Source organism: Pleuronectes platessa, chromosome 5 (assembly GCF_947347685.1).
Source record: "Pleuronectes platessa chromosome 5, fPlePla1.1, whole genome shotgun sequence".
Taxonomy (NCBI): Eukaryota; Metazoa; Chordata; class Actinopteri; order Pleuronectiformes; family Pleuronectidae; genus Pleuronectes; species Pleuronectes platessa.
Window position 1 is genome coordinate 8,883,821 of NC_070630.1, and position 72,089 is coordinate 8,955,909.

Below are 72,089 nucleotides of genomic sequence, written 5' to 3' on the forward strand. Positions count from 1 at the left end.
TCTAAACTAGAGAGATCACATGTGAAGCTCACATTGTTTGAGTGCAGGATGGAGCAGACGAACACTGACGGTGTCGGTCAATGTCTGTTAATGTCGGACTGAAACTGAGATCTAATGTTCAAAACCACATGGAAACCAAACAGTAACTCTGGCTCCACCTGTAGAAAAAATAAATAGTTTTCTTTAGATTTTTCATCGTAAATATCTAATTCCTGTCAATCTGCTCGTGTTGATACGTTTAGTCTCGTTAAAAAGCTGCTAAAACTGTTAAATGATTTAACACCAACCACTAACACAAAGTGCTAATACATATACATATATTTACAATAAATATACTGTACCTCTGCCACTGTACTCTAACTCTGCCAAGGCCGAACTATCCTCTGTCCAGTTCTTTTAGTAGAAACACAAAAGGTCTGATAATCTAGAAGTTTGATTTTCTAGAAGTTCCTTGTCCATGAACAGCCACAGTGCCCCCCCCCCCCCCCCACTGCACCCAGCCAACTGTGTTATAACAAATACATAATTAAGATTGTAAATGCTTTATAGTCCAGTGTGAACTCCACCAGCTGGGATAGGCTCCAGCTCCCCTCTATGATCTTTACAGAAGAAGCGGTATGGATGAAAAACATAGTGAATCTGACTCTTAAAACCAAATCCTGTTTATCTCCTTGGCCGAGGTCATTATGTGGTTGTTTCATTTTACATATCTACAGTTTGTCCTCAGTGTCTGTCCCTTAAGTGACTTTTCAAAACCTCCGTTACTGTATCGTTACTGTGTTTTACTCCACTGTGTTTTCTGTAAAGTTAGTGTTATATGGGTCGTATTTTAAAATGTCATTTTGCAATTTGCAAACTACACTCCAAATAAAATGATTAGAATTTTCCTTTTAGTTCATCGCCTGAATTAAACATGAGTGGGATTTCTTATTTAGAATTTCTGCCAATTTGTAAGTGAGAAAAATTCAGTGAGGCTCAAAATCAACCACTCCAGAGCACTTTATTGAAAAACAATCAAACTGCATTAAAAGTGCTACATGTAGCCTGTCAACACCGATCACTCACTGCCACATCAAATCCAGAGTTCAGAATAATTACAAGAAAACAAACCAGTTTCAGTCCGAAAGACAAATAATCTAAATTCTCACCTAATTGTCTCATGTGTTTTACGGTAATAATATCAAATTATATCAAGCACCTTTTGAACACAAAAAAAAGAATCTCTACTTCAACAATGTCACGATTTTGGTTACATCCCATCTACCACGACCGGCGAAGAAACTCAAACAGAAGGTTCTCTCCCAAGTGAAGAGAGAAACTAACACACACACGGTTATTAAAACCTGAACTGTGGTTTTAGTTTTGGCTGAAGTTTTGCCCTGAACTTGTGAAGCGAGCCTGAGAAGAGTGAACTGAGCGTGACAGAGAAATGAAATAATACAATAAAAAAAATCATATGTAGTTATTTTTTTTACATTATTCAAATGTTACCCAAAACGTTATATTTTACAAGAACATCCAAACTCTAAGAGCACTCCACCGTTCATTATGGTTCACCAGGCATCCAGGCAGATCTTATAGGAATTGGTGTCTTAATGCTACGTCACCACATTATTGAAAATGTCTTTCTGAGCATGTAACTAAGATAAACTTCAATGAGACAGAACGCAGCAAATGAAAACTGAAATGAGCGACGCTGCGTTTACGTTGATCGGCAGAGCGACGGGAGCGTCGGTGCAAACGAAGCAGGAACCATCTTCTCTTGGAAACTTTCAGGTTTTCAACTTTCCCCAACAAACAACCGCTGTCCTGTTTACTCCCCACCAGCGCGGTCACACCAGCGAGCCGGCTTGGCTTTGAGCCGGCACCATGACGGCGACGGCGCCCGAGCGCGTCAGGGTGGAGGAGCTCATTTGTGGGGACACGGCGAGCGGGGGCGCCTGAGGCTGTGCCCCCTCAGTCCTGTGGGGGGGGACGCCGAGCAAAGAGCTCCTCACAATCTGCGGCGGGCCCCCGTTCGCACAGGGGGGCCGCTTGTGTTTACGTGACGGAGTGCCGCCCATGTTGTAACCAGGAAGTCCCTGTAAGGTGTTGGCCTCTCCGGGTCGCAGCTGGTAGGCGTTGATGACTGAGCCCGTGTCCGACACCGAGATGGGCGAGTACGGGTAGTGGTAGCTGGGCGGGTTCGGGTCTCGGGTCCGGGGACTGGTTGCTATGGAGGACAGCGTGCCGTTCTTGGACACGATGTCGGAGCCGGTGTTGCTCTTTGCCCACGACACTCGCTTGGGGGCCTGAGCATCCTCCCTGAGGGAGAGAGAGAGTCGGGATGAGAGGGAGGAAGAGAACACCAATATTACTATTTATCAAAATAAATCATATGAAATAAACAATCTTTTCTTGCTACCATGAAGTGAAAGTACACATGACGCACAGTCAGCTTATACATTACTACAGTATTAACAATGGGTTTATGTTACTGGTAATGTTAAGTATTTTGAGTGTTTGCTGGAACTAGAAAAGCGTTTTTAAATAGTTATTTCCCCCCAAAATATATATTTTATGAATTCTGTTTTCGTGACATTATCATAAGTCTTAATGCAGATAAACGATATTGTAGCTGTGTTATACTGAACTACACAATGTTCAGATGTGTTTCTAATATTCTGCGTGTTTAACTTCAATAATAATTACATTTCTTATGGTGTTAGAAAACTGAACATTATGTACAGTGCCTTGCATAAGTATTCACCCCCCTTGGACTTTTTCCCATTATGTACTGTTACTAACTGGAATTCAAATAGACTTAAATAAACTTTTTCCCGTTTGATCAACAAAACATGCATAGTACTTTGGAGGTGCAAAATACATTTTATTGTGACACAAACAATAATGAGAACAAAAAAGTTGACATCTGTTGGGTGCATAAGTATTCACCCCCCTGTGTCAATACTTGGTAGAACCCCCTTTCGCTGCATTTACAGCTGCAAGTCTTTTGGGGTTTGTCTCTACCAGCTTTGCACATCTAGAGATGGAAAGGTTTGTCCATTCTTCTTGGCAAAAAAGATGAAGCTCAGTCAGATTGGATGGAGACCGTCTGTGAACCGCAATCTTCAAGTCTTGCCATAGATTCTCTATTGGATTGAGGTCTGGGCTTTGACTGGGCCATTTTAAGACATTAACATTCTTTAATCCAAACCATTCCTTTGTAGCTCTGGCTGTATGTTTAGGGTCATTGTCCTGCTGGAAGATGAACCTCCGCCCCAGTCTCAAGTCTTTTGCAGACTGCATCAGATTTTCTTCAAGGATTTCCCTGTATTTGGCTCCATCCATCTTTCCCTCTATTCTGACCAGTTTCCCTGTACCTGCTGAAGAGAAGCATCCCCACAGCATGATGCTACCACCACCATGTTTCACTGTTGGGATGGTGTGCTCAGGGTGATGGGCAGTGTTGGGTTTTCGCCACACATAGCGTTTTGCATTGAGGCCAAAAAGTTCAATTTTGGTCTCATCTGACCAGAGCACCTTCTTCCACATGTTTGCTGTGTCTCCCACATGGCTTCTGGCAAACTCCAAACGGGATTTTTTATGGATCCCTTTCAACAATGGCTTTCTTCTTGCCACTCTTCCATAAAGGCCAGATTTGTGGAGTAGACGACTAATAGTTGTCCTGTGGACAGATTCTCCCACCTCAGCTGTGGATCTCTGCAACTCCTCCAGAGTAACCATGGGCCTCCTGGTTGCTTCTCTGATTAATTTTCTCCTTGTCCGACTCTTCAGTTTGGGTGGACGGCCTCCTCTTGGTAGGTTTGCGGTTGTGCCATATTCTTTCCATTTTCTTATGATGGATTTTATGGTGCTCAGAGAGATGTTCAAAGCTCTGGATATTTTTTTATAACCTAACCCTGCTTCATATTTCTCCACAACTTTATCCCTGACCTGTTTGGTGAGCTCCTTGGTCTTCATGATGCTGTTTGTTCAGTAATGATCTCCAACAAACTCTGAGTCCGTCACAGGACAGGTGTATTTATACTGAGATTAAATTGCAGACAGGTGGACCCTATTTACAAATTATGTGACTTGCAAATGTGACTTGTGAATGCAATTGGTCGCACCAGATCTTTGTTAGGGGTTTCACAGTAAAGGGGGTGAATACATATGCTCTCAACACTTTTCAGATTTTTATTTGTAAATAATTGTGAAATCCATGTAATATTTCCCCCCACTTCCAAATGATGCACTATTTTGTGTTGGTCCATTACATAAACTCACGATGAAATCAATTTTAATCTGTGGTTATACCATGACAAAATGTAGAAAAGTCCAAAGGGGGTGAATACTTATGCAAGGCACTGTATAAACTTGATAAACAGAGCTGCTCTACTGAATTAAACTGGACGTGTGCACGATGGCCTTACAGCAGGAAGGTTACAGAGTCCAACCCAGTCTTTTAGAGTTTGCATTTTGTGAGTGTCAATGGTGTGTGTATCTGTGAGTGGGCCGCCTCTTTCCCCATGTCGGCTGGGATTGGCTGCAGCTAACCCCCCCACCAACCCTCTGAGGACAAGGGGTATAGCTAATGGACGACTGGACGTGTGCCTCTAATAGTGACCAGCGAGGGTGAAGTGAAACTCACTTGATCTCGTTGGCCATCTCCTCCTCCGTGTCCCGCCTCCTCCTCAGGATGAATATGAGGAACAGCACCATGGCCATGAGACCCACCACCGACCCCAGGGTGGCCGCTGCGATCATGCCTGCGTTGGAAGCTTCAACAACAACAACACCACCAACACCAGTCAGTATTCAGCCTCACAACTGGGATTTAAATACACACTGTGGAGGAGGGAAGAAGGTTTTACTGTGGACGTACAGGTGATGACTTCCAGGTTAATGGAGCAGCTGTCGGAGCCGGCCGTGTTGCTGGCTCGGCACACGTACTTCCCCGACATGTTTTTAGTGAGGTTACTCAGCCGGAGGGTGCCGTGTCTCTCGTCTGCAACACAACCGCACAGTTACACACGCACACACACTGGAATCATTAAAGATACATGTGATCTCTGCAAGTGGGTGTAATAGAGCTAAACAAGGGAACTACATCGGTTAATATTAAACAACAATACTGAAGGTTTGGGAACTATTAACAAACACACAGTCACTGAAAGTAAGATTATACAATGGACTTAAAAAAAACTCAAATCTGATATTTAAACCAGAGAAAAGAGTTCCAATTTGAGTTATTGGACATTTCTGCTGCAGTTCATTCAATTTTCTACTGATGACTTTATTCTTGTAAAATCATCAATTCTTCTCGTAACATTATGACTTTAGTCTTATAAAATCCTAACTTTATTTTTGTGAAATTACGAAAAAAGATCCTTGTAAATTACAACTTAATCCTTGTAAATTACAGATTTTTTCAAGTTATATCACGACTTTTCTTCAGAATATTATGACCTCAATCTTGTAAATCACAACTTTTATTCTCCTCTGTTATTTTGACATTATTCTTGTAAAATCCCTACTTTATATTTGTAAAATAACATTTTTGTCTCATAATATTAAGAGCTTATTTTTGTAAATTACGAGTTTATTCTTGAAATCTCTACATTTCCCCCTTTGAGTGGCCCAATACTCGTCGTTCTTCCTTAATCCAGAATGTTTGGCATCGCAGACAACAGAGGACGACCTGCCACAATCTCACAACATGTTGCTCAGCACTTTTTCCTGTGTTCAGTGCTTTGGCAACCAGATATTTCCATTCAACGCAATCTGTTCTTGGCGAATCTGGCTTCAAACTGCTGTGTGGTCGCGAACATAGGCAGTAGAAAAATAAACAAGCTTTATTCGTGGCTTATCACAACAAATCCTCTCAAATCCAATCTTACACGTCACATTGCCGCATGTCTTCATGTGATGTGGTCTTTTGATTTGGTGGGGACGCAAGGAAATATGACTGTGTTTGTGTGTGTGTGTGGGGGGGGGGGGTTTGGTGGAATAACCCTTATAGAGTCTAGCTCACATAAAAAGGGTGATTCCTGCTTGTGCACCCCACAGAAAAAAGAAACAAATCAGGGACTCATCCAAATCATCCCCGACAAAAAGTCCAGGTTACGTCAGCAGGCAACATATTAATGCAAGAGACCAGACAATCAATCATCAGCGTATCCACACAGCCGCCGCCCTGGTGAGTGACGGCTGGACTGAGCTTCTGGTTTTGGCTGCAGCACAGTGAAAGTAGGCGGCTGCACACAGAGCCAGTCAACAACATAAATCTAATTGGTACAGTCACTGAGTGGCGTCACAAACTGTCTGATGCTGTTGATGGATTTCAGTCAACGCGAGGAGAAGCAAACACACAATAATTAGCTGGTGGTAATGAACAGATTTTAACCTGGGTGTTGTATTGTTTATCCTTTGGTCCAGCTGTTAAAATTCATGTCTGATATGAAAACCAACGCAGATGAGTCCGACGTGCACCTGAGCCGATCGGATTATTAATCCTACCAGTTGGAAATCCAGCTGTGAGGAATCAAACCCAATTGTGACAGATTAGCAGAACGTCAGCTGACTCGGAGCCCGGAGCGAGTTCCAGCCCGTGCACACTGATCAGATCCCAGTGGCGGAGGGAACATGACGCTACAGCTCTGTCTGAAGGAGCATTACTCATGTTACCCTGTCGTCACTGCAAGGTCAATGAGCAGCTTCTGTCAGAGCCCTGACACTTGATTAATGGGAATAGGACGCTCGGGGGACAGTTTGAAACATCACATGACAGCTTTCCAAATTCATGTGTCAAGATAATAACCTTTATAACCAATAACTGTCATTTACTAATCACTTATTTCATCAATTTGACTCTAGAATTACCAGCCTGTGGTTGTTTGCCTCCACCAACGCAGTGTTTCAGCCTGAATACAATCATTTTTCTGGATTCATACAAGGTCGCTGCGACCTTTGACTACATAAATCTAATCAGTTCATCTTTGTTTCCCAAGTAACAACTGATGAAAATGTTCCAGAGAGGCAGACTTGAGATATGTTCAAGAGGCTAAAAACATGAATTTAAGTGAACCCTTTCATAATGCCAAATAAGCATTTGGGGGGGGGGGGGGGGGTCACAGTAACTTTGACCTTTGACCACCAAAAGTATCAGCTCCACCTTCAGCCAAACAGGAACATTTTGCCAAATTTGTAGAAATTCCCTGAAGGGGTTATTGATGTTCACAAGAATGGGACAAACAACCCGGAAATATAAAAACAAACACACTCCTCTTCTAAAAGACATTGTGATGAAACATCTGAAACAGGACACAGCTGTCAATTCATTCACTTTTTTGATTAAGCCAAAATTTCAACCTTATAGGAAATAAATAAATATTCCTCATAACTTTTGCTTTGCAACAAGCCTCATTCAGCATCCAGGCTTGCTGTCATCCATGTGTAGCACACGATGGAAAGATGAATGAATGGAGTGACAGCCCAGACTAACACCACACAATTACAATAAAGATTGACATGGCAATTTCAACCCTCTATCACAAAATATGAATACACGCAACTATAAAAAATTTTTTAAAAAATTAAAAAATTACTCAAAAGTTTATTAATCTATGAATGTGCAAGGAGACTGGGAACATTAAAGGTTGAATGGGATTATCACCTGGTTTCACACCAGTGCTAAGCAGTTTATTTATTTACAGTAGATGGTTATCGTTCCTGAATCATAACTCTATTAGCATCCTGATAAGCTGGGTTGTTTTTTGCATTTAAAGCTTTTCTACAGTTTAAGCCTAACCGGGAGTTGACTCCAGACACCCTGACCCCTCAGGAGGTCAAAGGTTTACAGTGACCGAGACGTCACAAGCACATTAATGGAAAAACACAATTGCAAAAGCCACACAATGTAAACTTAACCACAACAGAAGTGAGAGAAAAAGAATGTCGACAATGAAACATTCAAATTTGTGGATTTTGCAGTTGTAATAGCTTTTACATACTGTATATGTTGTGGGTCTTGCAGTTGTTCTGTAGCGTTTGCAGTTGTGCTGTGGCTCTTGCAGTTGTGTAGTCACTTTTGCATTTGTGTTGTGGATTTTGCATTTGTGTTTTCCATTATTGTTCTTGTGTGAGATGTCCTGGCAACTGCACTGTTTGCAGGTGAGGGAGGGATGAATGGAGTTATGAGGAAAGAAGTAGAAACAGTTATGAGATGAAATCCTTACCCATGAACCCAAGCACCAGCATAGGCTGGGGGCAGGTTCTCCATTCTTTGCGGGAGGAAAAGATGGGTGAGACAGAGTGAGCATGAATGAAGGAGAGGGAGGGAGTGATATGCACCGACAGGACAGGGTGAAAGACGCTGCCGTCCCCAAATCCAAATGATGCCTCTCGGAGGGGTTGATTAAGTAATGACATGGGACGAGTTAGATTAGGAACAGAGGTCAACAGGAAATGAGGAGCAGAGAGAGAGGATCAGCAGAGAGATGGAAAAAAAACTAAAAAAATATGAGAGATCGCTGAAAGATAAGCAGCTGTGGCAGAGTGAAGTTCGAGTGTCAGAGAGAGAGAGAGAGAGAGAGAGAGAGAGCGCACACCAGTGCAGATAAAACGATGGAGCACAGGGTCGATGGCATTTAAGAGGTGCAGACACACATGTGAACCAGGCGTGAGTGCGCACACTACATCTCAAACCCCCCCGAGGCCAATGCACAATCGCAGGGAGTAGTTTTCATTCTGTCAGTCTGGGGACTTTTCTGCTATAAAGAGATGACGGGCCAGAGATCAAAACAGTTAAGTCAATACTCAATCAATCAGCCCGTGTCCCGCTGTGCAGAAACAGATGGTGTTGTCCCTGCAGCATTATCTCCAAACAAACATCAACAAAGTAATGCGACAAATGAGGCCCGTGCTCGACCTGCAGGAACGCACTTCCTTCTCCATTATGCTGGAGTGGACTGTGTGTCTCAATCTGTAAAGAGGCTTTCACGCTGGATGTTTTAAGAGGCATGATGGAGGCTCTTCCTCTCAGGAGCGTACGGAAACAACGATCAGCAAAGTAAAGCTCAGAGGCGACTTATCATCATGAACATGGGTTATGAGTGTGACCTCTGCCCCAGGTGCATGTCGGTGTCAGGGTCAACACGGAGGAGCGGGTCCTTTAGACCAGAACGTTAACAGGGTTGAAGATCATTTTCTCTACTGGACAGCTGAGCTAAGTGACAATAAGCTGCTTTATTTTAACAATGGTAAAAGAGGGTTTACAAATTGATTATTTTAATATATCATATTTCTGTAATAATCCAACAGTTTGCACACAACCGCTATAAAATGCAGCCAGGTAGATGAGGGAACCTGCATGTAGCCTTAGTGGTAAAACCCTGTTCAAACTGTATGGACAGTACTTGTTTACCACTGTTCTCTCTTCTTTGGATTAATTGTTGTGGTACTAAAGTGTCTGAGATCAACTCTCATCTGACACACATGAAGAATGTAGCAGGAGATTCAGACACTCCGAACATTCACACAAGAGGTGTCGAGGAGTAGAGCAGCAGAAAGCAAATTTCTCGAATCTCATTTTCCAATCCTTGTTGCCATCATCTATGTGCACGACACCTCTCTCTATCCTGAGATATTTGTATTCATTTTAGTTTTTAAAGTTGGCAACTGTCACGTGTTAGAAACGTCATCAACACAGACTCGCTCGTGCTGTATTCTCACATTCTCACAAAATTTCCAGACATTTAGTAATGTGTCGCTAACAGGAAATGTTTCCGTAAAATGTAAAAAGTTGAGTGCCTGTCTAAGATCTTCCACGTGAGAGCTACTTCCTCGTAATGACAGTACTCACTCTGCATCGGTGAGAAGAAAACCTCCGACAGGGGCGCGGCCTTGGTCCACTTGTACTGAGGGATGGGTTTTCCGTGACTGGACTTACAGCTCAGCGTCACGTTGCCCTTCACCACTGGGTTTCCTGTCATGGTGCACACCGGCGGCGAGGGGGGGACTGGGCAGAGAGACAGACAGTGTTATTAAGTTAACAGAAGAATAAAGGATCAGTGACCCCTTACTGAACTTGATCATTTGTATATTATTTGTAATCCACTGCCAGTGACGTGGAGATGGCAGCAGCCATATTGCAAAAAAAAAAATGGAAAAAAAAACGTGTTTTGACGCCCACCCCTCCCCCTTTGTCCCATCTGCTGCTGGAGGATGACATAATGGCCTGTGAATCCCCCAACAACAGATGAGTTTTATTTGTACAGTGCTTACCCACACAAATACAAGATGTTTAACAGACGGGTCCAATCCAAAATCCTCCAAAATATGTTCGGCATTTGCTCTGGCTGGATTTCCAGAGGAAGAGTGTGAGCCGTGCTGCAGACTGCTGTGATTAAAGCTGACCTCTGAAATTGCTTTGACGCTGAGCTGCCGTACCTTTGACATTAAGGTGTATCTCTCCTGAAATGCCATTACTTCTAGGGATGAGGACGCTGCAGACGTAACGCCCCGAGTCCGACTCCTGTGTGTTGTTGATGTAGATGGAGAGGTTGGCCGAGGGCATGGCCGCGCTGAAGCCCACCCTGGTGGTGTAATCGCTCTGACCGAGCCCGACCTCACCGGAGCTGAAGTTTATCACCTGCACAGAGAAAACACAATCACGGAAACCCTTTAAATCTGTCTAATGCAGATAGTATTAAGTATTATTGCACAAATTAATTCATTAGTGATAATTAGGATTATGCAATGGCAGTTTCCGTTTAACTCTATAACCTCAAACAATATTTATATATCACATTTTAATTAATTTGCTGCAGGCATTTTAGAAAGTGCAGATTAACCCTATAACAGAAATCTATGTGCTTCATAAAGATAATCTGGACATGTACAGATGGTGGATGTTGAATTTTAGGCTGATTTTCTGTTTGAGCTAAACTCAGACATCGTACACTGAAACTGTTCAGATTATAATAATCATGCAAAGACCCTTCACAAACACACACACACACAGACGTACACACACATGCACTGACAAACACACACACACACACACACACACACACACACAGACACACACAATATGGGCAGATATATGTCACTGGAGGTCCGTGCTTCATATAGGAGGTTCAGTGGAAATCAGAGATGAAATGTCATTAGTGTCATCCGTTCATTAATGTCACTCGTCCATCCATCCTTCCTTCCTACTCAGCAGTGGTGTTGGACATAATCCTAATCTCCACAGATCATCTTTTTTTTCACCTTGCACATCATCAGATATGTTTCTCAGAATGTTACAGAACCATGAAAACAAATAATGACTCCTCTCCTCTTGCATAACATTAAGCATTGAAAGGACAGACAGGCCCTGGAAGAGCATAAAAAAAAAAGACACAACATTATAGCAGCTGTCTGGTTTTTAACGTCGTGGCTCATCTGTATTTGTGACTCAGGCAGGAAAATAAAAGATTTCAATCACATTCCTTATGTTTCAAAGTGTAAATAAATCTACAGTGATCTGCCACAACATTACCTGGTTTCATGATGTGGTTAATGGGTGTAGCTCAATGGTCACTAATAGGTGGACCATGGTCCGGATCCAGACTTAGATGCCATTGTACCTGGACATTTAACCCTTAAATCACTAAGAATTACTTTGAGAGAGCATCTTGGAACAGTTCTTTTTTTTTCTCCTTAGCAGCCCACGGAACTCGCAGACCAATTGCATTGGTCGTAAATAATCTCACAATCTCACAACTCAGCCAATCAAATCTGTGAATTCTGATTGACTGGAGTCGGAGAGTGAAATACACAGAGCAGGGAGCGAACGAGAGGAGGAGGAAGACAGCAGGAAGTGAGTCAGAGAAGAGTAACTTCAAATAGTTCAAAAAGAGAAAAGTCAACAGCGAGTAACCAAGTTTTAAACAAAAAAGGAAAGGTGAAACTTAACTTACTCTTTAATTTAGGCTATTTTTATATGAAGCACAACAACTACCTGCTTTGAATTATTTTGTAGTTGACGTGAAGATTATTCATCTAATATTTCAATAACTATTGCAATGAATCACAAAACTAGTTAAGACATTTTGATGTTTCAGACCTTTGCTTGAGGAAATGTTCTCTATCTGGACCGCTCTGAAGTTGAATTTAATAACGCAGGTGTAGCTGGTTATTCTATAGGATTTACTGAAATTAATTTATTTTGAGCTTTCTACACTATATCCAACAGCCATATTGATTAATCTGTTGATTTGATCTAGAAAAGGGCTCATGTTTTTGTCTTCACATCCACTGAAGCTATTGAATTCAAAGAAAGCAGCAAATTATGTTATTAGAAGAGCTGGAGAGTGTTTTTGTAGTTTGCTTAAAACAACTTCAATATTAATATGATCGTCAAAACACTAATCATGGTCCCAGTTCTGATATTTGGGTTTATCGATGTCTACATCAGCATGAGTGTCAGTGAACTGTACTTGACTTGAATCCCTGTAAAGAGTCTCTCCTGTCCCTGCTCCACCAGAGGTCAGAGCGGGGTTAACTACACAGCAGATCAGTGCAGATCCATGTTCCGACCTCCTCACCTGCCGCGACTTATTCCCCATGAATTGCCAAATGACAGAGTTCCTGGAAATGTCGGAGTTGGGGCTGTACCAGGCTTGTAGCACCACCATCTCGCCTTTCACCACCTCCAGCTCCCCTCTGGGGATCTCCACCTTGTGGGTGTCACCTGAAACACAGACCAGTATGGAAATGGTTAATCTCCTCCGTTATGTGACAGAGTTTTTTAACTTATTTACATTTTTATTAATTTCTTGATTTATAAAAGAGCCATTTATCTTTTCCGTGGTTAACATTTTAGAACTGATCAAAGATGATCAGTGACAATGATGAAGATCATAGAAACACACTCAAATAATTGACTGATTCAACTCAATTTATTTAAAGTTTGTTTTTAACTTTTTGTCTAAATCTGTTTTGTGAATGAGGGTTTTATTTTCATTGATGGACGAAATATTGCTAAATCTAATCATATTTATATTTTTGAAGTGATCCAACCGATGTACTGATGATCAATATGAGAGGACCTGCTGAGAATGAAGTGGTATAAAAAGTAAAAAACAGGAACATGTTATGAAACGTTGAGGTTTACAAATGTGATATCAGCTCATCTGATCTGTTAACGTTTTCAGAATCAACAGTGACCATTCGATCTCAAACATGCTGAGACACAACAATCACATTTTGTGCTGTCTTCTACTCTTTTAAAATAAAAATATATATCAAGCTACAGTTAAGGCGAATACAAATGCACGAGAATCATGTGGGAGCTGAAGAAAACCAAGTGATAAGCAGAGACTGTGCTTTAAATAAGTGTAAACATATTATCATTAAAAAGAAAAATCTCGTGTGCGTCTGAGTTAAATGAAAATGTCCAAATGTGACATTTGAACGAGAAAAGGTTTATGTTCAGGTTGAAATTGTTCAATTAAAAAGTTAACAAGTTTTCTTAACTCATAAAAGAAAATATATATGCAACATTAAAAATCAAAAGCATGTGTTTCAGGGGAAGTTCAGATCTCCTTAAGTTCAACACGCAGGGTTGCCTCTTATAATAATTTAATGATGACTGTATACTGGATATAACATATTCCAATGTTCCTTTTTTATTACACTTTTCCTCATGAAGAATAAAGGGAGATCCACTTCCAGGCAAATGAGCACTAAGTCCGATAAAGCACATCTACTTGTCTTAGTGCATCTGTGAAAAAATCTAATCTTAAGAATTTAAGAAAAGAGGATGGTAGGAAAAAATTGTGATCGTCTATTTATGACTCAAGAACTTAATTGTCTAATTGTCATCCTCAAATTAAATTAAAGATTTACCAGGGAAGATATTCAAGTATAAAAACCAGCAACTATATCATGAAAATATAGTCAGCATATAACATGAATATACAGTCAAGAAAATACAAAGCATGTGGTGTCCCCCTCATCACTCCCCCCCCCCCCATTTACTGTCATTGCTCAAAGCTTAAACACATTTTAATCCTGAAAACGAGCAGAAGAAGATTGTTAAGGAGAAGAAACAATGATCATGATGATGTGAAGGAAGAATCGAGGAGAGGAAAGGAAGCGAAAGACAGGGAAGAAGATGATGGGAATCTTTAAAAGAGGAGGAGGAGGTCTGACTCACAGGGTGCTCCGTCACCCGAACCCGACAGCTGCAGCTGGATCAAGTGATCCCAGCAGTCGGTGTCTATCTGTGTCTCCAGCTTGAAGATTGGTTCAATAAAACTCAGACCAAGTAAAAAAAAAAAAAAAAAAAAAGTATTTGTTGCCACTAAATCCCGTGACTGTAGAAAAACTGTGGAGAGTTTCCCTCACGTACTAAAATATACAGAGGGAGTGCATCCTTAGAGAGAGAGTGGGGGGAGAGAGAGTCGGAGAGAGATGGAGAGTCAGAGAGAGAGAGAGAGAGAGAGAGAGTGAGTGTTATGATCTCCAGCTGAGATCTCCACATCTGTTCAGCCCGGCACGCCTTCCTCCTTTTCCAGACTGAAAGCATGTAGAGGCAGAGAAGTAGCAGATTGGTGGTGGTGGTGGGACGCGGGGGTGCACCGACCGAGAGGAGGGAAATATATGTGCAGGTGTGAGAGAGAAAGACAGAAAGCACGGGTAAAAACCGAGGAATGAATTTGTTTGGACACGTGCTTCTGCCGCAGTGACTTGGTGCTTTCTTATTCCTCCTGGGACGATTTGACCTCGGCTGCTGCAGTGCTCTCCTGTCCCCTTAATTTCTGAATCTCTGAATCTGGTAAGTCCTGCTGACTAATCCCCAAACAATCCTGGGCTCAATCCTCTCACCTCACGTGAGCAAAAGAGCTCAGCGGGACATGGATATGATGTAACCCACTTCTCCCGGCAACGCCCCCTTTGTCATATCATCATAATCATCATCACGGCAAAAGCATTTACATTCTCTAAATTCCGATTAGCGGATGGTTTTGCTTTACATTAAATCGTATCCATGTCATGCGATCTGTGCTGAGCCGGATGGTGGATTTCACGTGTCGTGGGTCTGAAGTAAAGCGCTCAACACGTCAGGAAAATCTGGTAACACGCACTTTAATAAATATAAATATCCAACATCTAAAACGGGCAGAAAACATCCTGGCATGATTATATAAGAAAATAGACTAGGCAATATGGATTATATTTTTACAAAATGATAGAAACTGATTGATAAACTTGAGTTTTCTTTAAAACGCAGCCGGATCCATCTTTCATCAAACAAAACTGTTCTAAACACAGACCCAAAAAAGGATGTCACAATTCCACCGTGGGTAAAAAATAAACTTTGACCAGAGAAACTGTTTTTGTTTTTAAAGTGAATGATACATCGCTTGAAAGATGATTTCTCCCTCGTCACTGTTTACATAATTGAAGCACAGATATAAAGATGGAAAACGTGACAGCTATCCAAACGTGTCACGATCACAAACTGGTGGTCGGCTGCAGTAGAGGTCACATGTCCCACCTCCTCCACGTTAACAGACGGGAGGTTTACCACAAAAACAGTCAAATTACAATACACCCACAACTCTGATGTGTATTGTGAGAAATTAATACAAAATGCAGGCAGCATCTAATCGTAAAACATGTCTTCCTATCCATCATTTGCTCAAGTCAGTGGTGTAGAGCAAAGCCACCTCCTGAACATGCATGAGATTAACATCTTTACTATCATCCTCACAGCTGCAGCAGCCGTCGTTGTATCGGCCTGTTTCTGATTCATAATGTACGGCAGCCCAAAGTCTCTTTTTTTAAAGATTCTGTTAAAGCTTCAATCTCATTTCCACTAATGTTTTCTCAGCCGCAGCGGCAAATAAACTGATGAGCTGCGACAACAATGCAACAATGTGGAGAAAGACTCTTGTTCGGGATGTGATTGTCTGCATTGACAACGAATGCCTGGAATCTCTTTGCCCCGTATAATGCTATAAAGTGCTGTGTTGCATCTTGATTAATATACATTGTGTCGTGCAGAGCACACAATCAGAAAGGATCAGGTTTTCTGTAGGTTGATGAGGGCATGTTGCACTCATGGGAGTGATTGGCAGCTTTAGGGGCCATGCAGTGGTGGAGGCCGACGGTAATTCTGAATGCTACACAGCTATTCCATGATGAAGCAGGATAATGCCCTGTAGTCTCCCCACTCCAGACTATTCTTGTGCTTCTTTGAGCAGGTTTATCCTCAGAACTGTGTCATTCAATTGTTTATTAAATGAAGGAAAATCTTCACTAATCCGCGGCCGTCTCCATCTGGGATGTGTGTGTGTGTGGCTGCAGACACACACACACACAGACGGAGTGTTCAAGATGTGGATATGGGTATGAATTCAACTTAAATCCCTCACAAGAGGGGGAAAAAATGGGAAAAGCTGCCAATTAAGAGGGTGCAGATATGATACCATGTGGCCTCATTAAACTCGTCTTAATTATATTTTTCCAGAGGCTAATGCTCAGCCACGCTTTATATCTTCTAATTGGATTCTTCTCTTTAGAATAAACAATGTTTTTTGTTTTCCTGCAGGGCATCCTGGCTTTGAGATGTTGGCACAAACTCAGCTGCAAGAGCAATTAAGACGTCAGGGATGTTGGACCCGCAAAACAATCAGGGAGCAGTCGACCATGTCGCCCATGCACGTGTGTGCCGGGGGCACAATTACGAGATCAATTGTGCATGAGCTGTAGTATCTCAAGCCGCCAATAGAGGGCAACACATTCATGTGAAAAAAGCAGATCATGTGATTATGACTTAAAAACCCCAGTGGAAATCATCTTATCAGCAGAAGTCTCAAATCTCTGAACATTGAACTCCACATGTGAATACATGAGAGGAAAGTAAAGCAGCAGAGTGAGACTCTGAAAACCAGGCTGAGCAGGTTTAGGTTTAAAAATAACCACATAGGTGTCTCACTTTTTACTGGAGTACATGTAATTTGCATGTCTAACTAGGCATCTCGACCCAATTCTGCCGTGTGTTGTTGTGATCAAGTGAAGGATAAGAAGTCAGTCCCCCTCTCTCGACGCCCTCAGGGAACCATGTAGGCCTTTGTGAAGATAAACTGATCCTCCTTAACCAGCCTCACTCTATCTCCCTGAGTAATCTCCCTGCTTCCTCCCATGTCTTTCTGTCATGTGAGTCTCTCTCTCTCTCTCTCTCTCACTCACTCTCTGGAGCTAAAGCTTCAGTGGAGGTTCTCCATTTATACCAAGTGAAAACCACAAATGTTTAGGGTCTTAAAAAGGGGACGATGAGTGATTTTAAATATTGGTTAAAGGATATGTTGTAAAAGTCAAACAATTTATGTCCACAACCTTTAAGATAACGAAAACCCCTTCATATTTATAATACATCTATATATCTTCACTTTTATTTAAAACCACAGATTCCATATTTCATATTTTTTACCATTGAGCCTTGTAATAATGTTTATTGTGATTTGGTGCTACATTACATTTTTAGTCACATGTCATCACTTGGTCTAAAAGTATCTTCAAATTCACGTTCACATTTCAACAATTTCGAACTGCACTAAAAAAAAGAAGGGAATAGGGGGCGTGGCCGGCTAGCCGCTGGGCGTGTATTATGCTAATGATCCGCACCATTCTTCACACAGCTTCTCAGATACTTTGGTGTCATGACTGTCAGCACAGGACACTTTTGTCTGCTAGTGTCCTCCATCTTTGTAGCAAAACAAACTAACTGGTTTGCTTTACTGATCACTGGTCAAAAGGGCATGTGGATAGTGAGCGCCCTCTGCTGGATCACGCAAACTTTGTTACACAACAACTGGTATAGACAGTTTCCCATCTACAAGCAATTGACAGTGCTTCACATTTTTCGGTAGAAATCAGATTCACACTTGTAATTTGGAGGTAAACATGTAAAACACGTCCTTGTAACCACACGAGAAGTTTGATTAACGTTTGAATTCTAGCAGGTACGTGTTTCTGTGACAAACAGCAGCTAACTATGCTTTTCTGAACTCTACAACGTGTTCTGTCTTTGCCGAGCAGGGATCTGTGTCAGAGCAGCAATAACAAAGTCATCGGATGACCCCATAAACAAGGAGCCATGCAAGAACAAACAATTTAATCATGAATAATTTAATCAGATTTGTTCCCCTCATTATATCATTTCATTGATGTGGCTTGTTCATGGATCTAGAGGACCTCTGGTTTTTCACTTCAATTAAGCCATTTAACAAGTGAGACACTTCAAATGCAAACAGATTTTCCAGATGTGTAATAACACAGAAGATAAGTGAGCCTAGAAAAAAGTGTTGTTGTTCTCTGATATTTAGACAGATCGGATAGGGAGGAATTTAGGACAGCAAAATAGCCTTGTCGTAGTAAAACTGCACATTGGAATGACCCTACAGGCTTCAAACAGATGGTGCTTCAATAATAAATATTTGGGGAAGGCTCCTTTAAATTGGATTACATTAGTGTATTCTCTGCAGCTATTTTAAACCATTTTGAGTTTGCTATCTCATCACAGTAGCTTTAATCCCTCTTAACTTTTGATTGTGTTTAAATTGATTCTCTTCGCACACATGGCTCCAAACTCCGGCATCCTCCCTCTGGTTCTTACTGCAGAACTCGCTTGATTCTACTCTCACGTGCACAAACATGCACACGTGAAGTCATGCAGGCAAAATAAATATATACCTAAGTACAACGTTGCACAGAAATAAATATACATTATTTTGGCATTATAATCTTTCGGTCCCAGCAGATGACCCATTCCACTCAGAAGTCAGTCACTGTGCAACCGAGGTGAAGGATTTCAAACCTACTGACTTATGAACTTAAAAGTTTATTTTCAGTCTGTAGCTAGATTTATATCATGCATTTTTCTTCAGACCCATATGAGGTCACCGTGACAAACTTGACCTTCACAAAGAGCAGTCTTGGAATATCATGTTCAAGTTTCCGTTTGCCAAATGTGAAATCCTTATTCTCTCAAAGATAATGTGTTCACCAGGCACAAAAGGGTTTGTGAGGTCACAGTGACCTTGAAGTTTGACCTTCAACCACAATGTTCACCAGCTACATCATTTATTTTTCCTTTGTATCATTTGGTATAGAGTAAAGAGAAACTAACCGCTACCACCACAGACATCACAGATCATCATTGGTGAACGTAAACACTGCAGCTGCGCTTTGCAAAACTAAACAGGGAGATGAAACTCCCAATAAATCTCTATAAAGCTGAGAGGAACTTCTGTTTGTCTGTTGGTTCTTCACTGAGAGCGACCCCTCTCTCATAGAGGCCTCGATATGGTCATGTGGTCCCAGTGCACCCAGTAAAACACACGCCTCCAAAAAGAGCCCAACAGTTACATTCAATTCAATAAAGCTGCACCAAATTACGCACATTCATAGATTTCAGCTTCCTGATTTCCACACCAAGATCAATGAATTATTCACTGGAAAACAGTGAACATTTTGAAAAAGCGCCCAATCATGCTAAATTAAATGGAGTGGGGAAAAAAACTGGATCTGCCCCCTGATCCATATCCGCAGCAGAATTTAACGACTAATTTCGTGTTAATTCATTCGGTAGATTTTGTGTATCTCACTCACAATCAACGAGTCAACAAACACCGGACATGGGTGAAAACATAACCTCCTGCGTGGAGGTAAAACCATCAGACCTCGGTGTGACACAACATTTTTGGGGCCCAATCAAAAAGCGTCACTTTCTCATTGCAAAAACTATAACCTGCTATTCAGCAACATTAAATCATCAGAAGCACAATGAATGCCGAGATGCATTGACGTCATTGAAAAAAAAACAAAGTTGACATGTTTATTCATTGTGTATGTTGTGTGGGCGTGTCTTTCACCCCCAGCCTACAAACCCTCACCGCAGTTCAATGACCTTTTGAACCTTTTCACGCGCCGACTGTTTGTTTGTCCTCTGACTCTCCTTACAAGATTTATTTACATGCGTGATTATGCATTTATAGCCACAGCGGCGGCGGGCATGCTGGTGTGTTTTTTTCTGAATGCCTTTCATGTCTTCTTACAGCGCTGACATCCTACACACTTAACCACAATGCCCCTCGGAGCTGAACACAACACCTGACAGGCAACAGAGGAGCAGGTTTCTATAGTCAGCCAGGGAAGGAGGGAGCAGTGGGTTTGATCACATGCAAATACCACACACACAGGGGATATAGGTGTTTACGTACGAAAACAAAGAGTCTCATTGTGGACCAACTTTACTGAATTATGCAGAAGGCTTGCATCTGTTTGTGTGTGCATACTAATGAGCTGAGAGAATATTTAGACCCAGAGAAAGAGTCTGTAAAGTGGCTGGTGTCTTTTTGTGTTTTTGCCGAGTTGGTCCGTCCGACCGGGAGCAGTGGATGCCAGTGGTCTTTTTTATCCCAGCTGTCCATCACACGTCCCCCTGTGCCCTTCCTTACCCCTCCTCCAGCCAGCTCTGGGCTCCTCGTGGCAGGGAATGAAAGGCAAACTGAGAGCTTAAATGGGTCTGCAATGTTACACCACAACAGGGCCCATGACCACCCCGCCGCCCCCGACACCGACTCTGGTCTTTGAAGAAGATATTTATAAACCATTAGTGTGGCAGCGTGGCGAGGGTTGGCTGTTTTATCTCCCAGATCTGTCATGTGCTACCATGCACGAGGCGAGCTGCGCTGACAGACTGACAGAGTGGCGGCTGATAGGACCTCTGCAGCACAAGCCCAGAGTGGTAGGCGGCGGCCGAGGGCCCCCCCGAATGCCTCGCCACTTCACTGCCGGTGGGACGTGGGGAGGGTTTAATGCAGTGAGACCGTAATTAAGAAGTTGAGTGATCTGATTACCGACTTAAATTGAGCTCTCATCAGAGATGAATTACAGGATGAGACTTATGAGCTACAACACGACACACTGAAACGCCTCCCAAGCATCTGAACATCTGGAGAGAGAAACTGTTCTTCTTGAGTGTTTATAGGAATCACTTATAGAAACACTTGTATTCTTCTGGAAGTTTTAAAGTCTGCTAGTATTATATAAACTGTTGTTTTTTACGTGTGATTATTGATACAAATTGTTACTTACATACGTAAATAAAACGTTGTACAGCTAAGTAACTCAACTGTATAAGATCTCTGTTTAAAGTAATTCCTTGACACTTAGACCATGTCCACACAAGCTCAACAAACTTTTTCTTCTGTGTTTCTAAGTATGTAGCTCTAAGTCACTAGACTTGTAAAGGCCTTCCAAAGGGCAGATGTTCAAAAACACCTTTTTCTATGAATCCGTACTCATGTAAAATCGAGCATTTTGGAAACAGCGTATTTCACAAAGGCCCTCTGTTGCTTTGTGTAATGAGCATGCACAGAACAACAACAACAATGGCGGCTATAAACTGGTTTCTCTACGTTCGGTTTGCACTGGTTGGACTATCTACAAGTAAGTAGCAAAATTGTACGTATCTGCACCAGATAACATGTATTCACAGGACTCGCCCCATTTTGTTTGGACCAAAGTGTTCTCTGCTACTTGAAGGATCATTGATGTACACTAGACTTTATCGACACCCAATGACCTGGCTTCCTAATTTGAGCGTTAGTGCTCATTTGTGTGTTCTTCTCTAGATGGAGATGTTTTGTAAAGTGAAGGTTGTGTTATAGCTTTATAATTAGCAGTGGTGTAGACATAGCTTAAGGTAGATGATTTAAGATAAACACCAATACTGATAAATCAACCTTACTGGTCTGACTTTAGTCCCAATGAAAGCAAAAGTGTTAAAATGACAAATCACAGTTTTATTTTGACCTATTTCTTGGTTGAACGTCCCGAAGACTCTGCTGGTCGCCTGCCAACTGCTTGGAGCCAAGCAACACAACAATTATACAACTGTTCCTGGTTCCTCTCTCTTCTCTTTCCCCCCTGCCGCTTCTCTCCTCCTTTTACACCCAGCTCTCCTCTCTCAGGTTCTGTTGGAGGTTTCTTCCTCTTAAAAGGGAGTTTTCTCTCTCCACTGTGGCCAAGTGCTTGATCATTGACCAGATAATTGACCAGACCGCTGAAAAGCCGCAGAAATATTTAGCTTGCTGGTTTGCTAAACCGTAAAAGATTATTAAAAATATTACTGTAATAAACGCCTTCTTTGATTTTAACACAATCAATCAGGTTTAAATTATACAGCAGTGAAACACATGCTCACCTCATCTTATATCTTATTCTATCTTTACCTTAAGCAGAGAAATGAGATGATTAATAATTAACATTACCTGGTGCACAATCCATTACATAGGCTAAATCAATATTTCAAATAAAGTCTAAAAATAGCATGCTATTTTAACATGTATTTAGGACATGGAAGACATGATTGACTGTATATATTCTGATAGAACATGAACAGGTGTGGGTAATAAGTGAAAAATGTGCATTATTTAGAGAAGAAGGAAGCCTGTTTTATGTACGAACTCTTTATAGACACACCAGCCTGTGGATATTCTACCTTTGTAACTTTGTAATTAGAAATTATGAAATTATGCTTTGATGAATTGCACTCAGTAAGAGCAAGTTGTTAAATCTTCAAAGGTACAGACTCAGAAGAGTCTCGCTCTCGGTCAGTGGTGATGGTCGCAGCCCCGCTGGCCCCCATCTCCACTCTACAATACATCTAACAGCCTGTTACAGGCAGATAGTGCCAGCTGACCCTCTCATCCACACGCTCACATGATGTCCACCTACACTAAAGCTGAGGGGCCTGACCCAAGGTGAGAGCTACAGCTTCAGGTCTATAGAGACCACAGGAAATCACTTGGCCTGTCATGTGTCCCACCTGAGCCCTGGCTGCTGCTCTTTTATCACATTTAAGGTCACAGGTTATGTTTGCCTTTTTCACAAAAAGATAATTTTGCACTTTCCAACTTTTATCAGATAAATCAGAGTTGTCCATCTTTTTATTTATATCATTAGGTCCCAATGCTTCACTATATATAATCAAGAGAAATATGACAAAGGAGTTTCACAGATTAACGAGGTTAGACCGATTTTGGAGAACCAGGGCATGTTGATGACAAGTGGACAGCTGGAGCATAACAGATGCATAATAACTGAGAATTGAGAGTTGATGGAATGTAACTAGAGAGGTTACATGAAACATGTGGGAACCATCAATAGAAATACGATAATATTATAGCTGGAGATTCAATCAAGGGAATAATGGGGGAGAGCGGGTAATGTGGGACATCGGGTAAAGTGAGACACACCCTGTATATAGGCAACAGAACACATTTGTGGTCATTTGACCATAATGTTTTCAAGCCCCTCCCATTCCCCCATGCCATGAAGGAGAAGTTGGTGCTGGTGCTGTGGAAAGTATGTTTTTTCACAAAAAAAATGTTTTGCATGTTAAAGTAAATTGTCTTGCTTTGAACTTAATCAACTGTTGTGTCAAAACAAATTGAATCAGGTAGAAAAACTTATATCATACATGTTGGTGAACTTCCAACATATTACATTACATTACATTACATTTCATTTAGCTGACGCTTTTATCCAAAGCGACTTACAATAAGTGCATCAACCCCGAGGGTACAGACCCAGAACAACAATAATCAAGAAAGTACAATTTCTACAAAATAAAACAAAACTACAAAGTGCTATAAGTAAGTGCCACTTAAGTGCTACTAAAAGTGTTAGTTTCAAAGAGTTGTTAGTGCTTTTTTTTTGCACATATAAAACCATGTGATTGATGCTAGCTGAAGATTAGCCTGAATTGCTAAGAGATGTTGTTTTTTCTAAAGTGGGAATAATGCTGTGGGGTAAAGTGGGACACTGTCTCGATTTACCCCACCATGAAGCACAAGTTAAGTTCTGTCTTAAACATAGTTTAGTGTTATATTACATTATATATGCTTTATTTTTAATGTCATAAACATTGTAGAAAAGCCATCATGACAAGAAACTACACCAGGAAGACAACCTGGGGCCAAACACCCCTGCAGAGATGGAGAGTGCAGCCGCTGAGGTCATGCAAGGAAAGAAGTCCTTAAGAAAAGCTGGAAGGGATAGAAATATTGACAAGACAACCCTCAAAAGATTAATAAGGAAAAAATAGAAAGGGGAAGTAAAATCAGTAGCCTGGGGTGCAGTAGATGAGGCAAAGAGAATATTCACAGAGGAGTAAGGAGGAGCTTGCCAAACACTTGAAACAGCTAGCTGACCAGTTCCATGGCCTTGCTCCAGTTAAGTGCCGTGAACTGGCATTTGAATATGCAGAGAAAAACAATATCCCTGTCCCTGCCAATTGGACAGAGAAACAATGTGCAGGTAAGCTAGGGTGTGCAAGAGATCACATGAATCATAATAATCATAAATGTGCTTAATTGACCAATCCCCATGATTCTGTTACTAGTCTGATATTAGTGGTTGTCAATCGGGATTTTAAATATTACAATATTTGTTGTTATGGTAGTTTTAAAGTGGAAAAAGTAAGTGGACCACTTTACACCGTAGCTGGGGTAAGGTGGGACACAAGACCACTTTTTTTAAAACAATCATATTTTCACTGCCCTTTGTCCTGAAGACATTCTGATCATTTCCATTGCTAGAAAATATCCTAAATTAATGGGAAATGTGTACATTTTACTGATATATCATTTTAGCTCACCTAGAGGGGAGCAAATGTAAAAAATGTCCCACATTACCCCGCTCTCCCCTACAAAAAAACGATCCACTCAGTTCTGAGAGTACTAAACAATACGGATATAAGGGAGAAAGAGGTTTCACATATTGTAAGAACCAATGGCAAACGCTGGTGGACCTAAAAGAAGAAGACAAACCTCCCAGAACAAAGATCAAAGCACCAGCTACTGGAGACAGAACAACCTGATCACTGCCTGGATGGACCTCAACAAAGCGTACATCACACTAGAGTGCTTGGCACTATGCAGAGCTCTGATAACCCTCAATGAGGCTATGGAAAACAACACTAGAAGCCAACTCCAAAGCAAGATATCATGTGACTGTCCCTGTTGCTGTTCTGCATAAACTAGATCATCACAAAGAGTGGATATGGATCCAGATTCAGAAGTGGATTGAGCATCAGCCTCCCATGATAAATAAATGACATGTGCGCCAGGAGTGATTGAGACATAGACTCACCAGGATCTACAGGAAGGAGTCTTTCAGATTGGATCAATTCCCAAGTGCAGAAAGGCGATCAGGACTGAAAGGGTGGGGTTACCAGAAAGTAAGTAAACAGACATACAGGACAGCTACAAGTACCAAGGCGTCCCAAAGACTAATGGGAGCCTAGATCATCAACTGAAAGAGGAAGTCGCTGGCATTTGAGAAATCAGTGGTTCCAAAAAGCCGACCCGAGGGAAAGCTCAGAGGGTCTTAGCACAATACAAGGTCCTAAGCTCCAAACAGATGCTGGGCTCTACCACAGCAGACAGGACCCAAGGTTGTACAAAGACTTCCATTAAACATTCAAGCACATGGTAGCAGGTTGTCAGTTGCATGCTGGGATAGTGTACACAGAGGAGCACAGCCATGTGGCTGGTGAACGGGAACATCTGTGCCGAGTTTGGATTAGAAGGACCCAAGTCACGATAGGACAATTACAAATGTTTGTAATTTTGGTGGATCCGATCCTTTAACAGCTGCTTCACCTTTGTCCCGGATTCACTCACCTGTGGCACATGTTGCAGGTCACCTCCAACAAACTGGAGCTAAATTTAGACTGAAAACTGGAGCTGTATGTTACATAATGAAAAGAGGGGACACAGAGATTTTCTCTAACCAGATTAGATTTGTATCTGTTGTTTGTTTCTGGAAAATTTGCTTGGTCTGTGTTCCCCTTGTGGAAAAGCAGTCATTTGAGCAAATAAAGTACAACCCAATAATCGAGCAAATGTGGACATTACAATTTAACTTATCCTTACAGGGTTAATTACATTTAAATCAAATGATCTGCTGTTTCTATAAGATTAAACACACACACATTGTGTAAAATAAACACAGGAGATGCTATTATGTTGCCCTGATTATTACTGTCCGGTGCAGCTCTGGGCCTCAGCAGTCACAGTTGTGTCCAAGTGTGACATTTTACTGCCGAGCAAAGTGTCTTGTATCTATTCGCCATGCTCGCAAATCACAGCTGTGATTTATGTGGCGCAGTGAATTGCACAGGTAATTTCGCTCCCGCTTTAGTTCCCTTCTGTGCATTACTGTGCTAATGTGACACTTTATTGATCCCTGTAGGGAAATGTTCTTTTCCCAGCAAGGTCTAAGTGCAGGGTCAGTAACAGGCGAGCAGCTCAGCAGCTGGTAAAGATTCAGTGTCGTGTTGAAGGATGTTTGCCGTCACGGGGGCTTAAACCTGTGGCCTGCTGTGGTTGAAGGACGGTCACCGAACTCAACACGCTGCCAAAAGCTGCCGGTTGTTACAAGATTTCCCGGTTAGTTAATGCAGATGTACAGTGTAGTAATTATCTGTTTTGTAGCTGCACTTCAATCCTCACACTACCTGCTTGGATATATGAAAAAGTAAGCAGATATTCTATGAAATAAACAACATGATACTACGGTGGAATCTGAGCATTAATTCAATTTAATGTGGGGATCTGGAGACACAGCAGCAGCAGTAAAACACCAGTTGAAGTAGCACAGTAGCAAATTACTTTTTGAATCGTACACACACAAACCTATTACCTGAATTTACCCACCGGCCTCACTATCTCACACATTAACGTCTTTGGATAATTTTCGCAAGTCAGCGGTTGCACAAATGTTCATAAAAAAAAAGCAAATTGATTAATGTTAGGTTGTTTTGCATCAAAAAAGAGGCTAGCAGGCAGAGCTATCCTGTGTGGACAATCACGACATCATTTGAATAAGTATGAATTTGCGTATCGTATCAAATTTGTTCAAACAACAATTCGGTAGTCAGAACCCATCTATTAATCAATATTTAATTTGACGCTCTAGTTATACAGCATCTCATACCACAAAGAAAAACTATCTGATATAAAAGATCAGAGTGAACGCTCTGCAGATACTGCACCAACAAACGTCTTTTCATGTAAAATGTCCAGTTGATCAGCAATGATTTTAATTTTTAATTCACAACCACTGAAACAACAAACAGATAAATCATAAAACACATCTAACAGGGCAACGATTATACCGTAATGGCCGTAATGGACCATATGATTCAGATGTTGTACCGACAGTCATGCACTTTCTCTTTCAAAGAAAAGGAAATAAAGTGGTCCCCAGTGAGCAAACCATCAGCGAGAAAGAGTCTTTACACAACAGGGACATGAAGTCGACGTGTGCTTCCATTTTACACAGTTGCGAGCGGCGGTAATTTACGAGAGGTGAGAATCAACATGGATTATCACGGTGTAAAAGGATTCAATGGCTCCCCCAGCACTGACATGATAGATTTAGTCAAAGAGGCTTTTAAGGCCCCTCGAGGGTCCACTTGTGAATGCATTATACACTGCGCTTTACACAAAATGCACCCCTCACTTTTGCGATTAGATGGAGAACAGTTGCTCCTCTGAGACTGGCCGAGTGGTGTCTCTGTGTAATGGTCAAAGGCGAGATGGGGATTCTGGTGTTTTGTGTAATCCTCCTGAGCTACTTTACTCTTCCACAAATATACACATATAAACCTGCTTTCTTCATGATAGCAGATTTGCCAAATGGTAATTTCCCTGAGATGTGGACCAAAGAGAAATGGGTGAAATTAATATGAGGATGTTTCAAACTATTACTGCAACTAACCACTGTTTTCATCATCAATAGATCTGATTATTTTCTCCATTAGTCAATTAACTGTTTTGTCTTTGGCAACGTCTGTTCTAATTTCAAATTGCTGTTTTTATTCAACAGTCAAAAAGCCACAAATATTTTTCATCTATTGATGTCACAGTAGAGAGTAAAAAACTACAAATCCTTATATTTGACAAACTACACACAAACTATATATTAAATAAATCTGAAAACTGCTATCACTTAAACCCAACATGCACAAGCAATGTTTTAATTCTTCAAGGGCCTCAAACCCTAGAAAACTGTTCTAAAGAGAAGCTTTTTAAAATCAAAGCAAAAAGCTTTAGGTTCAACATTAAAACCTTGAGAGCTGCAGTTATCACAGTTCTCTGTTGTTGTGTGGGGCTTTTTACTCCACTATAAAGTGCCTGGTTCTGTTAAGGTCTTTGAAGACAGCTGGGAGCAAAAGGGGTTAAGCTTTTAATTCTGCTACAGTTCAACAGAGCATTGATTAGTTTGGATGGGGCCATTGATGGAGGCGGAGGTTGTGTTTGTTGTGGAGGTGGCGATTACAGATGGTAAACAGAACATTTGCATGCTCATAAAATGAAGCATGCGGTTTTATTTTTGTGCAACTTTCCATGTTACAGCGTTGTGTTGTGTTTCTGAATATAACCGTCGGTGCCCTGAGCGTCTCCTGATCTGGCAATTAAAGCTGAGCGCACACAATGGGCTTATAGACACATTGGTGCAGTGACTTAAGGGAGCCTGTTGCCCTTTGACCCCTGCAGCCTCACACCCACTCTCTGCTCTGAGACCCCTTTCTCCCGTCAGGTTGATCTGCAGCAGACGTGCAGATAAACAATCGCTGTTTCCTAGGTCACTCAGCTGCCTTTCCACACACTAATCTCATTATCAGCCCAAGCTGGCTTTAGCAGGGAGGGAGACGGAATCAACAAAAGTCGTGCTCAAGACAAGACATCGTAACATGACCACTGTCCTTTAACCTGGGAGACAATCGCATTACAGTAGAAACCTGGTGGTGAGCATGGAAAGGCTGAGCCTGGGAGCGAGGCTGTATAATATAGTTTCCACTAACTACACAGACATTGTACAGTACTTCCCATTGTAAAAAATAATATAAATACAACATAATACAATAACACAATAATATAATAAATACAGTATAATATATAATACTATCCTTTTAGCACGTTTGTGGGATTTAAGCTTTTTAGAAATATCGATTGATAAAAAGTGAACAATAATTTACAGCAACATCAGTTAACTGGTCAATAATAAAAAATGGATTGAAACTAGCGAACCATTTCAGATTTTTTTCAACTTCCTTTTCAGGTCAATTCAGTTTACGTCTCTCATTTTTCACACAAAAGCGCGAAAAGCACACATAGTTAAATATTTCTAGATGGTGCAACATCAACATTTACACTAGAATTAAAAAACGTAAAGCTAATTTATGCTCAACGTTAGATGAGAATATGAAAAGGGACTAAGCTCTCTGTCCGTACTCTGCGTTCATTTCATCCATCGCTTTAAGGACACAGATGAAACAGAAAATACGGAGCAGGATGGAAATTGAGTGTATTTATAAATTGACTTGTCCTCAGGACCTTTCAATGCCCTTTACAATACCAGCCACACACATTCATATAATGACTTCATGCACAGCACTTTTCTGTCACACATCAGTCACACCATCAGGGGCAATTAGGGGTTCACTGTGTCGCCCAAGGACACTTTGGCGTGCAGAACTCCAGGAGCCGGGTATTGAACCACTGTCAGATTAGATGTGAGACACGAAGCAGCTGTCATTCTTGAGCTTTGTGTCATGAAACACCTGGTTCCAGAACAAAAGCACCTACCTAACCTTTGTTTTACAGCCCTTTCAAAGAAAACCGGCTTCTAGGAAAGAAAGAAAAGCTCTTGAGGGCACAAGCTATCGTCCGAGTCTTCACCTAAACCAATTAGGCTGCTGATCAAATGCAGTGGTCCTCTCACCCCCAAATGATCCTCTCAAAAGGAGTATACATACACATGTAGCTGAGGTGCTACTCTGTGATATCATGAGGGACACTGAAAACTGTAAATAATTGGTCCACATGAGAAACACAACAGCAGCAAACACAGGATCTGAGAAGGATTATTTACCAGTGTGAGGCAGAGGGGGAGTCTGCTGTTCATGGTCTATTGTCTGTAATCCACCTTTCATAGAGCTGAAGCTGTTCATCAGAGACTGAGACTTAGACCACACTCGAACTAACTCTATAAACTTTATTTCAGTAAATGATTTCAACTGCGCAAATATATAAAACTCCTGCCACAATGTGAAATTGAAAAATGACTCTAAAGGCTAATTTACGCAGTAAGAAAAGAGATACGCGTATTTCAACAATGTAACCATCCGTGCCCAAATAGTTCCATGCGTCCTTTAAGTTGGCTTGCTTGTTAAGCAATTCATCCACTAGAGGGCAGCACAATGTCGGAAGTCCCTGAGAACAAACATGGCGACAGTGAAAGAGGTAGTGATTAAGTACGACGTTTTAGAAAGTTTGTCCCTGTGGTAAAGTTACATCCTATTAAGATTATAGTTTCATACCAACTGCAAAGTTTCTCCTCAAAGGGTTCCCACATTTCTGAAATTTCTTTCTCATGTCCTATGATCATCTTGCTTAAACTATTGGCTACACTGTTCCCCACTGGTTTCCGGTGGTACTGCTCTGTTTTGACTGTTTCTTCCATATTCGTAAACATTAACAAACACGGACAAAATTAACGCAGATACAAACGGTTCTGTCTGTTTCCATAAACGTATCCAATGTTGTTCATAAATGAGCATTAAATAGTGATTGTGTGATGTCAAATTAATTCCAGTTTAAATGTTGCTGTTGTTTTTTTACAATTTAGGCTTGTCATTGTTTTGTGTAAAATTTAGAAAAATTACAATTAAAGATATAAACTGGACTGACCTGAAACCCGAAATAAAAAAATCATGCCTGTTTTTTCTTACCAACTCGCAAAGTCTCATCAAAAGGTTACCCCATTGTTTAAATGTCTTCCTCATGTCTTATTGTCATGTCACTTGAGCCTATTAATTCAAGTGGTACTGCTCCATATCGTTTAGGATACGTGCATAACTACCGACAAAATGAACACATGAGTAATGTTTCCATACATGTGTCTAAGGTTGAGCCTTAATGAGCCGTTATATGCTGAAACTCTTTCTGTGACTGCAGCAGTGACACTAATTTTCTCATTTGGAATCAGTAAGGACACGAGCACTGATCAGACGATCTAAATGCACGCCGGTCGTCTCCACTGCAGGATTTTTCTGAAAACTCTCTGCCAATACTTTGTTCTTCTTTGGACTAATTTGTGTCAGTGGAGGAGAACAGATGAATAATGAAATAAAGGCGTAAATGCCACAAAAGCAGAAAATGTCTTAGTCTGAGTCGCTGATTAATCACAAACTGGATTTGACTCGCTTCAGTATGAAAAGGGAGCGCTGGTATTTTAAATGCGCCGTGTTTCACCTTTACCCTGAAAATAAAAGCTTCTCTTCAGTAAAGTTCATATGTTGAAACTGAAAATTTACTTTTATTCCTGCTCTCTAAAGCAACTTTCCATCTCTGATATATTTTTAATCAAGTGTTTTGTCTCAGGATATATGTATGCAGCTATATGAACTATAAATAAAATAGAAAAAGCAAATACAACCAAATATATAGAGCCAGATATAAGAAAACAACCATATTTTTTCCATGAACATGAATATACATCTTTTCAGCATTGTTGTTTCTCTGAAATATAAGGGTTCATGTCTGCAAACATTAACATTCATACCAATTTGTCTATGAAAGGCTGACATCGGCCAATTTTTACCAATAAATCAATCAGGCTCTTATTAACTTCATCAGTAAACCTCCTGGATCATTTCAATGTGCGTTCAGTTTGTACGCTTCCCACTGTATGCTCCAGTTTTCAGTGCTGAACTATTTCTCTGAGGTGTCACCACTTTCGGGATGAAATCCTAAATTTCACTGGCTCGACTTGACACCGGAGAAACTTTATGACTTCATCTTCCCATTTGAAATGAAGCATATTTGATGTCTGAGCCGTGGCGCTAAAGGTGCCGCGGCTGCCGAGCTTATCAGGTTTCTGCAGGTTTCTTAGAAGCAGCTGTGTTCGCCAGATCAATTTAGAAGACCAGCCAACCTCTGGGTCGGGAAATAGAAATGAGAAAATTTCCCCTCCTGAAAATAAGACCATATAGGTGAGACTCACTCTATAGATACTAATATATGTGACTTAATGCATGACTGGGCCCGCTGCCACTTTGCTGACAGAGATAAGGGAGATGGCTAAAAAAAAGCAATTCATGTTTTTGTACACGTGAGCTAATTTAATTTCAGTTCAGCTAACCACTCTATTATTACAAAGCTATTTTCAAAACTGATACTGCAAATGAGTTAAGGTGTTGAGCAAAGTATCTGTTGATACAATATCAAGTGATTTAGTCAGAATTTCATGTCAAAGAGAGTGGAGTTATAATAGAGACGTGTTTATATTCAGTATAATCCACGTCTACTGTCCACTAGTGAACACTTATTTATAATGATTCAGCTCAACACTTTTCCTTCTCCTCATACAGACAACTTCTGCTAAATCTGCTCCTAAATTACATGGGCTCTTCCATGGTTCATGCCCCAATAGTGTTTGAGTAATCATGCCAAAATACCTAGGTAGAAAACAATCTAGATAGAATGGCACTCAGCAGAGAACATACCTTCACTAAAGCTCAACCTTCCTCTGATGAAACCACATTTAAATTAACAGGACATGACAGAATTTGACATAAAAATCCAAGAAATATTCGGAGAAATAAAAAATAAAAATGTTTAAGATCCGTCCCCTGATCCAGATCTGCACCAAAACATACAGCAATAGTTTCTTCCTTGGGTCAAGCACCACCCCTTAAAGATTTCATGGAGATAATTTGAGTATGTTTTGTGTAGTTACAGTCCTGTTTTAGTGCATTAAAAACTAAATATCAAATGGTTATCTTCTGCTGCTAAATAAGTGACATAGAAGTTCGACCAGTTACATGACATTCTTTCTATTAACTGTAGTTTCCTTTTTAAGTTGATCTTAATGCTTCTTGTGATTCAGATTAATTTGATTTATGAGCTTCAATCATATTTTGGGTCTATAAACACTGGAGTAAATGTAAAGGTGTCCCTCACTAAATGTGGAATAAGGAGATGGGAATTTTCTGCTTAACTTGCTACAGTGAACAGGAAATTAAATGAAATTCATCTGAACCGTTCGTGCAGAGACGCTGATACTAGGTATGATGCAGAGGAGAAATTTCTCCTACCAAAGCTCCCTGGTCATACTAATGACATCGAGAGAGGCTTACAGACAGGAGTGTCACTTCAAGTGATGTTAAGGTCATTACTCTGCCCAGCTCCAATTCTCAACCATCCCAAAGAGCCAATTATTCCAGGGTTTGACAGATCCCTGAGATTGTAAAATGCTGTTTGGCGACGCTTTCTGCTTGGTAGGTTGTTTCTATTTTGAGTGGCAATACCTAGAGGTATTGATTGTAATGGCAATTGCCTCACCGCCACCAGCGGGACTGAGCCGAAAGAAAATTTGATCCACAAACTAAATTGATGCTACGGCTCCTATATAAACACTTGAGGGCTGGAGAACAAAAAGAGTAAGTAAAGGGATTCATGAAAACAACAAAAGCCATTTCAGGAGGATTTGTTGTCACATGGTGAGTAAGTGGTGCGGTGAGACACAGTACATCCTGGCCGTAAAATGATATGCTGTCAAAAGACTAGTTAGACATGTCCTTGACAAGTTCTTTAGATTAATGGGCCTAAAATTTGAAACAAGAAAATTATGCTTTATAATTAATCAATAGTTTACAAAACAGTCTATCGAATATACACAAGCTTCAGGACAGAGCCAGCAGTGGTTCTGCTTTGATTCATCTCATTACGCACTACATCATTCAGCTTCATTAGAACAGAGCTTTTTGGATGATTTGACAAACAGTAGTTCCCTAGGTAACTACTACATCAGCTTATGGTGTTTGGGCCGCTGAGCTGATGAACCTAATAACAGATTTTTTTTTGTTTAAATGACTTTTAGATCGAGCCAATGGATTTATACTAGTGATGCTGGTGAAATAAAACTCTTGATATCCAATCACAACATAAAAAAAATCGCAAAACCCATCTTATCAATACCCAAATAATTTCACTTAAATAACCCCTAGAAAAATATTTATGCAGAACATAACAACATGATATTAATTTTGACCTTTGACAACCAAAATCAAATCAGTTGCTTTTTCTGTCCAAGTGAACATTTTTACAAAATTTAACGAAGTTCTTTCAAGACATTACTGAGGCATCATGCTACCAAGAATTGAACACACACACACACACACAACCTGTAAACATAACGTCACTGGTGAGGAGCAACATTACAGAGCCACGGTGTAAAGCAGTTTTAATCTGCGAGGGGGAATAACTGCAGCCCGGACGCTTGAGTTGCCTTGCCAATGCAGGATTGACCCGAGGGACCTTCTTTAGCCTCAGATAACCACGCCTGAAGCCTGTGAGGACAGGTTAGACCTCAAATCAGATGAGAGCATTAATCTGGCCTCAACAACCCTCCCCGCCATCTGGCCAGACAGTCGAGCAACAGGAGAAAGGAGCAAGGATGCCTCTCACTCCTCAATGAATACTAATCTCCCATCTCTGCTCAGACCGTAGCCATCGTGCTTCAGAACACACCCGCTCTGTTCTTCCACGCATTAAAATCCTCCAGTTTCTTACGGCTATCATCCACCATTTAAAAACTAACCTGTCACCAGTACAGCCTCGAACATAACTCATCCAACCCTGTGACTCCACAGTGAAAAAAAATCCCATCTCCCTTTGCTTTACTATAACTGCCAAACAGGGCAATAACCTTAGCTTGCCTCAGTGCAGAACTCATCCGCTGCCACCAGACAGCCCATTTCCTACCTGCACTACAAAGTCAAAAGAATAAAGATGTTTCTTTTTCTCTCTTTACAGACGAGCAGTTTTCAGGCGCTTTACCCCCACAAATCAATCTCACTCTGTGGATAAAAGGAAACATTTAAAAACGCTGATGAAACTGATTTTAGTGAGTTAAAAAAGAGCCTCCGTCACATATTAAAACAGCTTGCAACAACTGAGTATTTGCGATGAGCTGCAGAAACTACCTGAAAATTAATTTCTGCAGGTTAACGCGTTCTTGAGCCATGAACGCCATCATTAATAGGATTTCTTTTTCTCAAACCTTGACGTGGACGTCTCTCTGCAGACGTCAGTCGGGGGCTTTTTGCTTAATGTATGTGGGTTTGTGCACCTGGTCTCTAAAGTCCACACGCTGGTTTCTAACCAGAGCAAAGGTCTCTTTTAAAGACTGAATGTACCTCATTAGTTTGTGCCTCTTCCTCTCAGAGTGCACCTGGTCTGAAGCAGCACGACCCTCGCCTACGCATGGGGTGTAAATGACACACTCCTACGAGATGCATCATTTATGGCCACAATCAGGGGAAACCGGCGGCTTCCACAAACTCAGCACAGCTCATTTGGATGCTTTTTTCCCTTTGTAGACTATCTATGATTCAGAAGCTGAGCGGTTACAGCAGCAGCGGTAAAGACGAAGGAGCCAAGCAAACATCTGATTGGCGGAGAAGGGGAGATGGACCAAAGTGTCCCGATCGTCTCATCCTGCAGGTGGTAAAACTCCACTGGTCACCAACGGCCACATCATTAGTCTCATGAAGATGGAGTGTGGATGAGGAGGCGGCGGGGAGGTGAAGACACACCTGTCAGGCTGCACCACCGCTGGCTCAATCAGCCTGAGCTTCATTACGATTCACTGCACTGAAAATCTAAATCTACAGCGACGTGCATTCGACTCAGCCTCAGCCCATCGGTAGGTTTAAGAAGGATTTAATTAACTGACCAAACAGAATTCACTGAACAGCAGCTGAATTTTAATGAAGCCTTTGTCCGATAAAAATATTCGTGAGCTGTGGGAGGTCATGACGCAAAATGCTGATGGTTGTTAGGGCAGTTGTGGTTCTAGGAAACCTGAGTATGGTAAATATACCACACAACAAAAAAAAAAAATGAGGGAGTATCTTTTGGAAGAAGTTACAGAGACTGACACCTGTCGTTATAAACTATTTCAGTATTTTACATTCAGCATCCATGGACTTTTTGTGTGAGGAACTTAAAATATAATAAATACAAATCCTGTACAAATGAAAATGTGCATTTAATCCATTATACATTTAATTACATCTACCACATTCTTATCTTACGCTCCTATTCTCCAATTTCCCCACTGTGGGACTATTAAAGGATTCTATCTATTCATCCAGGTCATGGTATCTTCAGGAATTTGGACTTGCTGGTGTTTTTGCCGTTTCATGTTTTATCCACTTATAACTGACTAGTGGGAGGTTTACGCATGTTCGAATCCTGAAGCTGACACATTTTGTACCTCACTGTCTCACTGGTTTGGACTTATAACACAGGCTACTTTCTCTTGTCATATTTGACATCAGAAACCTTTTTCATCCTGTTCAAATGTCGCATAGTATCAACAACCATCACTTGACATCTGTACCTGCTGCATAAAAACATTAATATTTGATCAGATTAGGAAAATACATCCTCCGGGTTTTTACTACCATCGTAAACAACACTTCTCAGACAGCTGGAGATTGTCAGCCTAATTTCCTTTTGTTCCTAATTACAGTATCACTCCCCTGAATACTGATTTCTACACAGTGTAGTTACAGTGGAACTGTACTTTAAATAAATATGCTGTTAGAAACAATCGTGCCCAGATTGATGTGTGAAGGGGCAGTGATCTTAAAGCGGGTCACTGCTGTTTAACCACAGGAGAGAAAACACCATAACATATACATGACTGTGAGCTTCCCTCTCTGTGAGTAGTTTCAATAAGTGAATAATTCAAGTGCACCACACGAGGGCTGGAATAGACACGAGTGTAAAAGATAGAGATGAAATGGTTTGAAAATCATTTAATATGATTATACTGATCAGAAATATGATATTCTGTACTTAAGGCTGCAGCTAAATTGAACCAGTATAACTTCTCGACCCTTCCTCCGGTTTCAGCTGAGTCCAAAGCGCCTCCCCGCACTGATGTCATCGCCCTGCAGAGCCGGAGAGCCTTCCTGCCATACTGAATGCAGCATGAGCTGCTGCTGGCTGGCTAATTGCAATGAAGCATTGTCATTTGGCTAACTCACGCTATATAGATTACCACTACAGCAACACCTGGCTGTACAGCTCAACCAATAGTACACCAGTCTCAGCTGACAATAAGGTTTGACGTTCCAATGCGTTTTTATTCGCATCGAATGACTGTAAAATTAAAAACATTTATCTTAATGTGTACTCTTATTTATGTCCAATCCGCTAACATGGAGGAGGTGGGGTTTATGACATATATTGCAGCCAACCACCAGGTGGCGATCACGATACCATTGTGTTTTCTATCCGTTTTTACAGTCTATGCTCTATCTCTATATGTCAGCTGGTTCCATGTCCAGGATGTACCCAGCTCTCCCCCACTGTCGGCTGCGATTGGCTCCAAGCCCGACTTTGATCCTCAAAGGATAAGCTGTAAAAATAATGGATGGCAGGATGTACGATCAATATGTTGGGTCTAATAATTAGGTTAAATTATTTAATATTCTGCGAATACTACACTCTTAATTTATTATTAATTTAGGACAATAAGGATACTAGATAGAGTGCACTCTATCCAATTGCGACTGGTAAATTTCTCTGAACATGAAAACAGTTTAATCACTCGGAGCTGAACAGAATGAATCAATGCTGTGGCCACAGAGGTTGTTGATCAGCTAAACTTGTTACAGTCTGTATTTTTCCACAGAAAAATAGTTGAATTGGGTTTTCCGCTACATCATTGACTCTCCTTTGTTGTAGCATTTGAACATTTTCTTCAGTCGGAGTTAAACTGTTCCCAGTCGTTGCTGACGGAGCGGCACAATCATGAGAATTATTCGACGGTTACAGTATGCTGTGGACAGCAGATCGCTAATGCACTCAGTGTAGCTCACATCAAAGCAAATCATCCGGCAACAAAATGCTGATTAGTTTGTGAAAATAATGGTTAACATTGCGTTCCATATTTTTCCTTCTGATGCCGGGGAAACATGGATCATTTGTTTAATCTGCATCAGCTAAAATGTACATGGCTCCAACATAATGATATTCCTTTAATAACAGCAAAGCAATCACAACAGACAAACTGCAACAAAACACAGGAGACATTTGCAAGTGAAATGGTGGCATGTTACACATACAGTGTTTCTGCTGTTCACTAAGACCTTTCAATTACACTGAAAGTGTAATAGTGAACACATATTTCTGTGTTAATTTAGTACAAACATATTATTGACTTTTTACTTCCCATGTCTTTATAACAATAATGATTGTGCCCAGGAGCAATGAATGGACTACTGAGCAAGGACCACTGCCCTCTCAGGACCACAGCCTGTGTTTGATGTGATCATGAATATTTCTAGTTTAAAAGCCAGAGAACTTAAGACTATGAATAAAAAAATATCCAAAAGAGACACAAAATAAACAAAACATAAAAGGCAAACATTTCTCTTTGCCAGTTTCTCATAATCCATTAATATCAGGACCCAGATAACTGGCAAAAACAAATACTTAGTAATATATTTTTTCTACAACTGACACTTCCAGGAAACTGTCATCTTTCACTCCTGACTTAAGTATGCCCGGGGGGGTCTGCTATCACAGGGTTATTATTCATCTTGAGATAAATAGACTATTCAATTATGATTGGATAGAAAATAGTCATATGACCCATGCAGTTGGAGGTCAATAAGTGAGATGAGCTTTAACAGTATTTACAAAAAATATTTTAGTTACTTACGCTACTCACATATGCGTTGGATTAACGCTTGATGGTGGGCGTGCCTGAAGTCACAATGACAGCAATCACACTTTCATGCTTTGTTTACAAAACATAGCTAGCCTTCGTGCAAATTTGCAGTGCCAGCCAACACTACAATGCTAAACAGAAGTACACAAGATAAATTAATTCCACAACCAGCTACATGTGCCTCTTCTTTTGCACTACTGCCATATGATAGGCTAGTGCCCCTGCTTGAGTGTTTAGAGATTTGAAGGGCTGGTGCCTCCGTTACCACGTGACAAGTTGAGTTCTTCTCAACTTCTGCCACACTCTGTACTAACAAAACAATGCAACAGTACCACAACGCAATTTGGCATTGCATGATCTTTCATAATTCAAAGAAAACGGAGCGGCGTTTCCATTAAAGCCACATACGTGTGAGTCCAGTGTTACGTGGCTACAGTAGAGCTACAGCTTGTCTGTCAACACACGTCAACGTCCTCCAGGTGAGTTCAGCACTTCCCGGCTGTTTTAATCACCTGCCTCAAAGTCACATTAGCTCAACGAGCCGGCACACACAGCGCCACTCAACACCTGTCAGCCTCCACTACTGTAACTGTCACAGGGAAAATCAACACAGATAACTTGATGTTTAGAGCCTTCGGTGTGTCACTGTGATGTCAAACACACAGCAGCTGTTGTGTAGGAACATAAAAAATATGCACATCGCTGTCCTTTTCATTGTGCGGCGCGAGCGTGAGCCTATTAATCTGACCTAGTTCTATACGGGAGAATCCTTTCGCTAGCTTTGGCTGTTTCTGCCTCCAATCAGTGTCTGCAACCTCTACAGGGGTCCTCCCAGTGTTCATGGTACACATGGTGGATGGTGGTCAATTATAGGAACACCCACACTAAGGTCTGTGTCAGCCTAACAAATGCAACCGTATGAGAAACTGGTGGAAATGTATCAGCCTGAGTCGATAGAGGAGATAAATTCAGCTCAATGCAGGGACTCGTCGGGAGGTTTTCTCTGCAGCAGATTGTACTAGTGACAAGAAAGAATTAACACGTTTTCTTTTAATGTGTTTAGCTCATTACTCTGCACGAGTTGAGGAAACTAAGACACGTATTCTAAGCGAACCTGGATTAGAGCAGAAATAATTTGTTACTTAATCAATTAGTGGAACAGGAATCGAATCAAAAAGCAACTATTTTTATAAATGATTGAACTTATTTCCAGAGCAACAAGATAAGATAAAAAAGGGGAATATTCCCTGGTTTCAGTTGTTCTCTGGTTAGCCTGTTGGAGTGAGCCGGCTGAGCATCTTACCCTGTTAAGTCTAACTACAGAAACACAATCAGAATCAGCTTTATTGGCCATGTATGCGTACACATATATGACAACTACACTCATCAGCATCATTAGCACACAATTCAAAACTCAGACTGTTGATAAAAATGTGTGATGTTCAAATACAGTAGTGAGTATTAACTTTCACATACCCATTTACTAGCACCTACTATATATTTGCTTTAAAAAAACTGCCAATGATTCCTTAGACGTTGTCATCAAACCCTCATGACAAAGAAATATAACTGAGGCTAGATACTATACAGACATGAAAGTAAAAAATAAATAAAAAATGTTTTCACATATATCATCATCTTTTAGAAGTTCTTTGACTTCTTTATTACCAGATATCTCCCAGATCTCTGAGACTCTGTCTTGCCAACCTCTGCCTGTGCACTGATAGTTAATTCACATGCAGCCGCCTGCCAGCAGTGCTGTTTGTTCCACTGCTGGACGACCACTGTTTAATTTCTTGTTTAGTTAATCATGCAATACATAATTAGAATTACCCTAAGCCCTGTGAGTTATTCTGTGAAAAGGGATATAGCTGGCTCGCAAGCATCAGCTGACACCGGAGCCAAGTGGCTCCCGTCTCATTATGAAGCAGCCGTCACTGAACACAATCAGCTGAGGACATGGTTATGTTTTAATAGCCGGGGAAGGAGAAAGACATTCTCACATGAGGAGGGTGAGGTTGGCACGCTAACCTGACTCTCCAGTCAGACTACTGGCTGCCAAGTCGCCTAGTCACTTATGAGCAGCAGTAATGAGTTACATACTGCGGTATACTGTATCACTGAAATGTTCAGCGTCGACTCGCAGAAGCAAAAATGAAAAGGATCCCAGAGGCAGCTGAGTATTAACACATTTATTTAAACCTTTAACAGCCAATTAGCACCGAATGGGTCTCCTCGTGTAAAGCCAACAAGCTGCATTTCTTTAATAGAGGCTGCGTCTTCCCGGCTCATTTGAAGTCGTATCGGACAGACGGGCAGCGCGGTTTACTGCAGCACTTTCTCGAGCTGCTAATTCTTAAGTTTCTGACAGGCAGGATTGGCTTTTGACAGGCTGCTTAGCTGCTGTCGGAAACATAAAAAGAAATCCATCATGCAAATTGAGAAATCCACTTGATCACCAGAGCTGGAGGCGACTGTGAGTTGCCTGTCAGCGAGCCACAAGACTGAGTTCATCCATTTGTTTCATTCCATTTAGCAGTTACACCAAATCAACAGACGGCAGATGTACTGTCACGCCAGAGTGGTTTCCGTGCACATGACAGCAACACAGATATAAACTCAGGTGTCCTGTGCTTTGTTAAATAATGAAATACACAAATGCTTTCTAAGTAATTTCCGCATCTGAAACTGAGCTGAAGATGGATATGATGTCCAGCTTTTTTTTCTTTTTTTTTTCAAAGCTGGAGTTTGAACCTAACAACTCCTGACACAACAGACACAAGCTGTAAAAACCGAGGATTTCTTCACCAGCGCAAAGACAACATCTGGTCAGAAGTGATGCAGCGACACTGTTGACAAGATCGTCCGAGTCAGAGGAGCCTGAAGGCCTTTTATAGAAGCGGAGACTAAATGATGCAGAGTGTGTTTAAAAAGAGGAGAATTCACCATGTTTAACACTTCTTGTCAATATTTGTGTGTGATTATGTAACGTAATAGAATCCAGCTGGAAAACAGCTGTGAGTTCTGGCTCCGAATGAACTGCTTCCAGTACAGACCCTTTTTTACTCACAGTGACCCTTCAACAAAAAGCCATGTTAAACATTTAAATTGTCATCTTTGATCTTTAAAAAGGAATAATAAGGCCTAATACATGAGATTTTCTGCCATTATATTTGAATTTGTATCAGTTTATTACTGAATTTGTTGCTAAATTAATGCTTCAAAGCCATTCCAGGGGAAAAAAGCCAATATTTGATAGAACCTGAAATTTATATTTCACCATTGTATAAGTGGTCGCCCCAAATATGACTGGTGGGATTTCACGTCCAGAATCATCGCAATCACATCCTGCACTTTCAGGTATACACACATGGTTTTATATTTATTATTTTGCATGTCACAAGGGACAAAAACCATCAAAAGTAAGCAAAGAAAAAAAAACTTCCTTGAAACTCAATTTAAGTCATTCAACCGTGCAACAACATTATGCCCTCTTAAGATGAGGAGTGCTCCGCAGTGTGGTGCCTCAAAGGGGACCTCTAGTAAAAAAAAACACAAGCCGTGGCAGCCACTTTGAATTTCAAAGCAATAGAAAAATTACATATTTCATGTAGTGTCAGCGTGCTCTCGTTCCCGAAAAACTTTGTCGGAAGACAGGGTGGGGGCAGGGGTCAGACGCGAATAGACTCATAACTGCAGATACGTCTTATATGAATGGACTGAATTATGAATCTGAGAATAATGCAAAGTGGATTAGAATATGGTGTTAATGAAAGTCTGAGAGAACGGTAGGGCTTGGCAATAAAACATTTATCACAGTATAATTTTCATCAATAGCAATATGACCAAAGTCCAAATATGTATTGATGTATTGATTATACGTTGTGCTGGCTCATAAAAAACATTAAAGATATATCTAAGATTTGTTAAATAAGTGCCTGTTCTAAACTTGCTCATTCTCTTGGTTCAGTCGAGGCTCCGCAGCTGGTTCAGAATTATTCCTCCTTTAAAATATACGTTCACTTTTTTTTTTTATTGTTTGCGTGTTAGCCTGCTTCTTATTCACTGCCTATGGCGCAAAATGAAGTTACAAAATGTTGCGTTCATCCTACCTGGTTTATGTGCAATGAATGTTTTATACTCACACGCACACACCGAGTGCTACAGAGCACTGGTTGCCTGTTTATTACATTTTTATTGATATTTAACATGTTGCTTGTCCAAATAGCACCTAGCTCGGCACTACTCTCACCATGACCACTAAGAACGCACCAGCCAGGTCAAAGGTCAATTAGTTGAATGGTTTGCGAGAGACGGATGTTTGTGGAACTGGTAGGTAGATGTTTTAAAGTGTCATAAAGAAGAAAAGTGCTTTAAAAGTGCTTTAAAAGTATCACCTTAACTAATGGACTAAAATGTATTAAAACTTAAAATGGATAATAAAGAGACACTTATCGCGATAATTACCGTTATGTATCAATATTTTGGGTCATAATTTCCAGGCCTGGTGAAAGGTCACACAGGTAAACTCTCTTTACTGTGTTATATGTTGGACTTTTGTCACTAAATTGATACCAAGTAACAATTAAAACTCAGGATTCTGTTAATTGGAATAAAAGCTAACTTTACTTTGAAAGTTCGGGGGTTAGGGGAGGTTGTCAGAGACATGTGAGATGTTCCTGTGGACCTGAGAGCTCCTGGTTCCTCGCGGACACTCCAGCACCACCGGCAGCAGCTTATCGAAGCGTCGAGTGAATTAATCAGCTTATTACCTTGAGTCATCCACATGAACAGCAGCAGCGCGCGAAGCTTCGTCTTTATCTCCATGGCGCCGCATCCACCGGCTCCCTCCAAAGTTCGCACTGCAACACACGCGGGCTTCACTCGCACAGAACGCGGCCGAGCGAGTCTCCAGGTGACGGGGTCCTCTGTGAGAAGCAGCGGGAGCACATGGAGCCTCCTCTCCTCCTCTCTGCCATCCCGCCTCCTCCTCCTCCTCCTCCTCTTCACATCACTGGGGCGCACCGGCGGCCACGCGCCTCACACCCGGGGGGAATGGAGAGAAGAGACGCTCGCTCCTTCGCTTTCTCTCATTCCTCGCTTCTCTCGGGTGTTCTCCACGTCCGCCGCCTCTGCTGGGCTACACTGAGTGAGGCTGCCTCGTGTCCTCCGCACTGTGCCAAACTGTGGGAGCTTAATTCACCTGCAGGAGCTGCTCGGTGACGCCCCCTGCCACCGAAACCTCAACTGCAGCTGGACGGTCAGACAGCACCGTGTAAGAAGTTCACCTGAACAGACCCAGAACCATCACACAGGTGTTTATGAGTGCATAAGTATTCACATCCTTTCAGTTAAAGTAAATAGGATGATAATACTCCATAAAGACAAAAAGTACTGCATTTAGTATTTAGTGGAACAACTCCAAGGAGGTGAAAGTTTAAAAAGAACTCAACAAAAGTGGTGAATCACAAAAGAGGGGTTTTCATTCAAGGCTTGTGGGTTTTCTTGTTGCTGTTTTTAATTCCCTGACAGCAAGTTTTAGAAAATTAGACACACTGCATGCACATACTGTTTTTATGGGATCATGATGGTGGATCGCCAATCAGAGGTCGTGGATCCTGATCGTGTTGGCAGCTGATTGTTTAATCGGATTAACACACAACTGCTTGACATACACACACCTACTCACATACTCCATCATTACCGCTTCTTCAATTAATTTGTCATCGCTGCTCCCTTCATCTCTATCAGACATTTCCTTATGTATAAAATATAAAAATAATTTAAACATTGACACACTTTTCCATTATGTTACTGTTATCTGCTAAAAACATGGTGTAAATTATGTGACGTAACTTAATGTAACATAAGGTCATTTGATGTAACATAAAAAATGCTATAACATAACATATGGGGACATATTTAAAGTGACCTGATGAATATAGGTTCAATACTCACTCTCCATGTAGCTCAGTTTTGGTCTCCACCAACTCCTGCAATTGTCCCAAGTAGCCGTCGGCTCCACTATCACCAGCTCCTTGCTAACTTTGTCTTTCTGCTGTTTGGTGCAGGACACGTGCAAGTAGTGCACAGTGAGTTTTTTATTTTGAGCCTTTTTACTGAAAACAACCTCATGCTGTGGCAGGTGTGTGTGTGGGGGGGGGGAAGGATAACCCTGCATTTTCCAGATATATAGTCATTGGACCCATTGTTAAGTCCACATCAAGGTCAATTAAGTCATGTCTATAAGCACAAATAAAAATATAAATACTCTTCACTGGTGGCTTCAGATGTAATATTTTACTTTTACTGTGTTTTATCTTAAAACACTAAAATAATCCCAGACCATAATGTCGTCACTCAAAAACACTTGGGTCCAAAGAAATGTAACGTCAACCCAATTACCATGAACTTCCTGAAGTATTCGAAAGTCTCATTCGGAGCAGACACACGTCGCAGGTAAAAGTCTCACAGGAAAACACTGCAGCCACTTACACAGGAGAACAGGATGCAGGCGGGGGGGGGGGGGGGGGGGGGGTACATTATAATGTAAGTCTCAGCTCACAATAAATGGGCTGTCAGGTGAAATATTAATGCAGGTGGAGCCATGTGTTGTATTTTTAATGCAACATAATGGATTTATTACGTGATATTAAGCTTCACATGTTTTTTGACATGACCTGCACCTTCATGTGAACTCAGGTTCACAATTATACACATTTAGACACATGAAGACAGACATGTAAGTCTTTGTGTGTGTGTGTGTGTGTGTGTGTGTGTGTGCAGTTGTGTATGTGTTTGTGTTGATATTTTTCATCTGCTTCGAGTTCTGTCTGACAGGCAATTACGCTCCTGACTTATTTATGTTGTTCTCATATTGTGGAACCGGCCGTCCCCGTCTTCCTCCATAGACGGATGTTAAGGTTGGACCTGGTATAGAGGTTTCACTGAAAACTGTGTCGGTGTTGTTTTTTCCAGACTGATGTTGAATCCAACTCAGAACTATTCAGTAAAACAGCTCATGAATTTGACTGACCTTGAAACACAAGGTCGGGACAAATTGTGCAATCTACTAAAGATTTGTCAATACAATAATAAGTATGTAAGTGCAAGAGAGGAACATGACTTTGAATTAATTCTAAGTATATGATCAATAATTATGGATAAATTAATATTACTGGAGGGAACATGGGCAAAAAAAAGCAGTTCACGTAGTTATGGTTTTATTTATAAAGAAAAGATTCCCTCCAGATTAAAGTGTCCAAGGAGTTTAAAGCCATCTAGCCATCTAGCCATCTTTCTATCTTTCTATCTATCTGTCTATCTGTCTATCTGTCTATCTGTCTATCTATCTATCTATCTATCTGTCTATCTATCTATCTATCTATCTATCTATCTATCTATCTATCTATCTATCTATCTATCTATCTATCTATCTATCTATCTATTTCTTTCCTTCAGTCTGTATCCTGTATTTAATATGTATTATAAGTAAGTAAAAGAGTATTTAAACTTTAAGCCGCGTTTCTAACCTTCTCCCTAGAATCGAAACAGTTTCTTATAAGATCTGACTTTCATGTCTACATTTTCGTTTGAGCGTGTGTAAAACGTGTGGAATCTTGGACAAACACCTGAACATTAGAAATATAATGTCACCGCACCGTGTGAATAATTGAAAGTAGCACCGGTATGAAACTACAGCGCTTGCACGTCCGGGCCTTTTCCAACCCTGCTCCCCTTCAATGAGCCACATCATCCGCAGGTCAGGCAGACGTTTTTTACAAGTGAAGTCAGTTAAAAGACCACCTGTGCTTTCATGCAGCGCTGCAAAGACACTGAAATGACACAATCTGATCTTCTCTGGCATTTAGTAAGAAAAATGCTTTCGTGGTAGAGGTCCATTTCTTCAGTATCTCTCCAATTTGTGTCACTTTCAGCAGCTATCTATACGAGCTAAAACACCCCCCCCCCCCCCCCCGCCGTACTGCTGAATACATCTATTGTTGAGAAAGGCAGAGATGCTATTATCTCACTGCCAGATGGTGGACGATGAATTTGGCCTTGACAGTCAACTCCTACATAGCATGACAGTACTTCTTTGTGGAGACCATTTCCTCTTGTTGCACATTGTTACCAATAAATGAATGTAAAAATATTCATTCATGCAGAAAAAATTACCCTCTGTGACTGAGGTAATCTTATTAGCATTATTATTATACATGATATTGTTAATATATATATATATATATATATATATACTGATGCATATCTCTACGTAACTTATTGTTTACTCTTGTGGCTGCTTGAGCTGGAGCTAATTGAACTACTTCAGATACAGTATTTTAATCCAGTGATTCACGATTTAGGGGGCAGGCCTTTTTAAAAGGTCACAAAATAAATGTGTGACGATGTTAGATGAAAGATGGAGAAGAAAATAAGAGAAACTGAATTTTTCTCCACATATTATTTTGATTATATTTCTCTTTTTTTAATTGTTTATTGTTCATTTTTCTGGTGTATTTTTGCCCCTTTGGGCTTCAAGCGCTTACTTAAATGAATATGCATGTGACACACATTTTTCTGTAAGCTAGTATGAGCCAAATTGTTTTTTATATAAGACTTAATATTTAGTGATATGTTGAATTTTATAAGTAACATCTTATTTTAGAGTATGATTATTATTATTTTGGAACTATCTAGTAATCATACCTGTCAAATAAAGGTACATGATGGGCTCAAAAGTGCAGTATCTTCCTTTTAAATATAGTTATGTATGAATATAAAGGAGCATAAATACTACACTATTTCAGTAAATTCACTCTGTATTTCACAGTGTCTGAGCAGAATGATGGAATGCTGGTATTTCTACCAAGTACAGAGCTCAGATTAGTGTGTTCTTCTGTGCCACCTAGTGGTGTAACCCCTGAAGCGCAGGAACAGTCTGTCCATACACCTGTTTTTTTATTTTTAGAGATTTGTGGGGGTGTAACCTGCAGGTGATAAAGAAGTAAACAGTGGACAGGTCAGCAGTCGCTCTCAGGGCTGATACAGATTGACAGACAATCATTCACACTCTCGCTCAGAGCCGCTGGCAGATTTGATGTCTCAGCTCCTGACCTGAGTGTCAGTGGAGGGGGGGGGACATGCAATGTCCTCAAAGAACAGGGCCACAGCAGGGAATCAAACCTGCGGAACTTAATTTAAAAAAATGTCTGACTGTATACCGTGCATGTTTTATTGAACCTAAGTAGATAGGTGTTATTCAATGTTCTGAATACAGCTTGTAATTACGTTGTACATACAGAGTTCAGATTCCTTATTCCCATCTTATTATCAGGCACATATAGCTCTATTTCTGCTGCTTATTCTGTATTATTCTGTTTCATCCAACTCGAAGCCTATTTATTCTATTTTTTATGCAGCGTACTTCTATGTAAAATGCAAACTAACACCACAATAATAATATATTTTAAGTTGCTGATTTCAATGTTTTAATGTGATTATTCTTACAGATGCTTCAGCATCTTATTCTTGTAACCGGTTGAGGTTGCACTGGTTTTAATTACATTCTATACAGTATATTTGATACTTACTCCCATGCTAAGGATGTTTGAAGAGACTTTTTGGATCCTTTTGTGGACTTTAAATTCTTTGTTAAGACTTGTTTTGGAACTATACATGTAACAACATCACTAGGATGTTTTTATATTAAATTTATTTTGTTCTTCTTTGTATTTTGTATGACTTGACAATGACAGTTTTTGAAGATGGGAACAATTTAAGTGATTTACGTTTGGATAAATTACATTAAAATATAATCTGGATGCTCACTTGAGTGACCTCGTTGATAAATCACAGCATGTGGTGAATTCAGCTGCCACTCTTTTATTTAATGGAAGTGATATTTGTGATGCATGAGGAAGTTTTTAATGTCTTTTCACATAAAAAATTCTGCAAGGAATTGGTCTCACAGGAATATTGTTGATTATCTGACACAGAAAGACTTTAGATTTGTATTTGCATTTATGCCAAACAAATATGAGAATTAACAGTTTTCCAGCTCAATAAAGAGAAATGGAATCAAACTGAAAATGAACCTGAATGTCTTGATTTCCTAATTTCTCTTAATTATTGATGAATCCCTGTTCTCTCAGTGCTGGAAGCATCTGTGTATAAAGTGACAGGAGTTTGTAGAATTCTCGCTGTGAAACTGTAGCCATTAGTTTGTTCTGGACACTGACTGCTTTCTTTTTATTTCCATTAAAAATGTCCTGACGGTGACACGCTGATATTGTGCGGGAGGGACGTGCAGCTGAACCACAGTCAGGCCTGTGTGTAACCTCAGAGGCTGAGTGTGTGTCTGTGTGTGTGTGGCTGCCACATGTTTGATGATACGACTCCTCTGTCGTTTATCAGTCTTCACCATCATTACAGAGATTAGATTTGGACGCGCTCGTGGGATATGAGAATGACCTCGTGTGAGACTGAGATGTGCGTCAAAGATTTATTTATTTTGGGTAGAGATAATAGGCTGTGATTCTGCTTCTGTGCGGCACAATAACGCATAATCACATCCACTCCCTATGAGTTTAAATTTGAATTTTTACATTATGAAATTTTGTAGTGGAAGGTAAATGTCAGTCCTCCCACGCTGCTGTGAGTCTGTCCCCTCCTCGTTCTCTGTCCCTCCAAACGCTTCAAACTGCTGTGATTCTGGTTATTAATCTTAATTGCCAATTTGCTTCACAGTAGCATTGCATCTGTTGTACTCTCCCTCCCCGTGACACTGTACATGACAACGGCTTTTGTAGCTCAGCACGACAGAGAGTCTTTGACAAAAACACAACTGTTTTTATTGTCTCCAGAAAACTGTGTCGGAGCCAGAATGTTGTTCCTCTGCAGAAAGATGAGGTGGATTAGGTTTCACAGATGAAGAGGAGCATGAGAAGATGTTTAAAATAAACGAGGATTCACTGGTCGCTGACGTCTCTGTGTAGTGAAATCTGCCAGGAGAGGGAGCTCTGACTCCCCCTCTCACATTGAATTTCTTTTAAAGCAAGGTGACGACCAACTGAGACAGAGAGAGTGAGAGATAATGGGAAAATAATTGCATTTTTAAAATCTTCACACTTATTGATACAGAAATACATGAGATATCTGTCACCTGTAGATGCAGGAAACACTGAACAACATGTGGCCAAATAATAATCAGTCCTGAAAAAGCGTCCTATAGGCATTTCTATTATTGATTTGTGATTAATTAAATGAAAAGGTCTAATTGTTTCTCAATTCAGCCATTAGGTGGTAAATCACCTGGTCCTTGAATGTCACAATATAATGAGAAATATCCTGGTTGTTGCTGGTGGAATGTAACAAAGTACATTAAGTGACATGTGATATATTTTACTGGAGTAATCTTTTTTCATGTCACTTTATTATTCTAGTCCACCACATAAGAAGATACTTTTTACACAATGTAGTGTTGTGTTGCAGGTTTAACTGCAGTGACAACAAGCAGAGCTGTTTATTATCTTTGGGAAATATCAAAACCCAGATCTTCCTATTTTCATGCATGGCTGCACATTTTCATTGAATGAAAGATATGCTCAATGTGTTGTGCATCATTTATGCATATTTCTCTGAAGCCTTTGAGATTTGCTATCTTTAGGAAATCTTGGAAAATTTATTTTTAGAATAGAATGCAGTGGATTTTGATTTAAGTTCCGCTTCACAGCATGAGGTTATTCTGACTAAACTGACATTTTAAGATACAAATACATTTATTGCTATGTTAAAAACTAAAAACTGGGATGGAGCTTTAGGAAATAGTTTTTTTTTTAATATATATTTTGTGATCATTTTGAATCAACCAGAGAAATCCATAATATAAATAAATGTTAGTTCCAGGATGTACACTTTTTTCATGCTGATGTCTTCTGATGCACTGCATGCAAGTTATTAAATATTATCCAGAGAAATTGCACGTTTTATTTAATGGGAATTTTGAATTTTTAGATCCGTTGTGAGCACAGTCGCCTTAAATCTGAAACTGAATTAAAAACCTGTATCAGTTCTGCTGACACTTGTGCAGAGCTGACGTCCCCCTTGATAAATGTGTAGTTCTAAGTTCAGACCAGCAGAGATCGCTCTTGAGCCTTTGCTGGAATCAGCTGCTGCTCCTGTAATCAGTTGGTCTAAAATGAGCCATGTGATTCACTCTAGTGTCTGAAGCATTGTTGGGGGAGATTACAGTATTTTTCAGGCTAACAAGCGTTTTTCTAAACAGTAGTCACATTTTCAAAACTCTAAACACGATTAGCACAACATCGGTCCTTTGTGGCCATACCATTCACACATTTCATGTTGTTTTCACACAATATGCAGTCAGTGAACACATTTATATAATGCTTACATTTTCTTAACAGACAAGCTATACCTCCAAACAAAATTATGGATCGTTTTGTATTATTTACAAATGTTAACACACAACATCCCACAATTGCAAACACAATATTCCAAACCTTAGATACAGTATAAAAACCTCTGCTTCTGTAATACAGTAATATCAGTTCTAAAACAATATATCTCAGCTGATAATAAACAAACAATTGAATAATTTACACACAGCTGATGTATGTTGGGTATATTGGGTCAACCACAGCTGATTCCACTCTGGCTTAGAATCAATGGCATTACTAAAAGGAGGACTTTGAGGAGTGATGTTTTTGGAAACAGAAACCGAGAAAGATGTCTGGACGAGGAAGAGTTAGAGCAAGGGGCCCAGGGAGAAGAGCAGGCCCAGTGAGAGGAGCAGGAGTAGTGAGAGGAGCAGGAGAAGTGAGAGGAGCAGGAGTAGTGAGAGGAGCAGGAGTAGTGAGAGGAGCAGGAGAAGTGAGAGGAGCAGGAGTAGTGAGAGGAGCAGGAGAAGTGAGAGGAGCAGGAGTAGTGAGAGGAGCAGGTCCAGGGAGAAGAGCAGGCCTAAGGAGAGGGCAAGGTAGAGGTATAAGAATGCGTGGTGGTGGCATTCTAAGGGCTACAAGGGCAGTGGTGAGTGATGGAATTCGTGCCACTATCATTGACCATGTGATAAACCACGGTCTTTCACTAAGGGAGGCTGGTGAAAGAGTACAGCCCAATTTGGGGCGGTCAACGGTTGCGTCAATTATACGCATCTTTCAACAAATCAACAGGTAAGTTTGCATTTTACATGGATTGTTTCTATTCTCACTTGACATGTCAATGAGGCCATACAGTAATGCATATGTTGATTTTTTTTTGTCCCTCAAAAGAATGCAACGTCTTCCTCCCTCTGGGGGAAGAGGTAAGCTCCTTAATCATCAACAAGAGCTTGCCATAGTAGATATGGTTGTTGCAAATAACGCAATTAAACTGCATGAGATTCAAAGCAGAATTTTGGAGGACCAAGAGATATTTCACAATATCAATAGCATCAGCCTCGCAACCATTACGCGGACATTGTCCAAACACAGAGTGCGGATGAAACAGCTCTACACTCTTCCCTTTGAGAGGAACAGTGAGCGAGTCAAGGTGCTACGACAACAATATGTCCAGGTATAGTGTGTATATTCAATTCAATGTACAGTTCTATAAGCTTTGCACTTTTCAAGTAGGTAACCTACTCAGTAATAGGTTACAGTACTGTATGGTATATAGTACTATAATGGCATGATTTACATACATTTTGTTTCAGAGAGTTATGGAATTGGAGGCCAACCAGGCCCCTCATGAATTCGTATACGTGGATGAGGCAGGATTTAATCTGGCCAAAAGGCGTCGACGTGGAAGAAATGTCATTGGAAAAAGGGCCACAATTGATGTTCCTGGACAGAGAGGGGCAAATATCACTATGTGTGCGGCAATTTCAAATGCAGGATCACTCCTCCACAAATGTCAGGTTGGACCTTACAACACCGAGCGCCTCCTTGCTTTTCTCGATGATCTCCACCAGCGCCTGGTTCCAGAGCAGGATCAGGAGGGTGAAAACAGGAGGACCTTCGTTATCACCTGGGACAACGTGGCCTTCCATCACTCACAAGCAGTTACAGCATGGTTTGAGGTCCACCCAAGACTGATTCGTCTATTTCTTCCACCCTATTCACCTTTCCTCAACCCCATAGAGGAGTTCTTTTCTACATGGAGGTGGAAATTCTATGACCATCAGCCACATGACCAGTTGTCCCTCCTTGAAGCCATGGATGCTGGCTGCAGGGACATCACAGTTGATGATTGTCAAGGGTGGATCAGGCATTCCAAGCGGTTTTATCCAAGGTGTATCGCCTTGGATAACATCAGATGCGATGTGGATGAAAACTTGTGGCCTAACCCTGAAGATCGCAGGGATTAGATAAAGGAATTTTGTGCTTTTTTTTAGTTCTCCCTTTTTACTGGGCTTTTTGCTGTTGCTTTTTTGTTCATGGATATTTTGTTAACTTTACAGTAAACAATACTGTAAAACGTTTTCTGTTGTATCATACTGTAAACAGTATTTCTACTATACCTCCTGTAGTAAACAGTAAAGAAAAAAAAACTGATTCGCTTTTTACTGGAATGCTTTTGAATGTGAACATTACATGTGGATATACAGTACAGTTCCCAACCAAAAAATTTGGCGTAAAAAACAGTGGATTGCACGTTTTGCATGCAAATACCTGTAAAACTGAAACATAAAAGTCTATGCAGTTTTTGTAATGTCCACAATAGCCAGTATTTTGAAACCTGGTGTACTTTGATTGGCTGCATGTTCCTTGTGAAGTGAAAACAAGAGTTATTCTTTGAAAGAATAATTTCATTTTGAGTCAGATGTCCAGTGTTTTGGTAAAGTTAGTGTGTGCAGAGAAAGATGTCTTCTATTTTGAAATGAAGAGTTAGTATATAGTTAACAAAATGTGCTTTTGAGAAGAAAATGATCTATTTGGCCAATTGTGTTTTGTAGGTGTAAGTCTGTGTTAAGAGTTTAGAAAAAGTATTTTAAGTATAGGTAAGCGCTCGTTAGCGATGGAAAAAAACTGTAATGCAAACGTCCACATGCTATATCGTTGGGTTTGCACTGTAACAAGCATTGAAGGACATAATCATTGAAAATATTTGAGGCCTTCTCTGCTTCAGTTGTAGTTTGAGCAGCTGCTGAACATGTTTCATATTTTCATCACAGGCTCGTGGAGCAGAGGCAGAACTCGAGGGCTGTGATGTAATGTTGTAGAAGAGATAAATGGGCTCTCAAGCACAAGTGGCAATTACAAGAGAGATCTATTTGTACAGAGCAACCAATGGATGAAGATGTGGAAACAGAAAAATCACTTTATTCCCTCCTTCATTTGTGCAGAAAGCAGAATAACTACATGTGTCATTGTTGAGAGGAGCTCATCTTGTCGAAATCTGTGTGAATAGGAATTTGCTGTCACATAAAATGCAGAATTCTCCCCGAACAACATGTACAACTCACCAAACGAAACCTAAAACAGCAATCACATTATCATTTTACAGGCACATCAGGCAGCTGACAAGTTGACAGATCACCACCACTTGGCAAAACATGAGTGGATGAGGATATATTCAATCATTTAAAGTTGTAAACATGTGTGCATACATAAAGAAATCATGATTTAATGTGTTTCATATCACCACTTGGGCTTAATGCAAGACAAGCATTAAAACAAAATGTTTGTTTTTATTTTTATAGAACCCATATCTGCATGAAAATATATACGTAAAGAAATGTATGAGGTTTTTTCTATCTGGACACAATTATGTAACTAGAAACTCAATAATGAGCGAGAAGTCATAATATAGTCAAAATATTTTCAAATCTGAACTTTACTTACTATCACATCATTTCTTTTTTATTTCATAAATTTTTTCAATTCATATTATCATGACTAACCTTTTTTCATTTTATTTGTTATAAAGTAGCTCCAACACTTTAAAGTAGAACAAACAACGACATCAAAAGAGAATCCAAACTTTTGGGCTGAACGTTTTACTTCATAATATTGACCTACTATGATGTGATCGCAGTTAAAATATGAACACATTTCACATTTATACGGTATTTATGATATTTTAACTCACATGTGAACTTACTGAGTCAGAAGTTGGACATAGCAAATCAAAATTCATACTTCTTATATCATGATTTTGACTTTCCATGAGTGCCTCTGTTTCTATCCTGTCAAAAACTCTGCTTCCCATATTTAACAAATGTAGAAAACAATAAACTACAAAAACTCTCTCTTCCGCACTAGTGCCTGTCTTGGGAGCGTGCACCATCATTTGGGAGAGGAGTGCATGTCATATTTGCAGAGAGGGACTGTGATATTTACTGTAAGCCGCCTCACACAGGCTCATTATATCAGTTTATCAGATGCAGCAGGAGTCTGGGCTCCTCCAGGGCTCCTCCAGCTCCGTGCACTGCTCAATACAAACAACTCTCAGACAATGTGACACCACCATTTAAGAGTGTGACAAAAGAGGAGCCGCCATGCTCCCTCTGCTGGCAAAGGTCCCAGACCAAAAAAAAAAGAAAGAACTGAACCGAATGTTGCTGCAATAGTCGCTGCTTACCTTTGCATTCTGGTGCATTGGGTGTGAGTGACTCGCTGCTATTGGCCCTGTGCTGCTCTGACACTCAGCCTATAAATAAACTCTGGAGTCCTCCTGGCTATCTAAAGGTCCTTTGCACTTGCATATACACACAGGCACACCGTCTCCGCAGGGAAACAAAAGCCCTGCTCCTGTGACTAATGAAATCTGCTGACAAAGTATCTCAGTGGGTCAACAGCCAAGACCCATGACCGAGTAAAGAGAGATAACAGGAGCTCAATTAGGGACGGCAGCCAAATCCTGAGAGGTATTTCAGCTTTTATCAGTGCCACCGGTGCCCTCTGCTTTTTTTTCTTTTACATTTTTCTTCAGTAATTGTTGCAGTCAAATTGTGACTGGGAAGCAATATGGACTCTGTCATAATGAGATGGAGCCAGACGGTGATCAGAGACACATAAGGTCAGAGCCAGGGGGGTGAGAGGCCAACAGCTGAATTCACATTCTTCACCGCAGTCAGACAGACTGCCACATCCCACCATCTGTACCTCCCTGTTCTCTCAGGGAACACACACACACACACACACACACACAGACACACACACACACACACACACACACACACACACACACACACTATCTGCGGCAAGTGTCACCTTAAACCGTGTTACATCCTAACAATCAGATGGACACAAGTAAAAAAGTGCTAAACAAATAAAGGAATAAATAAGCTGCATTATTTTATTTATTTGGAAGAGCAAGATGAATACACTTTGAATTTGAATTTGATTTGAATATAGGTCATAAATCCTGTCTCCTCCATGTTAGTGGATGGGAAATGGCTTGAAAGAAAAACACATGTCAATTTAAACTTTTCTCAAAGATGGCGTCTGTCATTACAAAGATAGTGTGAAACCAACACATCAGTTCTTTTGAGAGTTGAGGAAATTCTAACGTTTCTCAATTCAAAATAGGCAATAACACAAATACCATGTTTCCCTCAATTTGTCCACATGCCTTCCCACAGCTAGAGGTTTAACTGGCACCTTCCTCTGTGTGTCTAATGGTTTTATGGTTCCCAACTGAGAATTAGCACCACTCGCTGCTTATCTCAATGAACAGAATTGGCATAATGGTGGCGGATGCAAATGCACGTTAATTCTTACTTTCTGTTTGGTTCAATTTGTGCTAAATTTGGATGGAAACGTCGCTAATGTCAATCTATTCCTTTTAGTTCGTTAATCTAATCCCATTAAACCGAAGAGTGGGTCTTTCTCTGCATAATTAGAGACGATACTAGACTCTGATTGACTGACAACATCTGCTCTGGTTAATTGAAATGTTGTGAACCTGCTGAGTTTCCAGCGAGGAAGATGTCTGTCCAAATGAGACAAAGCCGCATAAGGACTTGATTGAATGTTTAATGTCCACACGGGAGAAAAAGCCGGAAAAACATGCAGTCTGATGAAAGATATGAGTTTCATTAGAGGAGGGGAAACAGCACAAAATTGCATCCAACAACTGCAAGAGTAAAAAAAGTGTGTGTGTTCAACAGAGACACAAAGAGGGGAAACTGAGGCCTGACTCCACCTGGGTACTCAGGCTCCTCTGAGGGTTTTATCTTGAAATACGACCACCATCCCCATCTTACGACTCACTCTGCTGTTGAGCTGCCTCTATTTTATGCCTGTTAAGCCTTTGTGGACCAGAACAATGTCCACACTTCCACTGGAGCTGAGATTGGAGCCATTGTGGACCCTCTTTGTGTCACGCCTTTGCTACAGACATCTGGACTCCTCTTCTGTTGCCCAATTTCCAGTCCCATTCAAGAAGGACAAAGGAGAGCAGGCGCCCGACCGTCCAAAAGTTACCCTCCATCACGTCGGACACTCACAGCCTGACATGGAGACAATGAGGTGGAGGGTGTAGAAGCAACAGCGCCCAGGAACCGGTCTGCTCTGTGTTGGAGGAGGGGGAAGGAATGAGCAAGTGAAACCGAGCTCGTACCCCCCAGGGAGCCATGTGTGTCCACTACTCCCCGAGAGAGAGACCCGGCTGGGCACCAGTGGCTCCAGAGGGGCCTCGGATTGTGGACGAGTGGGAGTGGGAACAACAGCTGCTAAATAAATCAGCACAGAATCAGACAGCGGGTGATAGACAGCAGGACGGCAACGATCTTTAGTGGCGAGGACGCCGGGTGACCGCTAACATGCTCGGTCAAACGGCCTCCACCCTCATCGGCAGCAGCGGCAGAGGGGATGGCTAACAATGACGATGAAACTGAGAGAGCAATGATCGTGTTCACGTGTTAGTGTTGCTGTGCAGTGAGGTTATTAATAAACAACTGTAATCGTCAGAATTAGAGCGTCAAGTTCATTTGTGCTGCAGAAAATCACACGTTGGTCCCAGAGGGCGTCACATTTCATCTCAGAGAAGTCATTATGAAATACTTGAGACATGTGTTGTGCTGAAATCTAAAAAGCTGAACAGAAAGAAGAACCGAGGCAGCGGCTGAGAAGTCAATGGGTAGAGATCCTCGAAGAAGCAGCTGCATGAAAAGGCTCAGAAGTGCTCTGAGAATTCAAAAGGTGTGAGTTATTACAAAAATTATCGAAGTGGTTTGTTTGTAAAACCAATCACAAGTTGGTAAAACCACTTTATATACACGTTTGAAAGGAACACAAGATATTTCATGTTTGTGTGATTATGAAGTTTCCTTCACTGACACTTTTAGTACTTTGCTGACAATCCAAGTTGTAAAACTAACCTGAAATCCCAAACAGGTCGAGTTTCAACATCTGACTTCAATGATTGATCCAAAGCATCATTTAAAAAATACAGCACCGATTCAACAAATTAGCAACAATACAATAAATGATAGTGGAATCATTGAAGTTTGGTCTCAATAGATCAGAAGGGAAACTAATGAAAGTAAAAATAATAAGTATATAAATAACCTGAAACAAGATTTCACACGTGATTCCTATAATCTAGATAACTCTTCAGTTTATGTGAAATGCATGGTTTTTCTTCAAGAAGCTTCCATCTGCATAACATTGTATCTTTACTTTAATAATGTTCTTTAAAACTCAACCCTAAACCTTGAAATGAAATATTCCCATCAACTCAAAGGCATGAACTTGACGAAAATACTTTATTTATATATGAAATGCATATAGACATGAAGATATAAAATGATCATAAAGACAGAAATTAAGTGGAATGAAGACCTCCATAAAACCTCTATAATAAACCTGTCTAACATTGACCCTGCAGCGGAGTCAAAGATCAGCCTGTAATATGTGCTGCTCTAGGTTCTCTGGCTGCTCTCGGACACCGAGGACGCTCAGGGCGCAGATGTCGTGCGTGTCTCTTTAAAACACTGACTCCTGGAGGCGGCCGAGCATTTTGCTGCGGATCGCGGGGAAGAGGAGTGAGCAGCTCGGCGGAGCCTCGTTCGAACCGACGCTTCATCCTGAGACCGTCCGGAGGAGAGGGCTCGTTTTATTTAAGAAGCGGATGAATACAGTTTAACCTTCTTTTTTTTAACCAGCATCTGAAACGAAGAACTGTGTGTGAGTGTGTGATGGACCATGCGCGGACGGAGAAGTGATGCTGCCGAGTTTTGCTGAAGCTTCCTCCGGGGCGGTGCTGCCTCTCATCCCGCTGCTGGCACGTCTTTTTCCGGGAGTGACATCAAAGTTTCCTCGGGGCGATTTTATTCTCCAGGTTCGGTTCCCGTGTCTTCCAGTCACATCTCAGCTGTGTTGAGAGACTGGAGGTTTCACTACATCATCTGACACTGAGCGGACACTGCAGACTCTCAGAGGAGCTGACACCAGGACACAGGGGAGATGAACTTTGGACATTTACTACTTGTGACTGTGTCATTCATCCACATCGCTTCAGGTAAGGAAGAGAAATACTCAAGCAGAAATGTCTTTTAAATCTAAATTTCAATCTCTCTCTCTCTCTCTCTCTCTCTCTCTCTCTCTCTCTCTCTCTCTCTCACACACACACACACACACACACACGCGCGCGCACACAGTCGAGTCTCCATGGCTTCATGGAGGACATTACATTGGTTTCCAGACTTACTCTAACCTTAACCATATTTACTACAGGCCTAACCCTAACCTAACCATAACTCCCAGCTGAAGCTGACCCTAAAACGTGTCTTCAACTTAAAATCTAACACACATTTTGAGGACTTGCTTTTTGTCCCCATAAGGACAACAAGTCCCCATAATGTGACTGTATACACAGATTTAGGTCCATGAGTAATACCTGGACCCCACATACACACACACATAGACATACACACACATACACACAAACTCAAGCAGGTTTGGGGAGATACCTTGTTGGGACATCGCATTGACCTCCATTCATTAAGGACCATAACCTAACCATAACCATGGCAAATTCATGACTAACACTACCCTTAATTTAACCACAATTCAAATTGTACCTCTAATCTTAACCAGGACCTCAGAAATTATGTTTTGCATCAGCAAGACCAGGCTTTTGTCCCCATAAGGTCCTTGGTCCTCACAATGTGTGTTTACACTGGTCCTAAATAGGTAACAAAAACAAGTATACACACACATACAAACTACACACACACACACACACACACACACACACAATCTCACACACTCTCGCACACGCACACACACACACACACACACACACTGCCCATATGGCGTGACTGTCTCACTGTGCACCCTATTTGACTCGTCTTATCGTGTGTTCCATCACTCCAGGGGGACGTGAACGGTGTGTTTAGCTGAATTTCAAACACATTTTCCTGACAGCTGTGGCAACTGAACACATCAAATATATATATTTATGTGTGTGTAAAAGCAAATGCCACACACGCATAAATCTGTAATATTAAAATACCACCGGTGAATGCCAAGAAGATGCACCTTTCCTCAGGGACCTCCTCTCCCTCAGCTCAGAGGTGGTCTCACATGGAGGCCATTAGGCAGCAGGAGAGGTCAAAGGAGAATCCACTCGAGCAAAGAGTGAAAATATTTGACTCTCACTTTCAGCTCACATATTCTCAGTGACAGGCTTATAGTCCTGAAAGCCACAGGCTCCTGCAAAAGTGTTCATGGGGGTTCACGTGTGTGTTATTGAAAAATGCTTTCAAAGGCTCATTTTTTGATTACCTTTGAGAAAGGGATTATATATTTTAACCATTGCTCTAATAACAGTTTAAATTTCCAAGCCTTAATCCAAAGCCCACATAAAAGCAGGGCTCAGAAAAAAACAATTCACGAGAGTGCAGATGTGCATTTTTTATGTCTCCGATTAATTGATGCAACTTTAACACGAAAAACAGACAATATATATTATTCTTTTGATGCATGCATCATGATATATGGTGTGTTTCAGTCTGGAAAAATGAGTTGAACTAAAATCAGTGGATATGAAATTAAATCGAACCAAGAAATATGCTGTGCACTATCAAAGATAACAATTACAGTAAGTAAATTAAGAATTGTACCAATATGCAGATTTGAAAACAATTTAATAGCTGATGTGAATTTATTTACACAAACACATACAAGAAAATACACAATATTTGTCATTTGATCCGTTAACGGTTCCCTGAAGGGTCAATGTTTTTGTTTGTGGTATAAATGTGTAGGATTATGTTGCAGTGTAATTTTCGTCCCTCTAGTGGTTCTATTTATAATTTACCACCGGTTGAAAGTTGCTGGCATCAACACGCCACCAGAGGCAGTAGTAAGACAAGTACTGTTGGCAAGTAAACATGTAAACATAAGTCACAATATATTTCTTTAAAAATAGACTTTAAAATGTCCGACAAGAAAGTATCGCAAACATTTAGGCAACATTTTTGTTTACTAGCCTAACCACGTATCTAGCCAAATACAATATCAACACTATAGGGCACCTGTAGAACGTATTCCTCCACCAAGGCTAAAGTACCATCTAATTGCATTAAATAAAATAATAATCCTGGATCTGCTTGTATATCTGGATTCATTCCAAAAAGGGTTATTCCTTGAGTCATGCCCCACCCCAGCACAAAATTTCATGGAAAGCGGATCAGTCGTTTGTGAGTAATTTTGCTGACAGACAGCAATGAAAACATAAGTGTAGTTAAATATTTGTCTCTTAAGCTGCTAAATGCTTTGCTGTGTTCACAGACCCGTCACTGCTTTGTCTGGCTCCTAATTTGTGCTGGGAAAGTTGCATACGGTTGGTTTTTAGGGGACAATAAGAGTCAACTAAACACATTGAATCTGCCGGCTGGAAAACCAAAACAATGAGCTGAAAGAAGTTTAAAACGCCTGTTACAGATTAGCGGTTCCGTGGATGGGATTCTCTTCTTTCACATAGTAGTGGAAATAGTAATTCACTGTTAATATAAACAAAATGATTATAGCAGCTTTAAAACTTCATGACCAGATGCACTCAGCAGAATCTTTTGCAGTTAAAAAGTAAAGCTATCTCACGTTTGACTCTTCTGAACTGCAATTTCCCGTCAGTCTATTAACTCACACACTGACTCCAGTATATCTGCGGTAAACTAATAGCAGCTGACACTTGGGTCCAGCAGTTATTGGTCGAGCTCTATTTTACATCTTCAATGATAAACTATAATTTCACAATAAATCCTGATTTTTGTGGCGGCCGTGACACCTCTCACCACTTGTGCTTCAATATTATACACTAGTGCCTCCGCTCCACGTTAAAGACACTTTAAAACACCCACACCTTCTGCCTACTTCTCTTTAGCTGGAGTGAGCAGTTCCACTTATTCCCACGTCGAGTTTACTGCACATTTCCCACTGGATGATTTGCATTTTCATAAAAATGCTTGAGAGAAGAGGATTCAATTAGGCTCCATGACCTCTGTGGGCGTCGTGATAAGACATATGCCCCACTTGTAGATTTTATTCCGTTGTTTATTCATACAAATATTCAGATAAATAGGAATTATTTTTAGTGTTATAGTGAGATATGTATTTTCCTGTTGTTGTGTCTCACCAGTAAGCTCCTCTCTGTTGGTGCTAAGATGTGTGGTGGGAGTTTAAGGCTCTGTTTCTGAAACCTCTGTGTGATTGTATAGAGGAAAACGACAACAGTCACCTTCACTCTCACAAGCACACACACACACACACACACACACACAGATTTTTAATTAATATGCCATCAGTGTAGAGGCTAATATTCAATGTCTCCTCGAAATTTCAGTTATCTTGAGCTGCATTCAGACTCAGCCGTGGAACTAATTGATGCTAAACAACCTTTAGCTGGTGATTCGTGTCCATTCTGTCCTCCTGCTCATTATTTAGTGACAAATACGGCTGAGGGCTGACTAAAGCCTCTCATGATGAAATGACCGGGGATGATGAAGCCACTGCATGGACCTGGTTAGTCGTCTTAATGTGCCATGGGCTTGAGTCATGTCGCCGGATGTTGACGATGTCCCACTTCTGGCACAGCCGCTGATGACATCATTCTGGAGATTAGATAACGGCTGAGGAGGACAGTTTCCAAACAAAGGCACTAAACGCCCAGACCGCTGCCAGAAGAAAAATCTAACCTGACGTGTCTTGAAATTCAGTTTGCTGTGGCACGTTATCGTCCTCCCGCAGAGATTTCTTGGGAATGTCAGAGGGACTCCTCAAATGTTTTTGGCCTTTTTAAGTATGTAAATGAATTGAAATTGAAAAAGACGCAAGTTAATCTCTGCAGACGAGCTGTCAACCTTCTGCTGCTGACTCACTTGTAGCTTGAGAGAATGTGAAAGTTGGTCTCTGAGTTTTCTGCCCGTCAGGTAGTTAGTAGTTGGGTTTCACATCAAGCTGTGAGCTCCGACAGGTCCAGTGCACAAGTCTGAGAGGCACAGAGATCTGAAGCAAAACAAGACGTCCCTCTGTGGCATTGTTGTTTTTGCACATTAGCGTGACAGCGGTACACTTCTGCCCCCGGGGAGAACGCGGGGTTAATATTTGTAAATACTAATTAATGAACGCGACCACTGTTATGTAAGGCAACAGCTACGAGCCAGGAAGTGCCAAATATAGCCTGAATCAACAGGGTTTTTCCAGACGTGATCCTGATCATCCCCTCAACTCCTGCACTGCCCACTCTGTGTGCTCGATGAGGCAGAAATGCTGGAGATGCCACGAGCAAACATGTGGGTGTGTGTCAGGGTTTGCAATTAGGACCGATGCGATAACTTGTCTATCAGCGCCGTGTGCTGCACTAATGAGCTTTATTTTGACTTTGGTCGCTTGCGCTTCTCTGGATGTTCTTTTTTAATTTTTTTCATTGCTTTGTGAACAAATTGAAAAATTCTCACAGATCAGAAGCAACCATGACAATTATCCCCCCAAATCAACCATGCACACAATCAAATCATAATGAGCCCGCTGCTCTAATGCTATTAATACCCCCTGGAAAGGAAAGTTAGAGTCCTACGCACTCATCACTGACTTTATTGATGGCGTTTTGGGATGAAGTTCTTATAGACATCCAGTCAAAAAGAGACAGGCTACACTTCTACGTTTGCATACAAATTACTGCTCTAATCAATATTTTATAACAGCGATGCACCAAACTGAATGAAAACAATGTGGCAACATGTCAATAAGCACTTCAGCTGTCGTGACCACAACTTTACAGTCCTGGTTCACTCGCTGCTGTCCTGAGCTGTGTTTCAAGGATCCAATGCTCAGGAACGGCAGGAACCTTCAAAATGGGACAGCCTCTGCTTGCCACAGTCGGTCTTCAAATGCAGCCTCCGAAGGATCCATCCCCTGAACTGGGACACAGCTGTAGCATCTCTGGCAGTACACTACGTGCTCAGCACCCCACAGTAGACACACAGTTAGAGGGTAGTTGGTGAACATAGGAGAGTCATATTCAGTGTTTCCCTCAGAAGACGGTGGAGACCAAACACAGAGCTAAAAGAAAAGGAATTCTGGACTTCTATTCATCAGGTGGACACATTCATGATGGTCATACTTGCTCCTTAACTGGTGGATGTGCATATAATCAACTTTAAATGGGATATTATGTCAGGGTTGTTTTTACAACTATTTTGTGCGCCCCCCCCCCCCCTAAATATTTAAAGATTAATTATTGCAGATTTAAAGTGAAGAAGATTTTTTTCTTTTACATAGCATATTACTGAGCTTGTTCTATTGTGAAAAAAAGCTAGAAAAACCCAAAAGTCTAGAAAAGTTCAAATAAGTAAAATAATTCAAGATCATCAAAACCCAAGACAAATGACAATACCATTTGCACAAAGAATTATGAGGCAGTTTATTGAGGCAGTGTAACGGAAGGATCCATCAAAATTAGAAGAGACTGCATGAAAAAGAGAAATCGTTTAATGTTAACGAGAATAAAATACTATTCGAAGGGTCAACGAGTATCAAATGAGTCGAGCTTTTAAATTAAATTTACTGTACTTTTCTGAAAAATACAGCTGCCTCTCACCCTCACACTCAGGAGAGCCTTGAGAGTAAACCACAGAGCGATAACCTTGCATGGATCGAGCACACTCATGGACAAAGTCCCCTCCAGAATGTTGAGTTGTGCTGAAGGTCTGTGTTGCTGGTACAAGTTCAGACCGGTTTATAATGGTTTCAATGATTAGTCTGCTCTGAAATGTCTTCACGACGGGGGTTCAACAGGGATTTGTATTGTGCTGTAAAAGTCAATATAACTCTGTTCAATTAATACATGTGTGGAACTGAACCGTTTCTTGCTGTTTTAACATCTATGGAAGCCGTGAATTATCTGAGGCAGTAGTTTGTGAAGCATCTCTTTCGATATCTGCTTTTTTTTGCTTGAATTTTCCAGAGGAGCTGTGTGGGAAAATGAAAATGTCAGAGTCGGTTTCTCTGTAAGTAGTCAAAAACTTTCCTTAGCAGCCCCCCCCGAGTAAAATGTCTAGAAAATGTCCATGTGAGCCCATGTGAGCATAGAAATGTCCAGAGATTTCACAGTGAGAGAGTGGGTATGTCGATGAGGTTTTTAACACAAGACAGAAAACAATAGCTCACGGAGGAAAAAGAGTTGACGAAAATGGCAACTCTGAAAGACGAAGAGAATTGAGAGCTTGTAGCGATAAGGGCAATCACTGAAGTTGATGCTTTCAGCAGTGGAGTTTTATGTCATCCCCTGCTTCAGCTCTAACCAGACGCCAAACCCTCGCCTGCACGTTACAATGAATATTTTCCTGTTGTCGTGAACATGTCTGACTCTGACAGTATTCTGCTGGGTTCTTCATATGTAAATGTAAAAAGTCCAAAGACCTAACTTCCGGAATTCATGTCTGAAAAGGATTTATGTTTATGTAAACTCTTCTACACGAGGAGTCCTCCTCTACTTGTTCATGCCTCGTAAATGTGAAACTCATTTCACACCAGAATGCCCCAAATTAATACTTTTCACACTCAACATTTTTCCACATGCACCCTGATATCTCTGAGGAGCCACTGTGGACTCTAATAGGTTGCGTTTATGATCCGACAAAAAAAAAAAAAAATACATTCACTGAGGCCTGTGATGTTTACTTTTCCACGTCAATAGCGCTAAGAGTTTTGTTTTTTGCCAAAAGGTGCTTTCAGTCACTGCACCACAATCTTCCTGTCATGAAGCAAACGTTACCTTGAAAATATTCCTTCTCACAAAGACGAGTCGCTGTCGTGCTCAAGGTGGTGTAGACCTTCTTTTTTTTTTTATTGATTGCACACTTGTCACAGGAGCAGATTGTCTCTTGTCACTTCGACCACCTGAAGCTGTTTGCTATTCCTCCTTTTTTCCTCACATGAATATTCTCCCTGCAATGCATCAGCACGACTCCACATTGATTCTGCTGCACGATAGCTGCGGCTGTAATGAGCGCCCAATCAATCTCATTAATAATCCCCAGGGATAAAAAAAAAAGAGGAAAATGCTTCTGTTACACTTTTAATCCTATGCTGTGTCTGCATTGGAATCATTAGATATTATCACTCTTAGTATTTCCCAAGGGGTCAAATCAATCCACAAGTGTTGTTTGTTTTATGGTGACGGTTAAGCTATTCAAACCAACTCGAAGCAACCTTGACAACACAATACACCGTGACACACACAAGGACAGCTGGACAAGGACAGCTCGATTGCATAAACACTGGAAAGAAAATGTTACAAAACAGACACTCTGCGAATTTATATAATACGTACATTAAAATGACATCTTGTTAATCATTAATTGGGCTGTTAATGGTTTTAAATTTTGATGGTTTCACTGGCTGAGAGGTCACCACTGATTTGTTGGTATCAAAAGGAGTTTGGAGACAATAAAAAGGAGCCGATCAGAATAATCTATAACTATAAGAGACAAGTTACTGATTTCAACAATACAGGTAGTGTAAATGCAGCTATTTTAATATATCAGTGATTTTACAATAATTCTTGAAGAAAGAAATTCTACCACAGATCTATAAAAGGTTATATTGTTAGTCAACTTTCTTTATTCAGGACAGTTTATTGAGATTAGGATCTTTTTTTCAAGAGAGACCATGACCTGAATTTATCTAATTTATCAACTTAAATTAAATATATAAACAAACTTCCTTATTTTTAGTTTGTGCACTTTATCATGGCTGCAAAAAAGAATATATCTTTATAAATTGACCAAAGTAAATCATTTCAGCAGAATTACGTTTCCACTTCAGCTTTCAATCAATTTCCAATGATTTCATCCTGATATTTTTCTTAGAAGATGGTGGAGACCAAAAACAGAGCAAGAGTGAAATAAATCACAAATCACTAGATTGGTCATAATTGTCTGTTTGCAGACAATATTGAGTAAATAACACACAAATCAAAAACAATAAATAAATAAAAATGTATTGTACACTCCTTATGAAACTATGTACATCACGACTGGGCTATACTCAATATTGTATACAGACGTTTATTTAAATATTTGGTGGTGTGTCTATCAAGGGGATGCTGGATGAGGATGAGGGGAGGGCACATGGGACGGGTGTTATGAAGGATGTATTTCAAATATGGACTCTGTGAATTATCCATGTAAAATTCCAATAAACAGAATTTGAAAAAAATAAATAATAATTGGCTGTTTCCACGAGGAAAGTCTTGGATTTTCGGATGTTCAATGTGGTTCTTTCGATTAGAGAGCTGCCTCAAAAAAACAACAACTAACAAACAAACATCACATCTGACATCCACTAAAGAAGATCCAAAATTCATTAATCCTTCATCTTTCCTTGGGTGTTATCACGTAAAAGTCAGGATATTTTGGCCTCTGCTGCATCGATTTTGACCATTTAGTTTTTTACATATATGTCCCACAATTCTCCCATCACTGAACCACTGCAGTTCTGCTTTCCAGAGCTCGACTCCGTCTCTCAGTATTTGTTTTGGGGATAAAACTCCAGTTACGACTGAAGTGGAAGGGAGCTCAGAGTGTGATGTAACTGTATTACATGGCTTGGGACTTTAAACTGCCAGCGGATCCTTTGCGTGCTTAAAAAACCAGAGTTCACCATCAGGACATGGACGTCTGCAGAGATACTTCTTCAAAATTCAAACGATTCAGATGTGTCAATATTGTAATCTTCACAGATGCCATACAGCTCTGATGAGATATAATCCGCAGGATGGCACTTTTTAATATCTTAGAGGATCAGCTTATGGGCACACAGCATGAAATGTTTCACCCTGTACTTGCTCTTCTTCCTGTAAACAAAGTGTGGTTTTGCATCAACTGGAAATGCTACGGCACATTTTAGTGCCCGATTACGGCCCGATTAGTATTCATCCAGATCCTGCATTAGCGTTTAGTGAGCGGTCCTGGTTCGTGACCCCGGGGTGTTAGCTGAGAGCGCTCGCATCGATGTTTACCTCGAGTCGTGATGGCAACTCCGGGCCCGCGGGGATCAAATCAGTTCATGAAAAGACATAAATCTGCTTACGGCGTAAAAGTGAGGGTTTATCCTGATGCCTCAGATTTAAGTATAATGTAACAACAAGCGTGTGCAGCGACATGTGTGTCATCGGGTTAGTCCCGGCCGCTCCTCTCCGCTCATAAAGCAGTCGAGATTATGTGCTGAAAATAATGCCTTAGACAGAGCCGCATAGTAATCATTCGCACAGTGACCATTTCATTTCCCCGTCTTTCTTTCTTTTTTGTTAACAGTGAGGGAAAGACCATCTGTTCCTCAGAACCAAACTAAAAGCAGCAGGATTTTGAATTATTCATTTTTTTCCAACTGTAACACATTGTTAAGAGACATTTGGTCTTGCTCTAAAAGCTTACCTTCGTTCTTGAAGCAGTGGGCCTTTCCCTCACAGCCAAGAGAAAATGGATCCCCAGAGAGAGGGATATGGGAGTTATCTATATCTTGCTGCCTTATTCTCACATCCTGGGTTTCTCTCCCTTTCATACGCACAGGTCTGTCTGTGTTATTCCCACTTTTCCTCCGACTTCATCATCTAAGCCTCTGCAACGGTTCAGATTGACACAGAGATTGGCCATTATCATATCACATGTGTGAATTCATCCTTGGCACATGCAGCGTCTATTTGAAGCTACTGTATGCACACTTTACTAGAAAGCAACAGAAACCCCTGCTGAAGAATGGATATTAAAGGTTGTTATAGGAATACTTCCTCCCTGAAATCATAGTAACCATCAAGGAGTTATTACCCATGATTATGATAATATAACTGTATTTATATAGCAATATTTAAACAAAGTCACAAAGTGCTTCAAAAAATACAGGGTAATGTATTGATATTGTAACGATTCACCGATATTATCCAAAAGAAAATCTTTGTCCGGCATCTCCAACGAACGATTATCATCTCCTTCAAACGCTGTCATTGCTTTCTATTTCTGTGTTTTCTATAATGGTGGGTGCTCAGCCTTGTAAGTGACATCTGTCCTCATCTCCACGTTACAGGGTCCCGGGCACGGCTGGAGGACAGCGGGCCTCGCATAGTGGAGGACCCCTCGGATTTGATTGTCTCCAAGGGGGAGCCCGCCACCCTCAACTGCAAGGCAGAGGGCCGACCCACTCCCAGCATCGAGTGGTACAAAGATGGCGAGCGTGTGGAGACTGACAAGGACGACCCGCGCTCCCACCGCATGCTCCTGCCCAGTGGCTCCCTCTTCTTCCTGCGCATCGTACACGGGCGACGGAGCAAACCAGACGAAGGCATCTACACCTGTGTGGCCCGCAACCCCCTGGGAGATGCCATCAGTCGCAATGCTTCTCTGGAAGTTGCTGGTAAGGCTCTGTTTAATTTGTTATTGTCCTTAAAGTTGGGGTGTGTTCCTTTGCACTACATGTTGTGTGTGTGTGTGTGTGTGTATGAAGATGCCTCACAGTTTGTCACAGATCTCGCTGCAGTCGCCTGGCAGCTTAATGGAGGTCCACTGGACAGTTGGCTGTGCTTGAAAATGATGACATGAAACAACCGAGCTGCAGGAGGCAACCCCAAAAGAGACGGGGCTAGAGATAAATTCAGTAACAATCGCTGGCCTGTGGATCTGATCCTAATTTTAGGTTATTGTGGCAGGAAATATATATTTCTCCAGAGTTGTTTTCTTGTTATTAGCTCTTTAATTGAGGCTTTAAAAGAGTCAACGCTGTGACCATAAACAACATTTGTACCCATTAAAAACAAAGTGATAATAACATATTCTTTCTGAAGGAGTCATTTGAAATAGGACACTACTGTGGCGTTGCTGTTTTACCTTTGTTTAATCTCTCTACCTAATTTCACATATGGGTATAATGATCCCCAAATATTTAACTTCAATATTGGGTTTTTCACGTCATCTCACAGATATATATATATATATATATATATCTGTGGTTAGCACCATAACATGTCAGGCTGTCGGTTTTTATAAAAGATAATTAGATTTTTAGCTCTATTGTTGAAATCTTCTTCACTTCCCGATTGCCATTCATTTATAAAGTCGTCTCTGTCACTGGCCCTTGCAGGACTGTAATATACACACGACGAATGAAATGCTAGCTGTTGTCAGTCAGTGTGCGTTCATGTGTTTTGGGGGCGTGGCTTTGAGGGGAGGGCAGATTAAAGGGGGTGGGATGTAATGGCCGCATTTCTTTTTGAGTGATCAGCTGTTACTCGCTTTCCCAGGATTACCAACCCTAGCTTTAATACATAGATTTTTAATTTGGGAAATTGACTTGTAATGAAATAGACTGGTATTAGATCAGTTTATACTGGTTATGATATAATGGCCTGAACTGACGAAAAGGAATCAGGAGCAGCAGAGATAATGTTTGTTGCATCTCTAATTTCCTTCACCACTTCTTATACAGTGATTTCAGAAAAACATACTTCGACGAGGTGTGAAGGTAAAAGAGTGCGTTCCTCTGACAGCTTTTCATAACACTTCAATTAGTGAGGAAAATCAACTACTTGTCCTTGTGTTACAGAGGATCTATTGTGCTGCAAAGATTTCACTGCTTGCTTTAGGTCAGACTCAAAATGACAAGTGCTTGAGATGATTTCTTTTTAACTCAAGTGTTTTTAAAAGATGGAGGAGGGTTGTGCTTCTCGGCCTCATCCCTGTCTTTAACTTCATTGTTTGAAATGTGATTTTCAAACCCTCATGTCTTCATCAGTAATGCTGAAAACACAGGAATATCTCAAAGCCAAATTCTATTTCGTTCATGTCTTGATTAACTATACATGATATAGTGATTCATAGACCATGCTACAATTCCGTTACACAGTCTTAGTAAATTACATTAGGCCTGCAGCTTTCAATTAATTCATTTCGTTCCTTATAAATTGTCAGAGCATGGTGAAAAAATAAAATTTCTCCAAGTTGTTGCTCACAAATATATTATTTTGTCCAAAACTCTCTAAATAATGTAATTAATATTAATTTTGTGATAAATAACAACAGCAATTCTTCACTTTTGTGAGATTTTGCCTTGAATGGTGATGCAGAAAACTCAAGGGTCACTTAGTAAAACCCAAACCTCTGCCAAGGCCCAACTCAAGACACAGTCAAAGATACAACTTCCCTAGATACCCCTGATTTGTTTTAGGATCCATGAATTATTACCATTTATCTCACAATGTGAAATAAAGTGCAAGAAAATTCCTGCCACTTTCTCCCGACCATCATCTGAATGTGAAGATGGACGACATGACAGCTCCCCAAACGTGAAGCCAAAGCATCTCGATGGCCTTCTGCAGGATCAGTCTGCCTCCTCCATGTTAGCAGATGGGACACGCACCAAAATCAAAAGTTAAAGTACAGGTTCCTGTCAGTGTAGGTCGTTCTTATTGCTAATTATTTTTGATGTTATAAAATAGAGTGAAATGTCATGATTGACAGCTGAGAGTCTGTGATTGGCTCCGTCCCCTGGCTGCTCCTGCCAAGACTCTGGCTCCAAACGCACAAGATGGCACTGTCCTCCTCCAGGATATCAGCTTAATGTTTGGATAGTGGGAGCGGAGCCCATCGTCCATCTTTATTTACAGTCTTCGTCCAGATCCACCAAGTTTCAAGAAAATTGTTGAACTAGTTTTGGCATAATCCTGCTAACAGACAAACAGAAAAATAACTTTGGCGAAGGTGCATTTTGTTTTTTTTTACC

At 40.8% G+C, this 72,089-nt stretch overlaps 2 protein-coding genes across 2 annotated transcripts in view; one reads left to right on the forward strand and one right to left on the reverse strand.

The window, feature by feature from the left end:
* Positions 1-1,832: 1,832 nt before the first annotated feature.
* Positions 1,833-43,718, reverse strand: esamb (endothelial cell adhesion molecule b). The gene is made up of 8 exons (XM_053422909.1): positions 43,641-43,718; positions 12,573-12,718; positions 10,432-10,633; positions 9,845-10,000; positions 8,220-8,264; positions 4,868-4,990; positions 4,634-4,763; positions 1,833-2,304 (listed from the first exon to the last, which is right to left on the reverse strand). The coding sequence occupies exons 1-8, from the start codon at positions 43,693-43,695 to the stop codon at positions 1,833-1,835; spliced, it is 1,329 nt and encodes a 442-aa protein (XP_053278884.1). The 5' UTR covers positions 43,696-43,718.
* Positions 43,719-57,445: 13,727 nt separating this feature from the next.
* The window catches only part of LOC128440560 (roundabout homolog 2), a 48,363-nt gene continuing 33,719 nt past the window's right edge, over positions 57,446-72,089 (forward strand). The window contains exons 1-3 of the mRNA XM_053423309.1: positions 57,446-57,575; positions 66,949-66,996; positions 69,399-69,728. Coding sequence (XP_053279284.1) covers positions 57,446-57,575; positions 66,949-66,996; positions 69,399-69,728 — 508 coding nt within the window. The remainder of the gene's footprint in view (positions 57,576-66,948; positions 66,997-69,398; positions 69,729-72,089) is intronic.

Bases quoted from the DNA above. Each gene is read 5' to 3' on its own strand.
- esamb (XM_053422909.1), bottom strand. From the start codon at position 43,695: ATGGAGATAAAGACGAAGCTTCGCGCGCTGCTGCTGTTCATGTGGATG. The intron at 10,001-10,431 runs GTACGGCAGCTC...CTCTCTGCCCAG, and splicing joins GATACACCTTAATGTCAAAG to TCCCCCCCTCGCCGCCGGTG. The intron at 4,764-4,867 runs GTACGTCCACAG...TTGTTGTTGAAG, and splicing joins TAACCTGGAAGTCATCACCT to CTTCCAACGCAGGCATGATC.